Source organism: Ceratosolen solmsi, unplaced genomic scaffold (assembly GCF_000503995.2).
Source record: "Ceratosolen solmsi marchali unplaced genomic scaffold, CerSol_1.0 scaffold7, whole genome shotgun sequence".
Lineage (NCBI taxonomy): Eukaryota > Metazoa > Arthropoda > Insecta > Hymenoptera > Agaonidae > Ceratosolen > Ceratosolen solmsi.
In genome coordinates this window covers 14,064,161-14,136,249 of record NW_011948413.1, presented here as the reverse complement: position 1 = coordinate 14,136,249, position 72,089 = coordinate 14,064,161, and the positions used below count along the sequence as shown (strand labels likewise).

The window sequence follows — 72,089 nt, the reverse complement described above, 5'->3', positions numbered from 1 at the left end:
CGATCTTGCCGAGTTAATTACTATTTTCCAGAATTTCAATAATCAAATTAAACATGCGGTTTAATAAAAATATTTACTCACAGATCGTAGTAACTGATTAACTTTTAAATTACAATGACTTTATATTTTCTCTAATAGTCATTGTTGTAAACTAATAATTATTCTTTTTCATTAATTTTTAATTGTATTACAATTCAAAATGTAGTGATTACAACACGAAATTCAGTTTAAAATATTTTAATTAAAATTGCATTGTTTTTTTGTGTATATTTTTCAATTGAGAAATGTTGTGATTTTTAAGATTGAGGAATTTTAAATAGAATTTAACAATCTAATTAACAATATTATATTCCTTTGCTAATACAGCATTTATATTCATATTTATGTCGTTATCTTAAATCTTGAACTGCACAATAATAATATTTAGGATACTGAATTTTTATCTATATTTTGATGTATCAATATACGTGAATTATGACATTCGAAACAATAATCCAGAAATGAAAACCAATTTTCTTCCATAATCCTTACACTGTAAAAGGCCAAAAACATTACAATTCAATATGCAATGTATTCTAATATATTATAAATTATAATATCTCTAATAAATGTTGGCACATTTTTAGAAAATCACGATTAAAATAAAAATTCTATATATAATATCGTTTATTATTGTTACACGAAAAATGTTAATTTATACGAATATTATAGTAACATATTGCATCTTAAATGTGAAATTATAAACAGTATATTTCAATACAGATCGATATAATTTAATAAATCAATTTGAATCGTTTGCAGTAATTATTATATGCATTATGGTTAGTAATTATTAAAATAATTGTGAACATTAATGATCGTTTATTAATTTTCAAAATTTTTGGTTATTTAATAACGTGAGAAATTAATAACACGTTATAAATATATTATTCAATAAAGACAGTATTTATGCCCATAAAATTTATCTATAAATAGTGCCACATTTATAAATACGTTATTTACATATATAATTTTCATAAAATTTATATATTGGCAGAAAAGTATTTATATAAAAATTATTAATCAGCAAAATCTAATTAAGCTATTATGTTTATTGGATGACGGTTTGGCGTTCATCCTAATACAATACTAATCCATTATTGTGTATAATTCACACAAAATCGACGAGAATGTTACGAAATATGATACAAATGATCTATTAAGATAATAAAGAAGTCACTAACATAAATCAAATATAACACATGACGGCTGATATAAATTTGATAAAAAATGTGATTAAGATGAGCAAGTCATTTATATAGTTTATTCAATTAAGTCTAACAATTTTTTATAGATAATCTAAATATTAAACTTTCGTGCTAATAATATGTAGAACATTGATTTGATGAATATTGAAAATTTCATTTACATATTATTGTCTTATAATTATATTTGTGGATAGACTTATTTCTTGATAATGATAAACAATCACAATACAATATCCTATAAACATTTTAAATTAAAAAGTCAGCTAATAGTGCTCATAAGCGCTTACCAAAATATTATTCATTAATCTTATCAAGTACGGATACTTTGTTTCGTTATACATTTTTTTCTTTTTTTTTTTTTTTTTTTTTTTTTTGTTGCCTATAACATAGTATATATTCCTTGAATTTAGTCCTCTCGAATTTCAGTTTATAGATAAATACTATAACTCGATTTAATGATTACTTTACAGATTCTTTTAAAAACGTTATTTATATAATTTGATACCACAGGTGGAACCAGCAAAACCGAGCAAAACCGAGCAAAATCGAGAAAAACCGAGAGACCTTAAACAAACCTGGTTATTTCAGATTTTATACTTTTAAATATTAAAGCTATCATAGCTATGTAGGTGTTATTTAAGGATATTAATGAAAGAAAATAAAATTTGTCCATCATTTATTTGGACGAGCGTTTTTTTCTTTTTTTTTTTCTTTTTTTTTTCTTTTTTTTACATAAACCCTATTCGTAAATCTCATTAAATTAAACAGAATATAAAATGAAATAAAAAACAAAAAAACGAAATCCTCTAAATGGCTGAAATTGATTTCACTTTTATTCAAAAGTTTTAAAAACATTTTGTTATTAAATAACGAAAACTTTTGTATTATCGTATTGTTCAAATTACGTGAAAATTAAAATTAAAATATAAAGCCCAAGAGAATAATGCCTTAGGTCGCAAATAATGTTTGTCAATAAACCTTGCAATGGCCAAATAAGCGAAATTTTGTCAAGCTTTGATTATTGAAAGTCCAAAGCTTCGGGTACGTAACAATAACGGGAAAAATACATATTTATTAAAGCGCCCATAACGTAAATTCCCAATACTTTCATATTAAGGCAGACAAAGAGCAGAAAAATTTATGTATTGACGTTGAGTGAGTGAAATAAGAGCAATGTTAAATGGTCAATGAGAAGAGAAAATGGTGTTGTTACAATGGAATATCATTAGCAGAAATAATACAGACCATCGGCAAAAATGAATCGTCTGTTCGCACGCTCAGCTCCACTCGCTCTTTCCTTCTAGTGTTCTTCGCGCGACTGACTTTGGCCTTGTCGTAATTTTCTCTCGCGGCTGCATCCTCAATGAAAAAAAAAAGGCTCATAAGCGCGCGCCGAGGTAACAATGACGCGCGCGAATCGCCATATCGTGAAAAACGAAAAGACAAAGTACGCCCGGCAGCAGACAGGTACGCGTATACTTAGCCGGACTTTTACATTTAATGCAATTGCCCGTGTATTTGTCGGTAGTACTGTTGGCGTGTTAAGCCAACGCACCTTGGAAACTTTAATCTCTCTTTCTTCGAATGAAAATTATAAGGAGGACCACCGATGCTCGCGCGAGATAAGATTTTCGCGTGGTATGAGTAATCGTAATCGTTCCACACCGATCATTACTTAACATTAACGTTACGATAAAACAAAAAGGCACGCTAACGAACAAATTGGACATTTTTTTTCGGTTTTGTTTTTGTTTTTGTTTTTGTTTTCGTTTTTTTTTTTGTTTTTTTTTTTGTTTTTTTTTTTTGTTTAACGTGCTTAACAAATATTCAATACCTTACAAAGGTCGTGAGTTCGATTACGTAAAGTTTGCGTAAGAGTATGAGGAGTACGTAAAATATAAGTATTTATATTGGCAAATATCCTTTTGTACATAGGTGAGCAGATGTAACGATGGATATTTCAGTACCAATGTAGGGAATTTATAGATTAAAAATTATTAGCAAGTGGGCTTATGCATTGGATGGTAAATGAGGCACATCCGAGTATAATAAAGCAAGGAGCGATTAAGGGATAGAAGCAGCGCAAGGGAGTGAGCCATAAATGCGCCCAGCGCGGCTTCCAGATCGCAACAAAATGCGCAGGATGAAAGGAGAGGGCAACATAAATGGTGAGTATTGAAATGAGACGACGTGGCGGGCGCGAGGAGCGCTACGAGTGCGAAAAAGGTGTACGCGTCCCTCGGCCGAGGCGGTTACGCGAGCAGAAAATAAAGGCCGGCGTCCTAGGCGTCTCCTCGCGCTCAAAATCGTGCGAAAATCTCGGGAGGAAGTACGCCGTGCGTCGGACCGGCAACAGGTGAGAGAGGACTGTTGGCTCGGGAGCCGGCAGCGAGCCCTCCCGACTCACCAGGGGGAACGTCCTCGATAAATTGCGCCTCCTATTGGGCCCCTGTGCGTGCGCGCGCGCGCGCGCGCTGCTGTGCCCAGGGAGCTACGCGGGCAGCGACAGGAAAACGCGCGGCGCGCCTTCCCCTTTCGTCGTAGCTTTCCGAGGCGCGTTCGCTGCCCGAACCGAGCCCCAACTCGCGCCAGCAAGCCAATCGTACGCGAGTGTGTATTCGCTTGCGAATCTGCATGAAAGGGCCCTCGGGCCGTCCCTGCCTCGCCTCAGCTCGACTTCTAATGCACCCGTATAGGAGCGTACGAGGAGGCACCGAGAGGCTGAGAATTGGGCTGTGCACTTGCTCTCAGAATATCGCGCTTACGCATGCGCGCGTTCGCCCAATTGTTTATAAGGAGAGCGATAGAGAGAGAAATGTACACATGTGCGCAGGGATTGTTGCACGTGTCATTATGAGCGTCGGAGATATGTAGGTGTTGTGTGCCAGTAGTCATAAACATGCGCGCGTATAAGTAGCTACGGTTCTCTCTTTGTGCGCGGAGAGGGTGAACGCAAGCTGTGCAAGACGAAGAAAGAGGGAATCCAGTCCTTCCAGTCTTTAAAGTCCGCAATGAGAATGTTGGATAATTAGTGATAAAGGACGAGAGCGAGTAAAGGGTCATTTTTTCTCGAGACTCTTCGTCAGCCTTCGTAAATATTTGCTAGGCTTTGTGTGTGATTAGTTTCTCTGTAATTCGTTATTTCTTCGGGAGAGCGATAGCTTTCTCTTTTACCATCAACCTGACGAATAAAATCATATTACGATCAGTATACGAATTGTCGATGATAATACTCCAGACTTTCTATATTTTTCGTTAATGTCCTCGAGCATGAATTGTTGTATCCTTCGGCATTTAATGCGACAGGTACAAAAGGCTTTCCATTATGCGCATAAATTGTCGTCGCAATTGCCGCGAATAAATAATCATGTCTCGCGCTCTTTTTGTGAATATTCCTATGTTTATTTATTGATTTGTATGATTAGCAACTTCGTTCTTGATTTTCAACAAATTTTCGTTCATATATTATCGTTACGTTGAAAATGTTTCAGTGAACACTTTAACAAACGAAAATATGAACAATATCGTGATATTATGTAAACTGGCTTTCTCCATCATACTTCTCTAAAACATACATCTGTAAAATATTATCATAAATTATGAAGACAATTTTTTTTTATCATTATAAAACACCGGACAGATAACATTTTTTGCAAGTTAAAAGATTAAAGTCCCTCAATGGAAAGACGGATTATAAGAAAATTAAATTTCTTTATCTTGACAATAAATATTTCAATATTAATATATCGAAAATATTGAAAATTTCAGAATCTGTATTTCAATAGAACTCTGAAAATATTCCATATCTGATGAAATAAAATTTTATACTTAGTTATCTAATTTTTACATAAGTAATCGCGTCCTTATTTTCTGATTTATTGTGCTAAAAATATTTATAATGCATTAACATAATATATGCTTACAATATATATATATATATATATATATATATATATATATATATATATAATAATAATAATAAAAGGCTCCAGATTTAATATAATTCATTAAAAAAACAAAAATAAACAAAAACAAAAACAATAAAGGACATATATAATAAATTACAATAAAGGACCAACTATATTTTTGACATAGAAAGATATAAGCTTGTAAACAATTTTACAAAATAAATAAAATTCCAAAAGTTTCATAGATATCGCAATTGGAACTAGTGTTGTTTTTTTTTTCTAATTTAAGTGAAAGTTTGTTACAAGGAAATTAAAGCTTGCGTCATCTTAAATACAAGAAAGCAAAGACTGTGTCTAACTAACAAGCCATATTTTAAAAATAATCTAACTTAGAATTTTTCCATTGAATAAAATAATTAATTTATTTAATTATTTTATAATATCTTACTAAAAATAAATATAGTTATAAAAATAAGTTCTTGAAAACATAAATTTTTATATCAATTTTTATAATTTGGCCAAATTATAATGTTAAAGAATTAAAATAGTATTTTGATTTTGGAATATTTTAATTTTTTTTATACGAATTTATCAAATTTTTTACATTTGCATTGTATTACTGTATTGTATGCTATTATAAAAAAATTTATGAAATATAGGTAATAGCATGAGAATAGAATTTTTTTATATAATATTCATTAAATATTATAAATTACAGCTTTTACATTGTACAATCGTTTAGTACAAAGTAGTTCATACTAAGAAATCTGTTAAATAAATCAGTAACGTTTTTTGCCAAATTTTAATTGAATCGTCCTTGTGCGGTTGAATGTGGACATGCAGTTCCGAATGATAAATTAATCTCTATACATTTGAACATTTAACAGGGGTCCGTTGGAAGCGAACGAGGCAAACAAACGAAAAGTTATAAAAAACTTCAGAATAGGATTCATAGAAAAGTCTTTAATGATACATAACAAGATTGTTTAAAGATGTTATACATTTATTTAATTTCATTGATTTTTAATTGACAGTAAAAATATAATATATAACTGTTCAAAAATACTATCAGATAGGCAAGATATTATTAAAATGATCAAATAATCATTAACAGACAGTAAATTCCATGATATTTTATTAAACCTTAATTATTTTAAATAGATCCATCATTTAAGATAATAATACTAATCTGAATATTACATGTCACTATTGTTATTTATCTTACGGGTGGGTAAATAAATAAAAATTATTTATAATTATTATGATCTATATCACATTAAAAATAAAAAATAAAAAAATAAAAAAAAAAACGCAGGCAGTTTTTAGGCAAATTTGTTTTTTGCTAAAGAAAAAAGTCAACTCCTGTTAAACATCTCTGTTATATAATTATATAGAGGAACTTACAATATAATAATAGCATTTTAAATAATATTCAAAAATCATTTATATTCGTGAAATCTGTATGAATAAGAAATAAGTGCCGTAAATATCCATATAAATGTAAATAATTAATACATTTTTTTTTATTTGATAATATAGTTATTATAAGAATAAGAAATAAGTGCCGTAAATATCCATATAAATGTAAATAATTAATACATTTTTTTTTATTTGATAATATAGTTATTATAAGAAGTTGTTGTTGTTATTATTATTATTATTATTATTATTATTATTATTATTATTATTATTATTATTATTATTATATAGATTGATGATTAATTCTAATTATTATTATTTAAAAAATTTTTAATACAATTGATAATTTAGTTGATTAAGACGATTTTAAATGAGTGAACAAGTTTTATATTAAATTGAATTTGCCAATTCATTAAAGAAAATTATAAAACAATACATATTACCCAAAAGGAAAAAGTAAAAAAAAAAAAATACAATAATGTATTTAAAATAACCGTATTAATAAATTCGGTCATAAAATGTAATTTTTATTAATATACACTTAGGAATATTCGTTAATATTTAGATAAATATAAATCTTTGTTTACATCAAAAGTCGATACAACTTCCGATTTATACTTTCAATTGCGTATTCGAATCTCATAAGAAGATCAATAAATCGGCGAAAGATGATATAGAAAAGAGAAAAGTATTAAGTGACTTTAAAATTAGATTCTTTAAAACAGAAGAGACTAAGCAAATTAAAGATTTTCATTTTACATAAAATTTTTAAAGATATATTATTATAGTATTTAAAATGAAATTTTTAATGATGCACAAAAACAATTATATTTTACTTCTACTTAAAACAAAGATGCAAATAATTTGTTCATAATTTCTGCATACTTCTATAAAATTTGTGCACTATTTTCTTTTGTTAATATGTTAATAATGTTATTAATGACAATATTATTGTATTACATACAATATCTTATGAAATTAATAGGTTAGACATTTTCAAGTGCTATCTATTTATGATATTATGTATGTATTATTTTTAAATGATTTTTATATAAAAATAAATTCTTTAGTTCATATTATAAATAACAAATGTTTTACCGGAAAATTTTATCCCAGCTGTATTACCATGAAAGAAGATATTATTTTTGAAACGATAATTATGTAAAATAAGTCCTTGTTGACTTGTTTATATATTGAATTAACATATTCTAAGCACTAAACATAATAATGAATTTGCATATAAGTCATATTCTTTATTAGTCATTCGAAAACTAAATATTACTTCTGTACAATAAAATAAGCTCTTCAAAGATAAAGCAATAAATCCTTACAGATCTGAAACTGAATTTTAAATAAATTGGATAATGATTAAGAAAATTTTATGAAATTGGAGAGCTATATTTAGCAATAATTACTTGAAGACGGGGTGTGTTACTCTAGAAAGAAAGCATGTTCACATTTCAATTGTAGCTAGAGTCCGATGATCGAGTATAGATATCACATTCATGATAGGATACAAAAGAAATCAAGTGAAGAATACAAATAAATACATTACTTTGTATTCGTGGTAGTTCTCAATTAAACAATAAAGACAATTAAATAGTGCAATGTTACGCATTGAACTAAAAATATATACAGAGTACTACTTTTGAATAAACTTTATAGGATGATAAGATTATAACAGTATTATATATAATTTAATTAAATATAAAACATGTTTCAAATATTGTTAATTTTGTTATAAAATTTTAAATATCTATATAATCAAATATACGATGCCAGAATGCTTTAATCTACTCACTAATAATAATAAAAAAACAATTATAAGCTCATTATACATTTCGATTGAATATAAAATCGATCCTCGAATCATTCATCAATCTATCATCAATCGAAAAAGATTGATCATATATTATTTGATAAACAATATTTTTTTTCAGTGAAATTTAGAAATCTCTTTAGTTTTCTTAATTGCATTTATCCAATATAGAATACATAATGGTATGTGCTTATAATATAGAATAAATGATCCAATTAGTTATAATATTTGAAAATTGAATATTTATAGAATATTTATACGTTGAAAGAATATTAATACCGCTTATAATAAGATATATATCTACTTTATAATATATATATATATATATATATATATATATATATATATATATATATATATATAAATGGATGGTTAAAAGTAGATAAAGTAAAGATAATAATAGCTGCGAATAAATTTATTTTCTCACTATACTTTAATAAGTTAGATAAATCATGCAAATTGTAGGAAAATTATAATATATTTATATAAAAGTTTCTTAAAGTCCTAAGATATTATATTTGAGATTTATTAAAAAAAAAAAAAAAAAAATTTACTGTCAAATTAAAATATTAAAATATTCTACAGGCTTCGAAAATTTTTCGAACATCGATTATTATTAGAAACAGAGCACAAACATCAAATAACGCGAAAGTGAATTCTTACAGCATCAGCTGATACTTTCCAAAGGACAAGGTAATATGTTTTTACTTCACCGTATCCTGCCGTACCACGTCCTTCGTCGATCTTTTGATTGCAGAAAGACGTGGAATGTACGTTAGGTATCCGCAACATCAGGTTAAGATGTGTAGGTTTGAGTATTCAGACGATTATACAGTATGAGTTGCAAAGGGCATACAATCGCACAATAATACATACGTATATATGTCTCATTTCAGAAAAACTTATCGTCGTTTGATCCAATTCTTCTTCTTCCTTTTTTACTTTTGTTAATTTTTTATAATTAATTGGTAAGTTTTTTTGTACAATCGTATTTATATTAAAAAAAAAAAAAAAAAAAGAAAGAAATTGGACATTCATAAAATTGATAAAAAAATATTGATATTACGAGTAAACTTATGTATTATCTTGTTCATGTTTTATTCCACAATTTTTTTTATCGGAATATTTTTACATCTATTGAAGATACGTGTAAAAGAAAGAATATTCAATATATTATTCTTCATAATTATAAGACGGATTTTTTTTTTTTTTTTTTTTTTTTTTTTTTTTTTTTTTTTTTAAATAACTGACAATGTTATAGGGATTATTTAATTTTATACGATACACGTTCACAACTGCAATTTGTAAGATTGTAATATCGACATATTAAGAGATTAAAAAGTAAATTTAATAATGTAATGTAAAATGGTCTATTAAATGTTATTAAATTACAATTTATTGCCATTAAAAGATTTCCAATTGATAATTTTAATACGCGTACAAGCTTCTTTAATATAATGATTTGAGAATGTGGGAAAATATGCTTGTTGTGTACTAAATTTGTACGGTAATAGAAATTTTTTTGGATAATAGCATAATATTCTTTTAGAATTAGCTTCATATTAAAATTAATAATTGATTTTAAAATATCATCCAAATAAGTTTGCGAGATTTATTTGAATGGATTAAGAATTTAACAGTATAATTTTCTCCAATTAAGAAAAATTATAGTTCTAACATAGTTCTTTCAACCTGTAAAAGAAATTATAAATTATTGTCCATAAATATATCGTCTGTATTGTAAGTCGTGCTTATTGTAGAACTAGTTAAGGCAGCTATCGCTTAAGATAGGGATCGCCCGTCGTTGTTAAAGTAGATCGATTCAATAAAATACATTGTGTCTGACTTTGTGACTCGTTCGCAGATTCCTCGTAGTTTTTCCTCAACACTACAAAACGTGACTTGCAACGCCGAGGCTCAATTGTCACCGATCTCGCACAAATGCCGATCTGCCGTCGATCTCGACAATATAACGAGCACACATAGTTAAACCTATATATAGTCAGGCTTTTCGCTCCGCGGAGAAGAATTCAGTCTGCGAGCGAACACGCACTTGCTCCCTGTACACGCATACAAATGCACGCGCGCATGCATGCAGGATCCTCCCGGTCGCTAGTCCAGCCTGGCTGTCGCTGCCGCCGCTGCCATCGGGGAAAAACGCGAGGGCGCTCTGGGGAAGCAAACCGGTTTCACGGTCGCCTCCTCCACCTCCTCCACCTCCTCCTCCACCTCCTTCTCCTCCTCCTTCTCCTCCTCCTCCTCCTCATCATCCTCATCATCATCATCATCATCATCATCATCATCATCATCATCCTGCTCTTGATCCTGCTCCTGCTCCTGCTCCTGCTCCTCCTTCTCCTTCTCCTCTCCCTCCTTCTCCTCCTTCCCCTTCTCCTCCTCCTTCTCCTCCTCCTTCTCCTCCTCCTCACCCTCATCCTCCTTCTCATCCTATTTCTCCTACCTCTCCTTCTTCCTCTCGTTCTCCTCATCATCATCTTACTTCTCCGCCACCACCACCACTACCACCACCACCGCCAGCACCACCACCATCACCACCACCACGACCATCGCCATCTCCTCCTCCTCCTCCTCCTTCTCTTTCTCATCTCGCTTCTCTTCCTCCTTCGCCGGTTGCCATCGAGCCAAATGATCCGTCTACATATCTGTGTAACTTACGGCAAGCCTATAGGTACAGGCTGCTACCAACAAGGGAACTTGCAAGCGAAAGAGAAAGGATAGAGATGCGGTGCCGCTGCACTTTGTGCATACAGTCGAATCGCAGAAATTACAATCGCTCGGGCAAAAAATCAACAGCTCCTTACGAGCCATGATGCATGAAAGAGGATGATGAAACGAGCGGCAATCAATCGTATTTGAGCAGATTAGGCCACGATAGGCTCCAGGGCACCCGGGAGTCTCAGTGTCGAAGGATTCGGCGAAGGTGACCGGAGCCTCTGTGCTAGCGTACACATCGAGCGCGAAAACTCTTTCATCGTTGTCTGCGAGCGAGACCACACTGTACAAGTATGTCGATTTGAGATCGTTCGTTTCACCCATTATGTTTGACCATGAAAACCGACGGGCAATATAGTAGCCTATACTTCGAGAAAAGTTCTTTCGCAGAAAATGGACATATGGTGCCCTAAGGCGAAAATTATACTAAATAGGTTCTTTCATTACGAAATTACTACAGTGTACAATAAGGATATTACGTTCTTTTCATGAAACTCATTGGATGAGAAGGAAATCCTTTCATTTTAACAAGAAAGTAGCATATTTCATTTTGATAATTATTTTTAACAAGCAGAAATTATTCGTGCTATATAAGTATATGTATTTTAAAAATATCTTTGAATAATATGTCGATTGGATGGAGGAAGAAAAAAGTATTTGATCTTATGAAGCTTTTCGCGGCATAATAATTGATTTTTACACAATTTAGCTCGAAGCATTTCAACGTAATAAATAGCAGCTTGTTTAAAAAATATTACGTACTATTGTAGATAAACTTGACTGATGTCTTTTAAAATCAAATGATCAAAATCCAATCCATAAATCAATTTCAAGTAAATTATATACTATTAGTGATATATTGTATCATAACTCACAATATATTATAAGACAATACAATGTAGTCAAGCGAAATGTATACGAGAATTATAATTTTTTATCGTTGTTATTTTCCGTTTAATCATATTGAACACACAATGTAAAAAGAAAGTATTACTTTAAATCGTCTATAAATAATAATATTTATTTTTTTATATTAACGCACATTTTAATTATATTCTTAGACGCGCGGTAGTATAATCTGCTCAAAGCCAAGATAGTAAAATTAATAAGAGCAATTTTAAAAATTAATATGCATTTTATGCCTATTTTTGTGAAAACACTTAATAATGCTTTACACAAAAGTGTAAAAAAAAAAAAAAAAAAGACGAGCATTTAGATCAATTTATTATTATTAAAATCTAACTTTCACAAATTCAACAAAAAGAAGAAATATAATTTTCAAATATTTTACTACTATTTTCATAATATTTATTCTTATTAAATGATAGAAATTTACAATTGTATCTACATAGAAATATGCATGTAATTGTATAATTAAACATAATTAATTTAATAATATATCAATTTGCGTTATTGGGAGGATTACAAATTACAAGAGAGATATTACTGATGAAAATAAATGTTATTATGTTTTTCGATTATATTGAAATTATCATTTCGTAGACAATGGATTCATTGTATTTGATAAAACATTGTCAAGACTCTCGAAACAGTTTTGAATACTAAAAATATAATACATATCGTACGAATAGTAACTAGTTTAGTTGAAATTTATATTTACGATTATTTAATTTCGCCTTAATAATCGTAAATAAAAGAAATAAATAGTTTTGTTTATTCTAAAGAAATAATATCCTAACTGATATTTATCGAATACATTATTTCATATTCAACGATTACAGTTTTTTAAAGCTTCATAATTTAATATTTAACATTTGTTTTAATACATTAAATTGTTCAATAAAGAATTATTAAATGTAATAAGAAATACTGTAGAATTTTCCTAGAATATTATTGGTTTTTAAAAGCAAACATTATACTAATATATTTGTAATAGTAACGTATTACCGAAATTGTGACAATATTATTAATGGAATTGTCACGAACATCTTACGAATACTTTCGAAAAATTGTTTTATTTAAATTCTTTATTTATTTTTGTTTATTTTTTGTTCATTTTATTTTAATTAATGATAATATTAAACATTAAGCCTTATTTCTCCTATCTATCATTAGCATATATCGTTTAAATTTAATTAAGACTAATTTAGGCAATTTAGTATAAATAGTAAAAATAATATATTAAATTATATCGATATTTTCTGGGGAAATATAATTTTTATATCATCATAAAATTAATAATAAAATGTTAAATCTTAAATGTTAATGTATTCGACGATGTTTTGCTAAATTTCTCAAATCGATTCTTACATTATGCAAACTGAACTGCTCATACAATACATGGATATTTCCAACAAAAAGTACGAAGAATTATTTTGAAACTTGATAAATATAAAGTCTTCTGAATGGGAGACATGTAGAATATTATAGGGAACCCCCTAACATGCAACATGTTTCAATGTATAATGTATTCGTTGTTGGAGTTGCGAAATACATTAAGTATACAAGAATATCCAGATTAAATGTTTCATAAAAATCTATTCCGCGACGATTTCTTCGCGCAGTATTCGCCGAAGTTATCGCAAGGACCTGCAACAGCAGTGAAGAAACAGCACTGATGTCCAAGAACTGGTTTATAAACTCGATTTGATAACGACGATGCGCGCCTCTGCTGCATTGAAGAGAAAAAAAGACAGAGTGAGCTTGCCATTGGTAACCCAGTACCGATTCGACCACTGTCCAATCAACAAATACCGTAGATATTTTGTAAATAATGCACAAATACGTTATTCTTTGGATTATTATTAGTTTGGCGATATTACATTAAGATCGATAATAAGATGAAATAATCGGTAGTCATTTTTATGGCTTAAATAATTTGTAATACTAGGTAAGATTTTTTTATAGAATGCGAATAAAATTTCAGAATTTTCTCTTAATGGTAAAAGTAATGATTATTAGCATGTTAGCCTGTTCATGTTGCTTCAAAAGAAAATTAATCAAAGTAGAAGCTGTAAATTTAACACACTAATATATACTTATATGTCAATATATTGGGATTTTAGTTGACTTTACTTTTTACTTTTCAACAAATGTCATTTTATATTATATCTTATACATCTTACTAATTTCTCTAAAGAATGATTTATTTTATGCTCAAAACAATTGTTCTTTTTTTCTTTTTGATTGTTCCAATTATAAGTTCGCATCAGTTTTTATTTTATTACATTATTAAGAGTAAAAGCGAGCAATTTCAGTTGTTATTCGTTTCAGTTATAAGTTTTATTTCATTAGCGAGTGAAGGCTTTAAAATACTTTTTAAAGGCAATTACAATTCCAAACTCAATATTGTAAAATGTTATTTTACAATATTCATGCCTATCGAATGGCAAACACACACCCACACACACCCACACACACACACACACACACACACACCCAAAATTGTCCTTAAATAGACGCAATTGTCCTTAAAACGTCCTTACCTTCAATTATTAACTAGCATTCTAATTCATTTCTTATAGTCATAATTAATGATCGGAAAATTCTTTAGTCATCTCGCAATATAATAATATTATAATATTATCGAATTTTAGCGGCTACATTAATCATACCCACAGTGACGCACACATGGGCATTGGTCAGCTACGGCACATTGCGGCCTCATTTATATGGAATGACAGTTCACACGAGAGATGCCAGGTGGCGCCCAATTAAATTGTCTACATTAGGATTATGGACTGTAAGCCATAAGCCTGCGCTACTAATGTAACTCAAATAGGACCAAGATTGCTAAGAATGATTAGTAATCGAGAGTCTCGGGATCACTCGATTACAGTAAGACTAATTAACTAATTATAAACATTTGTTTAGACATCAATAGTAAGAGTCCGATCACTTAAGTCCAAATCACAATAATGTCGTACGAGCATTCCAATATCTTAGATTTATTTCAAAGCCATGTCTTCATACGATTTGATTTTATTAAGATTTAATTTTCCTACTCGATTATCTTTTCAAGCTCTTTTAAAGCCATCGTAATCATCATTCTCTAAATCAACGACTCGTCATTAGCAGACGATTAGCAAAGGTATTTTGCGAAGCTTTTTCTCTACCATAATTGAATTGTATTATAATGTTGTATAAGCCCATATAAATGCTCTGGTCATTCACGCATGACATCTAAAACATTAAAATTTATTAATAATTAATTTGGGATTCCATTGTATAATGAGTGTAATAGTGCGACTCAAAATAATCTTAAGTGCATTTATTAGCTCATGTTTATATAGAAGTCAAAATATGATTTGTACAATTGTAAAATAAGTTGACGGTTATCTGGAAAAGTACAGTAGCAATTTTCCAAGACTTGCAATATAAATGTCTTTTCTAGATCGGAGCCAATTGGAAGTTGATAATTATTATGACAAGGAATTCTTATAATATATATATATATATATATCGAGATCCTTCGATCGATCAGCTTCATCCACAATTAAGATAGTTATTATTATTATTATTATTATTATTATGATAGATAGATAGAAAATGAATCGTTCTAAGAAATTTCTTGTAATTTCAAAGTAGCAAAGATTTTTTTATATTGACATATTGATGTTTATTTAAGATAATAGCCATCTTTTTATTGAATCATAATCCTCATAATCAAATATAACAAATTACCATTACCTCGCATTGAAGTTTCCAACTATATTCTATTCTGTGATTAGCATTCTCCATTTAAATACCACGGTAACTATGCGCTGATTTATATGATTTATTAATTCTTCCTACGCGAAGACACGAGATCACTGCATAATTAGCAGATACTTGGACTTGTCATCGCCCTTCATTCATCCCCTAACATAGACGGCTTCAATGCCCATAGAAAAGGGCCGCACGTATTATTCAACTAGCACGTACGTATTGTTTCGACATATAGAATATTGCTATTGGGATACTTACTACCATCACTTATTAAACATATAAACGAATTGTGCAGACTAACGAAATAAACAAAGCAATCAAATATAAAGAATTTAACACTGCCGGATGTAAAACTATCGAATCCACTTTCGCAGCAATGGACATTGCATCTCAAGCTTCTTCATTAAATTTTTCTATACAAAAGAAGAGACTTATTATTATTATTATTATTATTATTATTATTATTATTATTATTATTATTTAATTTATTTAATTAGTTTAAGTATTTTATTACATTGATTTTGTCATAAGGATTTCAAGAAATTTAATAGTAAATGCCGCTACTAATCAATCAGTAATCAAAAGTAATCAGCTACTTAATAAGCTCATAGAATTATCCCAAAAAAAAATCATAAAATATTATAAATGACGTTACCGCTCGGCATACGCAATATTAAATAGGCCAATATAATATTAATTAAAGAATAAAGTTAATATAATCTTTCAATGCTCATACCTTCGACAATAAGTGGCAAATCAATTTCTATATTTGATATTCAACCAGCCCAGCTTATTATTACATACCAATTTGCAAAATAAATCAGCTTATCCAGCTTAAAACATTACTCCATTCTAATTACTAAAATTACTCTCACTTCCATGACCTATTAATTGAATGTGACCGCGACCGGAATACTCTTTATTATCCATATGCGCATCATACAACAAAAGAAGCTAGCAATTAAGTATATTGCCCTCGTAAAGCGGACATTTCGAAAAGTCGAATAGGAATAATGGTGAGATTTATAGGCCTGTAAAGCGATCAAGTTCAAGTACTATTCGCATTGTGTGGCTAGAGAAGGTGGTAACAAGACATGCGCGACCCCCCGTGTCGTCCGAGTCAAGCTCGCTGTTGTTTCTGACCGGTCGAGTGACGTGGCGCTCAAATTTAACTGCTCCTTGGACAGTGACGGTGTTGTTGTTCGAAGCAACGCGTCTCTCGCGAGACTTTCGAAGGCCCTTCCACGCGATTTCTTTTATACTTTATAAAAAAAAGGCATTTTAGAGGACAAGCACAATGACTATCCTCACATTATCCTCCCCATATCTATAATTCATACGGACGGGGTTAAGCATTAAATATGTTAAAGAAGAGATGACGTGCTTGGATGGAGGAGGCATTTACTTCATGGCGAGAAATGCAGTGGAATGACACTTGTTTCTTATTCTTTTTCTTTTTTTCTCTCTTTTTTTTTCTCTCTTTTTTTCTCTCTTTTTAATGGTAATCTAATGAAACGGTCGTCTAAGCTTTATTATTGCACATCCTCTAATTATTTGACGTATTTATTGTATTTTAGAACTGTGACTTTTTTTCTCCCTTATACGTGGTATATCATTATAATGATAAAAACGAGTAAATTGATTGATATTAATTTGTCAAGTTAAACATAGTAGGTACTTGTATGTGGCATAAAATTTAATTGCGCTACACTGCGATACATTTAATAATAACATCACTTGTTTTGCTTCTTGAACTTTGGTACTTAAAAATTACCTAACCATACGTGTTTCTTATGATTCGTAATTATAAATCATTTTAAGCCGAACAAATATGTATAATTGCCGAAATATGCATCGTCGCTTTATTATAATTATAATTAATGTCCATTCAGAATTGAAATTGATATGTTTTTCTTGTGGGATTTGTATAAAAATTAATAACGTCAATTCTAGCATTACTTATCAAGTCAGGTTTTATTCAATTTCAGTATTATTATTAAAAATTTGCATTTATTTTTACAAAACTATTGCAGCGATTTTCATTTAAAATTGTAATTAACAAGGCTGTTTAGTGAAAATAAAAACGAACTTTAAGTTGAAATTTCACTTGTCCGTTCCAGTCCCACTAATTTTTATACTTACTCTTTTGAGTCTTTATGCTTATAAAACAAAACAAAACAGAAAAAGAGGAAGAAAAACAAGTGTAATGTGGCATCGCGAGATTTTTATATGATTTTTTAATTAACGAAATTATAGAATTTTTCTTGGTAAGCAAAAAAGCAACTATCGTTAACAAAAATTTTCGTTTATAGAAGTATTTTTACAATATGATTTGAATAATTTCAACATATTTCTAATGACTAGTTTATTTACAAGCGTTATGTAACTGAATTGAAATAAATTTCTCCAGTAGATGCTTGTTGATTGATAAAGTTTTATTAACTATGTATTTAATTACGATTGCATAAAGCAAAGTATCATAACAATAGTTTTGATAAAAAAAACATAAACAATCGTTAAATATAATTTTATTATTAAATATTTATATTAAAATATTTCTTTAAATTATGAATTAATTAGTACTAATACGTTGCAGTTTTTGCCCCACGAATTATCATAATCGAGCAACTGCGTTGTATTTGCGAATTATCTCTAATATTTCTATTACAAATAAGTAAATTTATCTGAAAGACTTACAAAATCGAATGTATCCAAAATAATCCCCTCTGTAAATTAACGACAGAGAAATATTATGTAACTTTAACACACTTTTCTTCTTGGACAGCATACGTAGGCTGGCGTACGTATAAACGTACATAACATGACGCGATCATTAACTCTCATTCTTCTCATCACCGGCAACTACGACCGAAAAACCGCAAAGTGCAATCTTTGAAAAATGTCCCTCGTTTACAGTCTCTCTTGTCCATTGCACGAGCGCATATGAAAGATAAAAAAAAAATATATATATATATATATACGCGCGAGTGAAAAGAAATGCAGTGTGCGGCACGCCAATGTATTAAAGATGTATTAGCTGTACAGTCCGAAGAACAAGTAATTTATATCAATAATTGCTCGAATAATTGTCTATCGGAAGTTTATGAGAAATTAACGTAAACGGAGTATCATATAATAATATATAATATAAGAATTATATTCTAATCCTATTTTAAAGATCTCAACCATCTCTCTACTTGAAAAGAAATTTAATTTTTTTTTCGTTAACAATACTGAAGCCTGTATATCAAAACATTTCTTATTGTTGTTAATATTTTTAATAGCCAATAAAATATTGCTACCAATAATCGATGAAATTTAATGCATTTAGCAATGTTTGTTAAAAAAAAAAAAGTTTTGTTACATTTAAACAAAATGATTGTACATAATAGTAGTTGTTTATTAAATTTGAATATTAATTATTATCTTTCTTATCAACAAACAACTATTAAATATATTCAATAACGTACGGCTATTCGTTATTGTAAGATTATTCATTATTTATAACGTCTTGGGGAAAAATACTAAGTAATCAAGAGGAATGGGATCGGATACATTTTTTTTTTTTATTTTCCATTCATTGAAAAAATCAACAATAATCTATTCTGTAAATATAGTTCAGTATGTATATATATTCTGTAAATATAGTTTAGTATTATAGCTCAGTAATATTAATCATAATTTTTAATACCTTAATTAATTATGCAAGTTTTGTATGATATAGTGAACAAGGGCAAGAATGTATACAAAATAACAAAAAACCGTAAGAATTTGTTAAATACATGTATAAGTATTACAAACGTACAGCCCATGAATACAAAATATAGATATAACTTCACTTTTAAAATATCATTCTTCATTTACACTAACAATATACTTTATCTCAAAATAATGAAAATTACAATGTGACACGTAATAATAAAGTACCGGTAGATTTTAATATTATCATTAATATATAATGCCTGTCATGATTTCACATACCGTTTGCTACCTGCAAATGTCGATCACGTTTTTTAAAGTTTATCGCTGTATACCAGATTGTGCTTTGATTGTGCATTAAATTTACATTTAATAAAGTATTTTAATTTTATGCCAATGTTGAATTTCCGTTGTATTATTTATAAACTATACTATCTTATGTGCTTAATTATGAATAAATATTTTACTCTATATTATTTCGTTTTTTTCAACTATTTTTTCGTACTAGAAACCATGGACTGATAATAAAATTTTAATTATTTACAGTGAGACATTAATTTTAATCTTAGTTATTACAATCGTTTCCACTCATTTTCATGTATTACGATATTAAATACATATATATTTTTTATTAACTCCTTTGCTTAAACTTCTACTAAAACATCTACCTAGTAAACTAGAAAAGAAACAAAAAAAAAAAAAAAAAAAAGATATTTAATTTTAACGCTTTTTAATTATATAAACATAACTGTACAGAAATTAAAAAATTCATAATATTTATTGACAATTAAATACTTCTAAGTTATGATAAATTATAAGATAAAATTATAATGCCATAATAAAGCAAGATAGTTTAAGATATTTTAAGATACTTTAAATTTTGAAATTTTAAATTCATAAGAAATGTGTGATGAATATCAAAATGTTAAATTAATCATTAAATTCGTAATTACATTTATCAAGGTTTAGTATGAAACTAATGTTATTTGTTAAATTATTATTTCAAATTATTATACGTACCAATTAAATTCTGTTAATCATATTTTACATTTATGCTTAATGCTTGTACCATAAAAAATAAGAAATTAAGATCAATTTATCAAGAATACTTAATCACTATAGTTTTATTAATTAATAAATAAGGATACCAACATTATTCTAACCAACCAAATTCAAAATTATAGAAATTTCGGAAAAGCATGGTATAAAGGTATGCGTTTATGCCAAAGTATTTAGTTGCTTGTCGTTGTAGATGTCATTCATAAATCGTTACTCATTACTGAGTTATTCATGGGAAAAAACGAACGATATAATAAAAAATAATTTGATTTTTAAAGTGTTTTCTTCTTTAATGCATTAAAACAATTTTAATATTTTATATTTTTACATACGAAAATTGAATTTAATACCGTAGTTTATAATAAATGTGGGAAATTACAAAATTTAAACTTATTTTCTAAATTATAAACAAATTTTGCTTTAAATTTTAAATCTTTAAAAATGTTCGATTCATGACATAATTTTCTAATTGAATTATGTATGAAATTAATATTCATACAAATAATTATATAATGTAGGAATATTTTATTATTTAACATTAAACTCTATAGTTTTTATTTATGTTAATGTTTATGACAATAAATTTCTCCAAATTCAATATATATTAAATGAATTTTCCAATTTAGATAAACTCGCTTAGAATGAATAAAATTTCACTTTTATGTATAAGATCGTTTATGTATCGCTTAATTACATTGTTCTTATAATTCTAAGATCTGAACTCTTTTGTAATATTTTTAGTTCTTAAAAAAGAGATGAGAAATATACTACGGGACAATGATTACTTTCTCATTGAAATAAATTATTATTAATAGACTAAGAGAATGCACGTGTCGTTGACTTTAACATTTTATAAAAAAAATTAGCTGTAAAATTATATATGTAATATATTATTATGGATTTAACATTTGTTAAACAATAAATAAAATGAAAACGTAATTATTTATCACTCGTTTAGTGATCAAAAATAAATTTTTCTTTAATTAAATATAATTGAATATCGATAACAAATTTGAGCATATTCTTTTGAGTGTCATGTTGTTATTAATTAGATTGCAAACTAACTTTTGCAAACCTAGGTTGTATAATAGATGTTTGTTCTATTCTATTTAAAAAGAAAAATATTTAGTTTGAATTATATCTTTCAAATTTTTCCAGTGTATTATATTGTACATAAGAGACACGAATATGAATATTTTTCAAAATATCTTTAGTTTAGTTAGGAGCTGTTTCTTTCTTTTTTTCTTTTTTTTTTTTTTTCAAGCTACTATTAGCTAATTAGAAATGAATATATCGAATGTAGTTTAAAAATAAAATTTGAAATAAAATTTTTTATACTATCTTGCTTCATTGTATTAATCTTTATTATTATAGTTAATGCTATATTGTTTGCACACATATAGATAATACTTTGCAAAAACTGAATGTAAAAATACGAATAATAGAATAATGCTAATGGTTTAGAATGAAGCAGCGTGAGTTTAACAATGCACGGAATGGGAGCTAATAAAGCATCGATAAAAATTATCGAAATAAATGTCCAAGAATCAATATAGAAAAATAATCCATTGATCTTGGCTGAATCGCTTCTGATACAGACTGTAAAGCTAATACAACCTTAAAGGAAAGTCGGCCGGCTATCTCGACAAGGCTTGTCGAGCTCGCGAACCTACTCTGGAGAAAAGAGTGAATGAGAGTGGTAGGATGAGGAAGGGAGGGAGGGAGGGAGAGCGAGAGCGAGAGAGAGAGAGAGAGAGAGAGAGACGGGAGAGTAAGCAAGGCACGGAGAGTTTTGCGAGGAGAGGGCCGGACAATATTGCAGCGGGGATATAAGTATAAGAAGTCGAGGCGGTGGTCTGCCCCGAGCTAGTAAGGGAATATCGTATACACAAACCACGCACCACGCCCAAGTGGTCACATTGCGAAAAGAAAAAGCATGGCCTTACGCATTGCGACGATCGTAAGTACAAAACGATACAGTGTTTCGTGGTGATTTCCTGGAGCGCGAGTAATCCATAGTCAGGGCGAATATGATTATAGGGGTGGCGCGCCCGCGCGCTTGGTGATTTTTGAATTTCGCGGTAGTGGCAGATGCGTTGTACGCTGAAGCTTTATTGAGTGAGACGATGCTTGTGAAACATCGAGTCTACTGGTGGTCGTCGATAATTGGTTATAGATTTTCATAAGTTGTGACTTAATTCGAATTTAAAAATGGTTGACAATTGATGAATAGTTATTGGAATTTTATTACTTCTTTGTTAATAATTTTCGAGTGATCATGCATAAATACTAAATAAATACTTTTGCACAATAAATACATTTGTTCGTTGTTCGTAGTTTTTAAAAGTCAATATTGTAGTTTCCGTAATTGGAGAAAATTTTTACGTACTATTTAGGTACTATTAGGTATATTAGTTCATTTGAAAACTAAGATAATCAATGATTTTCTAACAATCTTCTTATTTACTATCAATTCTCTTATACAAATAGTAACATAAGTTGTTTTACTATATCAATAAATGTAAATATCTTCTGTAGAAATCGGAAGATTTGTTTAAATATTGATCCATTGGTATTGAGACATTTGTCATAATTGTTATACCAATAATTGGTTATGTTTATTCAGTATTAATATCATTTTAAATCAATTCAATTCCGTTTACATTTGATAAAACTTTGTCTCTAATTTGTAAATCTTTAATCGTGACAAATATTTCAAAACAAAGAATTTTTATTACGCGGTAAATATGCAAAATGTTCATTCATTATGCAATTGACGTTTGTTTTAACTTTCGACTAATCTGAATATTACAATATATAATTGATCGACTGTTTCGATACGTACTTTGAGTATTCATAAGAAATATAATCTGATTTATATAATATAAAAAATTTCTCTTATATGATCTTCATAAACATATTATGTAAATTGACGTAAAAGGTATGAAAAATTTAGTATATATTTGTTAAAAATTAATAATTTAGTTCTTTGGCATTCATTGAATTGAAAACTAGTTGTATCTAGTGTATATTGTGAGGAAGTTACAGTCAAGCAAATATTATTCAAACGAATGGGTACCTTATTTTATACATCCCGCATAATTTTTAATTTGCTTATTAATACAACGTTTATATAGAAATTCCGTCTCCCTATTCATGTATACTTTTATTGTATAACGTAGAGAATGGATTAAACTTCCATTGTATGGATATTTTTAATTTAATAAAAATATTAAAAATAGACAGTGACAATTGAAAACTACCCACTATACGAATATTTTTAATACATTACTAATTAACCAAAAATAATGAACATAAATATATTATATATAATAATAATTTCTGAACAATTCGATATATGAACAGATTGTAAATACGTTAACGTTATATACCAACAAAATATAAATCTATAAAATATAGAAAGTTAACTAGAGATTTTGTAATTTTTTTGTCCACAAATATTAAGTTCTTACTCTGTATATTAACTTTTAACAATTATTAGATATTATACTTACATTTGTTAAAAGAGTGAATATTATCTACCACAATGTGAGCTAAAAAATCTTTATAAATTTACCGAAGATGACATCATCGTTTGCCAAACAACTATTATTGACTTGTTACACGCTTTGCATAGTAAAACTCGATTAAAATTCTTAACAGTTTATTGATCTTTGCATACATTTTTTCTTTTATTTCATCGTTCAATGACCTTCAATGGCCTACATAAATAGCTGATAAACGAATTTATAGTTTGAATATCAATGTAAATAGTTTCAAATTTCGAGTGAAAATTGGAGAAATATTTCGAAATTCTATTGTAAAATGCATATATAAAAAATAAATTTAAATATTTTGTTGATGCAATAATATTCTAGTTTACAATATATTTCTAAATAAAAAAGTTTCCTATTCTTGGTTATAATACGACACGATTATTTTTATATAAAAATTACAATTTGTTTATTATATTTCCTACACATCATATGTAAAAATATTAGCTAAATAATTAATGTGGGCTCATTTTTAATTTATAATGTAATTTATTTCGCATAAATTAGTCTATTCTTATAGTCCTTGAAATTAGCTATTTTTGTTCTTAATAAATAATGTTTAATAATAAAAACAAAACAAAATTAAAATGTAATATTATTGATATTTTAGTTACATATATTATTATATAATATTTCAAAGCAATCAATAAACTCATTACAATAAGTGATTATGAGATATTAATTTATTCAAGAACAATAAAATAACGTGAAATAAAATAACTTTATTTCAAATATAAAAGTTTAATATCTTTCCACTCAGTATTTACTAACTATGCAATCTTTTTACATTTCATTGTACTTTATAATCGTACAAGTGTATTTCATTGTTTATTTGAAGAATAAAAATGTTAACCAGAGAAATCAAGGGATACAGAATTTAGAATGGCAATGAATGAAAAGATATATGAAACTTTACATAATATTTATATGATGAAATATAAAAAAATAAGTTGCATCCCATAATGTTGAGTAGTTTTTAAAATCATATATACATATAAATACGCATAAAAAAATGTGAATGTGTATATGCTCCAGAAAAATTGAATTTATAATAAGTCATGAGAATTTGTATAAATTATAAACTGTATATACACGCATTTGTATATACATATGCATATATAAAATTACGTATATTGGAAAATATGTAAAGCATCGTATAAGAAATAGAGAAAAGGATAGTGCGAACGTGTCAATATATTTAATTATTTCATAGTAAATATAGCGAAATACAAAAATTAAAATATTCAATTTTTCATCCAAGAATTTACTCTATTGATCATTCAATTGATACATGTTATTAAATAAATAATCTTTAATAAATATAAAACACATCGCTAAATCAAAACAAAATTCAGCCTCATAAATCCATTTGGAAAAGTAAGCCTGATTTTCTTCGTTTTCTTATCAACATCATTATAAATAACGCTCAAGAATTTATAAAGAATGTAGCAGTGTACAAATTAGTTGAAAAAAAAACTTAAACCTTGGTTTTCTATGCATAAAAATATTGAAGTGGGAATATGCAGTCTTAAATAAGTCAATGGTTTCGAAATAATGATTGGTTTAAAAAAATATGTGGTATTTTCTCGAAATCACAGACTTCTTAACACATGTTAAAAAGAGACGATGCAAGTGAAAAGAGAAAGCTTTCATTCATGCTACATTATATATTAAATAATTGTTAAAACAATGAGATGATAATGAAAAATAATTTCTTTAAATGTTCTAGTAAACTTAATTTAATGAAAAATTTAGTTAATTTAATTTTTTTTTATTTAACTGAATTCATAATTTACAAATTATAAACACTAGTTTCTTAAATATTTTATGCAGATTTGAATAGAATAAGAATGAAAAATCTTTATTTGATCGACGACTTTATTAATCGAATTTTATTCGCAAGGCTCCATAAATTATAAGTAATACATTAAATTTACTATTTATGAATAAACATCAGTTATTATACAGTAATATACTTTCGTTTAATTTATATCATTTGGTCAGTTAAGTTGATAAGACGTAACTATTTTTTCGTTATTTTAAATACTTAAATTGATTTCACAGTATAAATTAATTATGGAATTAAATATAAATTATGTTAAAATTTTAGATAAATATTTTATGAAACTTAATTAATTATAAATAGACATTTAATATTGAATAATTACGAAACACTTTCGTTTAAAATATTTTATTTCCAATTATATTATAACACTTATTTAATTAAATTTGCTACTGAATTATTTGAAGCAAAATTAGAGTAGATTTTTTGTTTTCGAATCAATCAAGTAGAATCAATTCTTATATTTTTGGAGCACTTATTTCCAAATTCGTTAATTTGTATAATTTATCTTATTTAACAATTTATTCTGATGGAAATTTAAATGTTTTTACATAAGCTAGATTTACTAAAAATATGTCACTTAAAAAAAAAAAAAAACTTTAAATTATCATTAGTATATTAATTATATTTTTAATAGTTAATATACGTCTAGATTAATATACTTACTACATACGATCATTGATGTTTTTAAAATATGAGTTTTTGTTTTATATTAAATTTGAAATTCATAGTAAATTTAAATCAATGAATTATGTGAAAGCTATATTAAAAACTCTTAAAGTGACTTTAAACGTTAATCGGACAATACTTGAAATTACAATTATATTTTCATTACGATAAATTGATATTCCGATAAAAAATTTTATATTATTAGCCGCCAAGAGAATTATTACTCCTTTACAAGACCTATTTTATAAAATAGAGACAATTAAAATTAAAATGGAAAATCATAATGGAAAATGAAATTCAACTTACAAGTTTATAATAATACCAGCTATTATTTTCTTCAACGACTTTAAATATTTTATTGATAATTATACGAAATTATAAATTGTTGTGATTTTAATTTCCAATTATTTTTTAGCTTAGATAAAATACTCCTTTTAAATAATCATGTCTAATAGCTAAGCATAAAATGTATTTAATTCGTACAAAATTATAGAACAAAATTATTAATAACAATTTATAAGATTATACGATATAAATGTCAGAATGATTAGAACGACTATTTATTAAAACAGAAAAACATTTTCTTATTTGTTTTAAACTTATTGAGAGGACAATTATTTTTTGGTACAAATCAATATACATGAAATTGAAAAATATTGTATGACATATAACGAACTTACATAAGTAAAACATTTTAAAATTAGTTGAAATTGAAGTCGAAAATCAGTGAAAAAATTAGTCTTTAGCATTAACAAAACTAATAACTTAATCCCAAGAGTCGAGCATCTTTTGAACATTTCACATAAGAAACGAGCCATGTTTAAGATAATATTAACACAGTTACTTCATAATATATATAACGACAGTTTAGTTGATCTGGGAACCATTATTTATTACGCTCAAAACGTATATTTAGCTTGAATAAAGCAGATGAGACAAACATTAACCAATAATGATCCGGGAGAAAAGAAGTAGGAAATGAACATTTTTCGGCGAGTATCGCGCGTCGAAAGATATCCCTTGATCTTTCATTACGCCACTCTTCACGAGTTAGTCAATTAGTATAATAGACAATAGTCGATAAAGAAATTGTTAAAGTACGCATCGAAATTAGTGCAACGGTAGCGGGCACATGCCAAGGTGGTTAAAAAGATAAGGCGACACAAAGTCGGCGAGAAAGAAATGAGGCGGAAAGAGAACGGAAAAAGGCGTGTGATCAAGCGAAGGAACGCGCGCCGATACGGAAACGAAATTTTTCGATATGTCGAGCACTTTCACCTTCTGTTCAGTAAACGCGTGCACACACATATTTACTCTAGACTCGGAGCAGCCGCATAGGTGAGAATCGAGAAAAGAGAGCGCGCTGCTAACCTACCCGAGTCCCGCTGCTAAGCTTTAGCATCGTATCTACAAGTACGTAATAGGTACAAACATACACAAGCGTACAGAACTGTTGACTCTTATTCCGAGCTGACATGTAATAGATATAACATCCCGATATCCATAATCATTGGCTCGCTTTCTTTAATAATTATTTTTTATATATCCGCCAGCGCTCAATGGGACCGTCTGATATCGACGCGCGTCTCAGAAAATTTGATTGGATATTCATCGGCATTTCTTATCCGCGACAATCGATCCTTATCGCGGCAAAATGCTGTGCTCTTTTTATATAAAGTTTCGAAGATGGAAGAAAAAAAAACAAGAAAAAGAAAAATTTGGGTGCTGCACGCGTTATGCGAGCCGGCAAAAACGCACGCAAGCACGCAAGCACGCAAGCACGCAAGCACGCACAAATTCCGAAACGATCGATTTCGTTACAAACAAAAAATTCAATTACCATGAAACAGCACGTGTAAAGTACCGATAATTATAAATACATTAATATATTATGCACGTATTATTGCAACGCACTTGCAATTTGGCCTTTTATATTTATTTACGATTTTTACATAATCTATTGGGATTATGAGTGTCGTGAAATATATTTTAGACTTTCAGTCGTAAATGGCATTATTTTTATACGTAGTTGGAATGCATGAATTTATTAAACCGGACTCAAATACAACTGCTGTATTTACAATTCTAGTTGACTTACCTAAGAACCTCTCCAAATGCATTGTATTCGATACGTGATTATTTAATGACAGTGGGCGGCAAAACATTGCACACGTGTTTACTCTTAACATAACAAATACAAAGCAAAGAGACGTTAAGGCAGAAATTCTTGGAAGTAGATCTAAATCGATTAGGAGTTTATTACCAAGGCTAAACGAGAGTACTTTTACATCATCACATACCCTTTTCAGCGTCTCGAGCACCTCATAACTTCTCAAAAGGCGTTCCGAAATCCGACTTTCTAACCGGAGTGTATTCCGATATCACCTTAAGGCCATTCCCTCCCTCCCCCTCCCCCACCCCACCGCCGCCCAACCACGCCACATGTTACAGCTACGCGTTAGTGAGTCGTGTGCATTCTCGGCTCGCGATACACAATCCAACAATGAATTATTTGAGTTACGTGGGGTGTGTCGGCTCGGGCAATCAAAGGCTCGCGATATTTGCCTTGAGCTCGCGGTCAAGAAACGAGCAATAATCACCGTGACGGCGCGTTATAATTGCCGCGCAAGGGGATGACGTTACAGGACAGAGAAATTTCATCAACGGCGTTCGAGGATTCGTTCGTTATCTGATCATAAGAAGTTGAAAGAAAACCTTTGGCGCGCGCACGTATCACCGAGCCCGTGAAATAATCGATTTGACGTGTGGTACATATTTTTTTTTTCGACGGATACATATTTTCCTTGTATTACATCGTAAAATCATTTTAGTATTTAAGTTAAGGCACTAAATTTTATTGCTTATGATGCGCACTGAACTAGGTAAAATCTAGCACAGCCATTATATATTACTTAAAGTACCTTTCGATCATACATTTTAATAAATTCGAAAAAATATGCCTGGAGTCTTACCGAGGCTCGTGGCATTTATTTTAGGATTATTGCGCTACGCGTCTCTTCTCATTTATATCTCTGGAAATTTTACAATTTACGAAATTAAGCATATTAATTGGAAATAATTAATTGACTTTTAATTGACTAATTTTTACATTTTTGATATTTTCGGTCGATAATTTTACAATATTATATTTACATTCTGGATAGTTAAAAGCATCTCGCCATAATTGTTATATAAATAATCGTCAGGTGTCAAATGGAATGCCTTTTAAATAATAAATTCTAAGAACGTAGGTAAATGTGTTTATTAGCATAATCCACGATTTTGACTAGGTCAAGAGCAATTTCTAGATCAATTCAATATAAAATATAAATTCGAATTATATAAACTAACGCGTCCACAACATTTCCTTGCAAACTAAAAGTACCATTACAGTTGTCTTTCATAAAAAAATTAATACATTCCTTCATTATGTAACTCTAAATCTTTAAAATTAATTTTGTAGCATATAAAATTGGTAAAAAAATTATTATACATTTCTGTTTTTAGGCACATCTTATATGAATATCTTTTCAGGGATTTCATGTAAATATAAATTTTATAGGCTCAAATATAATAAACTTATGACAATTTTATACATGTAATCATTCTCTACGAATTTCTTGAATTGTAACTATTACAAAAACATTGTATTAAACATAAAATTGTCGTAGACATTCTATTTTCAACTAGTATCATTCGAACTCTTACAAGTGTGGCTTGTCATAATGATTTTGATTATTTTAACGAGAATAGCTAACTTTTATCAAATCGCGTATTACTATATATTAAATATTTTTAGTTACAATGATAAATATAAGAAAGAATTAAATAAATAAAATAAAATTGCATATTTTATTACTCTAATCATTAATTCAGTTCATATTAAATTGCGAGTATTTAATAAGATTGACAAGTTTATAAATTCAAGTTTCATATTACATAACAAATTGTATGAATGAAAGACTATGTTATTAAAATCAATTTAAATGTATTGGATAAAATTAAATTTGTTAAAAGTAATATATAGCATAGGATATTTCCTACATACATATTTTTAAAGATATAAAATAATATTACGTACTTTCTACACGTGTGTGTGTGTGTGCGTGCGCGTGCGCGCGGGTGTGTGCCATTTTTATTATATAATATTGTCTATAAATCAGAGAATAAAAATTTAATATTATTTCATACTAATTATTAAATTTATAGTCAATATTGAAAAAATACGGATTATGAAATGTATTATATATAATTAATATTCGACTAGGTATCTTTTAAATAAGTTTGAAATTTTTAATTATTTTAAATAACAACTATTTATTTCTTACTAAATTAGCATGATATGTCTTCTTTTAACTTTACTTTTAATTTTACTTTAAATATACAGTCTCAAATAGCTTGCCCGATATTTTAAAAATATCTAGCGATGCCTCTGATTTAATTTTCTAGAAATTGAAGATTTAACGTATTATATCATACATCATAACTCCTTTAAAAAATGACTTCAATTTTTTTTTAATAAATTTAGTGAAAGTAAAATTCAAAATATTTATTTTACAAAAACTTTATAAATGAAATTGGATAAAATTCGGAGCCTTCGGCACCACTGTATTTCAATAAATTTAACAAGCTCGATCTTATTTGCATCAAATAATGAAATATCTAAATATATTAATAATATATATGCAAAAGTCTCATTACTTATGATTGTTGTACTTTCCAGATAAGTGCGTATGCGTGTGCGCGTGCGTGCGTGCGCATGTGTGTTCGGGTAGGTGGGCCTGCGTGTATGGATCCGTGGGTGCCTGTACGTTCTCTGAATCGATTTTTCCGATACTCAATAGTGTATAAGCATTCATTTTCTCTGTTTATTGTTTAATAATTACACAGTGGCTTGTCCTTTTGTGCGATTGAATGGAAATTGCAGAAAAAATTGATAAAAATTCTCATAATACCCATAAGTCTACATTTTCATTTTTCACCGAATAAAAATATTAGCAAATATTAAAATATTAATGACATGAAATAATTGTCGCTTCCTTATTCGGATCTAAACAATAAATAGAGATGATTATATTGAATTAAATTAAATTATAATAATTATGCAAAAGATTGTTTTATTAAAATGTGTGACACATAGATCTAGCATTCTAGATATAATAAATAAATAATGTTTATTTTATACTTATTTATGAAGTTGTAACAGTCATTACTTTATTTTCAATTCTCATTATATGTTTCTTATTTTTTAAGATTCTAGTTAATAATATGTAATTGAAATAAGTAATTTAAGGTTTTAAAAAATGAATAGTTCACAAAGCAGTTTTTCTAAAAAAAAAAGAAAAAAAAAAAAAAAATTAAAAATCATATATAAAATTAATTTAAAATATAATTTTCATTTTTCGTATAAATCAATAATTTCAATGAAATAAACCAATTTATTATTTTCATATTTTATTTTAAGCGATATATTTAAGATAACTTTTTATCAGAAAATGAAGAATAATTATAATTTATTAACTTCAATTTTTGACTTACATAATTTCGTGAAATTATTTGATACAAGTACTGGCACTTCTGTTAGCAAGCACATTTCATTATTTTTAAAATACACAAATTAAAAATTAATGTAATTGATTTATTATATGAAATTTCTATTTTTAATTATTGTAAGAAAGTGGATTTGGAAAATTGAAGGATGCAATGAATGTCATCTATTAAATTAAAATATTATTTATTATCTCTTTCTGTTCGGGACAATTCAGGATTCAGTTATAAACCATGATAATATACAAATTATCATCAATTAATATTTTATACTCATAATAGCCACACAGTCGAGCTAAAACTAGAAAAAAATGAGCTCAGTCAAGCCTATGCATTAAATAAAATGCAATTAGAAAACTTAGAAAGTACCAAATTATGTTGGAAGAAAATACTCATGATGCGATTACAATACAGTAATAAATATAAAAATATGCAGAACATTTAAAAATTTTGTGCCAATAAGACAAGTAGTATTACATTTAATAATAAAGTGCGGATACCATAGTTGCATCGGTTACTCGCCAACTATTCCAAATCATTTAACCTGTGTGACAAGCCGTCGTATACATAATCGGTTGTCATGGCACGGCGAAATTTTACGCAATAACCAAGACTTCGAGCCTTCCTCTTCTTTTACTTCCATTCGATCAAATTACACACTTTTTGGGTCACCCATTCGATAATTTAGAAACTATAATCTTTCGAACACGAAGTCCTCTAATAATATTGCAAATTTTTTTACCAATTTGTCATTTTCACGTACAGCGAAAAAACAAAGATAAGAAGGAAGGTGAATAAGAAATCCCAGGACAGACTCTAAAATTGGATTCGTTACGTCAGAATGCCCAGGAGCGCGAGAATTCGTAAAAAGAAAAAAAAAGAAAGAAAGAAAGAAAGAAAGAAAGAGTAAAAAAAAAAGAAATTTCGACATTCGCAAGTTGGAAGGCAGCGCGGTTGGTCCTGTTACACGGCGCGTAAAACAGTTTACGCGCGATGAGTTAATAGGTGCACGGGCACTGTACATGCAATCACCGCTACGGAATTATAGCATCTTGACGAGGTGCACTTTCTTGCTGCAAGTGCGAACTGGACTCGTAACAACTCCTGCTTTTGAAAAGTCACCTGTTCTCGCCTTTTCAATTTCGTTTTCTCTCGTTCAAGCGGCGGCAGGCGTATGCATAATTCACGGCGACTTTACCATTCGAATGGCAAATTACGGACGATTGTGTCGGCAAACAACGTTAGGTAGAATTTTTTTCCATGTCGATAATTCAATGATGATGATCTTTGAAAGAACGTCCTTTTGCTTTGGCTCTTGCTCCATGGGATATACGAGTATTTTGTGGTTAAACTACGTGTTGCTTTGAAGTCTAATTTTAAATAAATTTAAAATAATTTTATTTCAGCAATGAAAGTTCTCATTGTTATTCAAGTTATTAGGAGAAGCATTTAAAAACTTGTAATAAATGCTTTATTTACAATAAATAACAAAACTGTGTATGCTAAATTGTGTAAATTCTATCAAAGCATTAGCAACGTGCAGATATTAATTATATATAAAATATAAAGCAAAAAGTAATTATTATAAGCTCAGCGTAGAGGAGGGATAAATAAAATTAATATTAGATCAATTAATTAGATTCAATAATGCCAATCTACAAAAATACGATTAAATACAAAATTCGATAAAATTATGATAACGATAATAATCATTTAGTCATGAAACAAAAAGAACATTGCATGCTTAATTAAATAAATATTGTTAAAAATTAATTTATTTTCATTGTATTATATAACATACTCTATAATTTATTTTGCTAAGACTTTATCGTATTATAGGAGAATTTGCTATTTATTCTTCATAAATGTATCTTTCGACTACTGTAATTATAATGAATTACAATTTTAAATCTAAGAGCAATTCCAAACATTCTACTAATATTTTCAATTACTTTAATTAATGCAATTATAAATATTGGTCGTAATTAATTATATTATTTTGATAATAAAAATTTGTTTTTTTCGATTTGACTTTAGAGCATTGGGTATATAAAAAATGAACACTCAAATGATATTTATTCTTGATTATTTGACATTAGAGCAGAAAAGTATTTATTTTGTTCGATTTCTCGTTTTATTGTAATGGGACAATTTTGATTGAAACGTGTTAAATAAATTTGTCGTGTATTTAAATGTCATGATAACATAATTCATCTTTATCAATTTTCTTATCTAATTTTAGTTAAATAATTAATATTGAAATGGATTATTTATTTAAATTTAAATAGCATAAAAATTTTAAAAACTCAATATTAATAAAATAGAAAATATTAAAAATTATAACAGTTCAGTTGTTCATAGATGAGAATCTGAGGATTCTATTACATATTAGAATAAAAATAAATAAAATATATGCTTACTATAATCAGTTATTTTGAATATAGTACGATGAAAACTTTATTATAATAAATACATTCAATCCAAAAGTTTATTACGTACATTAAAATACTTCATTAATTCTTGAATAAATTTAATTAATAATGAAGTATATTACAACAAATCAAAATTAAAATTGCAAATCGCTTCAACCAATGGCATCTTGACATTTGCACTTAAGGGCGAAAGTCCATCATTCCCTGTAGGATATAGATAGGATTAGAAATCGACTGTGATTTATTGAGACATTTTGATGGATTATTATAGATCAATCGACATTATATCGACAACATTCTCATGAATTTATAATGGTTTCCACGGCATTCACTACAAAATTATTTAACGACAGGAATGTATAAAAATAAGCGTAAAAATATTTTTCTACACATAATTGTCAATGAAGATAATTTTAAATTTATTTCAATTTAAATAATTTTGTTCTTACTTGATGGGAAATTAAGAAATTTAAACATATATCTATCAAATGTTTATATCGTCTAACTAATAGATGAATGAACAGTGAGATTTTGTTACAATAATAATTAAAATTAAACAATTTTATTCAGTAAGCATTATACAAAATTTCCTTCTGATTTTTAAATAAAAATTAAAGGATCAAATTATGCAAAATGTTTCGATTGCATCATAAATATGAAAATTTCGGTGATTATTACTTCATATTTAAACGTCCGAAAAAATACATAATTTATTAAAACCATTAAAGTGCATTTGTTTACCATAAATAATTTAGTGCACGAGGCTTAACTTTTCCCACGTAAAGAAAGCGGAGCACTATAGAATTTTTGTTTTTGCAATATCAGGGCAATTACAAAGATGCAAAAGGATTGATTAAAGAATAACTTGAATGCATTTAATCACTTATTCGGTGAGCATAAAATTTTGCTTTCATTAACGATATGTTTCACACAGATTTTCAGTAAACATTATGTAGGTCATCCGAGTTTTTTATCATGAAAAATCGGCAACTATCGTTTTAATTTAATTTAATTTAATAAAGGATTGAAATAATCTATAACATTGAATGTTCAGTATTAAAATACTAATTTTTAAATATTTTTATATAAATATTAATGTGTTGAAAAATTAATAAAATTCCACATTGTTAATGACAATATTTAAATTTTATATAATAATAATATATACTTTCAATTAATGATCAATCAATTTCTTAATTACGACTTAATTATTAACAGTGCAGATTTCACTCCAATTCACATGTATAAAAATATTAGATGTACCTTTAAATTATAAAATAAAAAAAAAGAAAGTTGTTTCGAGAACAAATAACAATATATAAATTATGGAGCATTACAATTTAAATATTTCTTTATAAATAAATTACTTTTATAAATGTTAATGAAATTGTAACTATGAGCTATAGCAATTTTTAATTTTACTACATCAACGTTAATTTATGAATAAACTTTTTGGACGAAATAAATTCGTACTCTAATTTTTTGTAATCACATGTACATAATTTATTTTGTATTCGAATTTTGTAGCGAATGTCGTAAAAAGCGTTTTAATATCATGAGAACATTGTCGATATTGTTGATATTGTCAATTGTTCTATAATATACCATCAAAATGGCGCAATAAATCACAGTCGATAATAATACAACACCATCCAATTTTTTTACGGAGAATAAATGCTTAGCAATAATAAAAATAATATAGAATAATAAAGTTTTTAAGTAAAATTGTTAAACAATAATATAAATAATAATAATTTACAAAAAAAACTTCACAAAATAGTTCGGTATCAGATTAAAGATACCTGAGTCGGAACACATAACTACTAACAACTATATGTGAAACCCAATATTAACATAAGATGCTCGTCAGCTATTCACTGGACCTTGAATTCTTAAAAAGTAGTTGAACGATTTTCACTACGTGTAATAATGAAAAAATGCACAAAAAGTCCAAACGACCATCTACTCTTCTTATATGCCAAGAAAAATAAATAAGAATTACTTTATTTTTATAAATGAGATTTATAGCATTGAGAATTAAATACCGCAATTAAAAATATATAATAAATTGTAATATGATATAAAATAATTGTAGATTAAAAATTAATTTTATAAATTATAACAAATTTAATCAACTACTTTTCAACACATAATTTAAGGAGACTTTTTTTTTTTTTTTTTTTTTTTTTTTTTTTTTTTAAGAATACTAAGAAATACAATATTAATGCATTGGTATGGCAAATAATAATAGAGATGTAAACATACAAGTTTTTATTAAAATATATATAGCAATAAATACCTATATATTGAAAAATCTTAGAAATATCTAGAATAAGTAATAAAATAATCAATTTGGCTGATGAAAGTTTACTCTGGCGCAGTTGAAAAGAATTAAGAATTTTCCAATTCGCGTGGAGTGAATTCATAGAACTAATACTTAGCATGTGAAATACAATCGTTATGCGATGACTTTGCAAGAAATAACGTGAATTGTATTGCAATGAAGGTTGTACTTATTTTTATATATTGGTTTCACCTTAGATTGCTTTATTCAATCCTCAAATTCAAGCGCATGAATCGAATGTAAAAATAAGTAAAACCACCTTACGAGAATCTCACTCGCTTTTACCAAACATTCAGTAATTTCATTAACCTGCTTCTTTTCGTTTTCACCGAGCTTTCTCCCTTCTATATGTGCTAAGAAACGGAAAAAGAAATTTATTACCATAAAGTACTTCTTATAGTAATTGTCAAAGTTTCCTCATCTCATTCCAATTTCTTATTACATTTCGTATAATAAACAGTTAAATGTAAACATAAGGTGTACAATATCAGAATAATTTTCAATTATTACGCATTATTTGGATATTTTATATCATAATAAAAAAAAATATTGACTATATTTATAAATAGCAATGCATTTGATTGTACTTTTGACATGTGCTTGAAAAGCCTAGAAAACGGAATTCATAAAAACAGTTACGAATTTGTCAATTAAAATTTATTCAAATTACCCTTCAAGCATTAAAAAAGCTCAATTTATTAATGAATATCATTCGTGATTACGTTCTATTCCATTAATATCAATATTACCTTACTCCCTTAGTTTGCTAAGGTAAATTGCATAGTAGAATTACCGACTGATTTCACAAGTAGTGTAACCTCGTGTTATATAAATCACTCAAATTTTATTGTACTTCATTTACTCATGTATTCTCGTATCCCTCTCACATTATTTGCTCATCACGCTAAGGTTCATAAGATATTTTCAAACTTTTAGCTACTGATATGCAGTGCCGGATATGTATTGGCCCAATATACGGACGAGGCTGCCAATGGTGTATCAGCGCCTCCGAAGAAACTGCTGCAAATCTCGGGAACAAGACGAATTAAGTCTCCGCGACTTGCCAGTCCACTGCCTCAAACAACTATCGTTAATCAAAAATTTCGACGACCGATACAGTAAGCCAACACTTACTATGTCTTATGTAACTGCTTAAATCACATCTCCAGTAATAATAAGTGCAATAATGAATCAGTGCGCACCCTCGTAAGAGAATTACATTGGCTTTTTGTCAGTCTTATCAGTCTTTAATAGGTTGGCGGTCGAGTTTAATTAAAATTTTAACGATAAAATTTTGAACAATAACAATGAGAGATATTTACCCGCTAAAAAATATTCCTTGCAAAAAATCATTTTTTACGAACATACGTTTTAAACCGATTAAATATTTGCAAGTACTTGCAAGTAATGCTTACATTACTGATCAACTATCTCTATATTAGCGCATACTATTATGTAAGATTAATTTGAGAAAAATAAAATTACTTGAGTATGTAATTTTGGACTTGGTTACTAAAAATGATGATTAATCAAGTATTATTCCCTATTGCATTTACACTCTGTGTTTTTATAAAATCGCTTAATAAATACAGCAGTCACTTAAAATTAATCTTCTTAAATAGGATATGGAAAATTAGTTTATTAAATAGACTATAATTTCATATTTACTATCAATTATTTGATGTTACACTGCAATTTATTATTTACTTTTAAATACAATAAGATTATTTTTGATAAAATGCTCATTGGAAATTTATGAAATAGTCAACATTTTCTTTCAATAAACATTTATATATATATATATATATATATATATATGCATGCAATTTTATTTTTATATAATTTGTTCCCATTGTATGTGTACGCGCGCGCGCGTGTTAGTACATAAAATTGCGAGTACATTAAATTTTACGGTTCTCTTAAATAGATTGTGTACAATCAATTATTCGATATCAATTAAAAAACATCAATTGTGACTACTTTATTTTTTGTATGTTTAGCTTTCGATAAAATGTATAAAAGCACCTATTATATAAACGTTAAATTTTATATTAATTGAAAAAATAAAATAATTAAAAATCATTTGAGTTTAACTTTATTTAAATATTTTTTCGAAAATTAAATACCGATAGTGTTTTTATGCTTACATAATAACATTTGATAGTATTATGTTCTTATTCATCATTAAATTAGACATTTAATGATAAATATTTCTTATACGCAGTAATCTATTCGATATAATGAAAACACTTTAGCAAGAATTTATCGTTAAGAATTAATCGTTACTTTTTTTTATGTTTCAATATTATAATATAGAGTAATTTTGCTCATTAGGACTTTGATGATTCGAAAGAACGTTAAGATTTATGATATAAAAATATTAAACATAAAGTTTCTAAACGTGTGAAATTATTCCCACAATTCTAGTACGATTGAATGAAAGTAGATATTACAGATAAACATTTAACACACAAGATGTTTCTAAACTCATTTTCAGCTCCAGTGAGTTGAAAATTGAATCTTAACTACTTTTTCAAGCAAGTATGTGCTCTTTATATGTAGAAATTTCACCTTTGAAAATGATTCAAAATTAATTATATGTTGTACACAAAAAAGTGTCTCACATATATAACATATTTTGTTTAACATATTTTTTATTACGATCATCTCTCTATCTCCATTTCTCTCTCTCTCTCTCTCTCTCTCTCTATATATATATATATATATATATATATATATATGCATATTTACGTGCATGCGCATATATGTATATGTATATCGCGAATCAAATATTCTTTGTAAAAAGAAACTTAATCGTCCACCTTTGATTAGCAAACGAAAGCTCACTTTCTCCATCTCTAGCCATAAATGTTCACAATACAGTGAAATAGCCAATGCGTGTAGAAACATTTTCTCATATCTTAATATTGAAATGATAGCCAACAGTTTCTTTGATTTTTCGTCTTCTATAGCAGACCGCGATTAGCAGCCGAACCCATTCCAGAACTTCCGGTTTTCACATCGGGCATCCGAGGTTCGCGACCTTCCGCAGCATCGACTATCAGTATTGAGCAAAATGATGAAGCCTCGGCTCTGCCAATACAGGCGATTCAACAGCCCCAGGTCCATCAACAGATTCAACACGAAGTAAAACCAGTAAACGAGGACAATGAAAAAGATCAGAATATTATTCAAGTCATTGCGAACCTCGGAGCCGTTGCTGGCAATCTAGTTACTCCTGCCACTGCAACACCCACAGTTCCTTCAGGTGTAAGCGCCTCCTATCTACAACAACAGCAGCAGTTACAGCAAGAACAACATAAGCAACAGCAGCAACAGCAGCAGCAGCAGCAGCAGCAGCAGCAGCAGCAGCAGCAGCAGACGGTGCAGTACAGGCCCGTTCAACAAGTGTCGAGATCATCGATAAGCATTGGGCCTGAGACGCAAGCGGTAAGTCAAAAAGTCTTCATGCAAGTAATACAGTATTTCGAAAAATATACAATAATAGTATTGTAAAAAATATAAAAGAAATTATTTAAATGCGTGTAAGCAATTGTTGTATATAGGACTATTAGAAAATTTCGCGACATATTGACAAATCTATAATTTACAACAATTTATAGTAACTATTTAGCTATAGTAACTAATTATAAAGTTGTTTCCGATAGATTGTAAAAGATAAAATTATAATTCTCTAAAAATATACCTTTTACTAAAAATTGTATAAATTTTGTATAATATTTACTCAAAATTTATTCATAAATTGTGACTTGAAATTGACCATGACTGCGAATAATAATTCATATTCACTAGATATTTTTACATGAATTTCAAACTATAACCGGAAGTTTAAATGCAAACCAGTCAATTTCAAACAAAAAATCACGTATACTTTCAAACGCTCAAAGCGAAATTATTATAAATAACGACATAACGAATGTCGTTTGGGTAAGTAAAATTACACTGCTCTTAAGTATTCAGTCGCGAGAGTAAAATAAAAAAGCTAACAATTGCCTGCAAATCATTAGCATATCTGTGGCAATAATATAAATGGTAAAATTGATTATTTAATATTACTAAAAAAAAAAAATCTATTCTAAATCTATATGATTTCTATTAAATATATGTGAATTTTCAATGAGAAATCCATTCAATATATTTATAAAATATATTTAAAAGTAATATCGGGTGATATTATGTAACTCGCATTGAAAGTTAATATCAGAAAAAATTCGGTCTTTCCGTGTTACAATGTGCATTGCAAAATGTCTATTGATAATGTTAATAAAAATGGCTCGGAATAATTTAGTTGTGATTAGGGGAGATAGATTAGAATTAAAGTTTTTCTCTTATAGAATCCTAGAAATTAACTAATAAGAGTTTAAGCCAAGAGAGTCAATAAGAGAGCAATCGATGGCTGTTGTGTCTAATTGACGTTCTTTTCGGTTATCGATTAGCTCCATCAAGTGATAGCGCCGGTACAGTACAGACCACAAAAGCCAGTAAGATTGCATAAGCATCAGCAACAGCAGCAGCAGCACCAGCAGCAGCACCAGCAGCAGCAACAACAACAACAACAACAACAACAACAACAACTAGTGGAACGCAACGAGTACGATATCAATGAGGCACGTCCATTTAAGCAAAGGGCGCAAGTAACACCGAAAAAGTCGAAACCTAACGGTGATTACTACGAGGGAAGGACTAAGAAACCTGTAGCGCAGGTAGTATTTACGAAATTATCCTTAATAACTTTTCCTTCAAAGTAATTTGTAATTATTACTGCAGTAAGGAGGCTCGTGCTATTGTGAAAGTTAAAAGTTATAATAAACCGGAAAAATTTGTGGCAGTTTAAGCATTTCAATTTGTTTACAATGATAAAAAGTATAATAAAAATAATAGCATATATTTTTATTAGTTTTAATTAATTAATTTTTTCCAAAAGTAAATAGATATTGTAACTTTAAAAATAATATTTTCTAACTTCCTTTACGAATAGAAATGAATTAAAAAAAAAATAGTAGTTTTTTTTTACCTAAGAAGATAATACAGTAAATATTTAGACTAATAATCATTTTAATTATGTTACAATTATCCATGAGAAAATATTTAAAAAAGTATAATAAAAATAATAGCATATATTTTTATTAGTTTTAATTAATTAATTTTTTCCAAAAGTAAATAGATATTGTAACTTTAAAAATAATATTTTCTAACTTCCTTTACGAATAGAAATGAATTAAAAAAAAAATAGTAGTTTTTTTTTACCTAAGAAGATAATACAGTAAATATTTAGACTAATAATCATTTTAATTATGTTACAATTATCCATGAGAAAATATTTAATTTTATAAGATATTTGAATAAATATATATATATATATATATACCATTGCTTTATAAAAATTATTATTTAATAATTTTTAGAATTCTGAAAAACGAATTTAATTTCAGCGCGTCATAAAGGTTTAATTTTTAATTAAAGAATATAATATTATGAATTATTATCTTAACAATAAAAAATAAATATAAATTAATAAATAATTATAAATCAATAAATATAAGATATAAATTAATAAATTTACTTTAAACAATTCTGGTCTAATATTACTATGCTTAATTGAAATGAAAGTAAGGGCCGGGCAAATTGAGAAAAAGGGCATATCGGTCTCAAAAGTGCGAAAAAACGTCAAGACAATTCAAAACATTTCTTTGTACGCAGGTGATAAGGCGCTATCGCGAGGAGACTGCCGACGGTTCGATAATCTGGGGATTCGAGAACGACGACGGTTCGTTCAAAGAGGAGATCATCGGCATTGACTGTATCACCCGCGGTAAATATGGCTACGTCGATCCGGATGGCCTGAGGCGCGAGTACACCTACGAGACGGGAATCAGATGCGACGAGGAAGCGCAGCAGCAACAGGACTTAGATATTCTTAATACGTTCGTTGACTACCAAGAGAATAAGCTCGTATTACCGAGTGGTAAGACAATCGACCTTAGCAGTATGGGCAAGAAACAGGCCCGTCGACCTCAGCTTTACAGAAATTAGGCAGAAATTGCAAACGCAATCGTTGCATGAATTAACGTGAATTGTGAAGATGGCTTTTGTTTACAATTGCGTGAAAGCATTCTGCCATTTTCATCGGATGTAGCATATGTAAACATAAGTTCGGAGAAGGGAGAATATCTTTCAATTTGGTTTACAATGGTGATAGAACAGTTTCTTCAGAATCGCAATAAAAATAATGCAAACTGATTTTATAAGGCCATGTACATTTCACCTTGAATTCTAAAAGAAAATCTTCAATGGGTACTTTTTTTTTTCATTTGAAAGTATAATCTATTTTGTATAATAGTTTGTAAAAAATAAAAATAAAAAAAAAAACAAAAAAAAAAAAAACAACGAAATACAAACGACAAATTTAATGCATAATGCGTTAAGATATATAAAGTCAATTTATAAAATAGTTTTCAGTTTTTAAAGATTAAATTACTACGACTAATCGTAGAACTTATTATTAGAAATACATAAGAAAACTTGATTTACTGCTTATTTTACATATAATACATATAATACAAAATTTTTAGACATTTAAATAAGATTAATAAGACAAACTTTAGATTTATACAATATTTATTAATTGATTTCAGATTATTGGAATTAATCATATTTTTTAATTCTAATATTATCAATATAATAACGTTTTGGAATTTTTGAATTATATTTAAAAATACTTTCATTTATTTTAAAATATTTGTAATAATAACCTTTTAACAGTATATATATATATATATATATATTTGTCGTTAAACGTAATTTTTCATTGAATAATTAATTAAATAATTAAATAATATTATCGATCTAATTATGTCCCATTGTGCTCTTAAATATACTTAAGATTATATTATACAGCTGAAATATTTTATTATTATTATATTTTTTTTATCTGTAATGTCGTATAAATTAAAGTAAATTTCTTAAGATTTAAGCAACGTAAACGTTATTGGATGAAATTTTGTAATACGGTTATTTTTTATTTCCGTAAAATTTTGTCATAGAAACCTGCATATATACATATTTAAAAGCTTATACTTTAAGTGTTTAGTTAGTGCGTTTGTTACAACTCTCTAGAAAAGTAGTTTTTTTTTTTAATTCAGTGATAATTTTCATCATTTAGTATTATTATGACATCTTTAGATATTTTGCATTAATTTTGTCCCACTGAAATATTGAGAAATATCGAATTGCACGTAAAAAAAAAAAAAAAAAAAAAAAAAAAAAAAAAAAAATCAACCAAATATTTGTTAAAATCGTAAAAGGCGTATAGATTATTTTTGTTAAGTAATAAGATAATAGTCAAGCTACTATTTGTATTATATTCGTATAAAACAAATAAAAATTTTTAAAATATATATTACTATACATAATTATTTTTTATACCACAATTTCGTTTATTTGAGGGTAATATCATTTACCGAAATTGTTTCAAGGGTTTGTCAAGTGTTTATTTACAAAATATCATTGTAAGGAAAAAAATGTTTAGCTATTATTTGAAATGTTACGTTTAAAGCTTTGGTCAATGAACAATTCTGCCCCAACATCGAAAGAAATAATTATTTGCATCGTTTTGTTTTCGCTTCTTTCACTTTAGACATCATCAAAAGTATTTGTCAATTTGAAAATATAATTTTATAAACAAATTTTATAGCCCCTTACTTATCTCGATGAGCGCAATAATGATTAAATGCAAGATAACAAGATACATGATGTTCCAATAAGCTTTTCCTTATAAACTTTCACTATTGTATTTATTCGATATTAATAAATTGGCCTATTGTTAAATAAACTTTAAATCATATATAAATAATTATAATTATAATGTCTGTGTGCACACATAAGCATGAAATATCAGAGAATTAATGAAATGACAATGAAATCGTATTGCATCGAATATCTTAATTAGCTAGGCATTTTCATCGATTATATCTATTTGTGGCTGTCGAGTACTCTAATGATTAAATTGTTCTAACTTCCGTTAAAATACGGGATAACGAGTACGTTACTGCAGCATAGGGCTGCTGATTAAATTTTTGTAAATATGCAAGACGCATAGCAAGACGTAAGGCGAGAAAAGTAATCCAGCACTGGGAATGTAATAAATGACAAACTATTGTATAAAATAGAATCGAACGTCCGCTCCCCACAGACTACAAATATTACAAATAAAATCCGAGGGTGTATAATTAAATCGAAGGATAAATTTATACAGATGACAAATATAGCTCGTGCCACTTTATCTATATGCACATGGCACGTTTAGAACAAATCCTGCCCCTCCCAACTTCATTAGCACTTGGCAAAGAACAATGATTAAGAAGGGATTAGAAATTGTAAGAAAGAGCGAAAGGCAAAATGAACGCCCGATGCGACGTTTTTCCACGCTGGTCTGCCCAAACGCAACCAATCAACAAACTAATCCTTATGAAATAATTGTCCCTCCTCTTTCTGCGCGCTCGGCTTCGTCAAACCACCAAATCCATCGCGGCAACGACAATTCTACTGTACCATCCAACTGTACCATCGGCAACGATCCACGAACGATGACCACTCACCACTACTTGCATCCAGAATATCGAATAATTGAGCGCTCACTTCAAGCTATAAGAGCCCGGGCTCTGCCCTCTACTCCCGGAAAGGCGTTAAACATAAGCGAGAGAGATAGATAGATAGATAGATAGAGAGAGAGAGAGATAGAGAGAGAGAGAGAGAGATAGATAGAGATAGAGAGAGAGAGAGACGGAGAGAGACACTTGACGACTTGGCATTGGCTTTAGCTCTGTCTGGTGGCATACTATAGCAACATGCGCAAGTAGGCCTTCGCTTAGCGACGTAGCGGTTAACCAGCAAGCGCTCGTGGTCCATATCCTCTCCTTTCCACGTTTGTTTTGTAATTTCTCCTTTGCCAGGAGGAGGGAATAGTGCCAGGAAGGCCGAGGGCTTCTCCGTAGCTGTAGCCGAAGGTATCGAAAGTCGACGAGAATGAGGAACTTACCGTTACTGCTGCTCGTTGCCCTACCGGCTGTTATCCTGACGATGAGCCCAGGTGAGTCGAAACACTTTGACCAGATGTCAAGCCAATGACTCGTGCTTTTATCTATTTTTTAACCTGCCGATGTATTTGATGAATCGGAGTTGGGGCAGACATGCGACGCGATCGGATGTACCGAAAGATTAAACGGATATAACGAAACTCGATCGGGAAGAGTTGACGATCGTAGTGACACGTGAGCGTAATGCTGCATCCTTCATTTTGGTTTGAATTTGATGTATGAAACTGTTCTTTATTCCCGAGGCTCTTGAGATTTAGAGGTCGACACTGATGAGAATAGCCAGGCAGTCGATTGATAATGGACTTTAATATTGACATTCTTTAACAATTTATGACATTTTTCCATTAGGTTATCGCTAAGATCATTATTTATTTTATTATAACTATGGTTTAGAATATTTTTGTCTCCTGCTCGATGTGGATTGTTACTTCTCCACGGTTTTAAGTAAAATTATATTAGAAGCGTGAGAGGTTTTGATTCAATTTTTTATTAAGTTTTGATTAAGAAGCATGTAGTACGGCAGTAGCCTATCAAAACTTTATTTTATTTTTTTCTCGTACAGATTGTAATAGCGAACTAAGTAATAAGCCAGGAAAATAAAATTATTTAGCTTCAACTGATAAGATTTTTCTGTATTATCAGGAAGTATACCAGTTGTATCGGCTCAAGAAGATGATAACGATGATATCGTTGATGTGGAAGGAGAAGAAAATAGTATAGTTACCGATGAAGAAGCCGAAGATGAGATAGTAACAGCTTCTAAAGATGTAATTACCTCGATTCTCTTTACTGAACCAATTCACAATCCACTGTCAACTCTTGGTAAATATTCTTTTAACTAATGTAATTAGTTCATCACAAGCGCTTAAACTTAAATAGATATGATAAAATATAAAATTATATTGTGAGAAATCAAACATTTTGACTTTCTTGTAGAATTACCAGCTGGCAAACTTGTTGAATTTTTAATTGGATTCACAAATAAGGCTGAAGTCGACTATATTATCGAAACAGTCAACACTTCGTTTCGTTATCCAATGGACTTCAATTTTTATATTCAAAATTTTTCAACGATCGCTTACAACAAAGTTGTCAAACCAAATCACGAAGCTACGTTAGCATATTCGTTCATTCCATCTGACTCCTTTGCTGGAAGACCTTTTGGTCTTAATATAAACTTGAATTACAGGGACGCCGTAAGTAATCATTTATTTCTACGTTACATTGCCCTCAAAATTAAATACAAAGCTTATTCTAAATTATAAATAAAAAATCAATTCAAAATGTATTTCAAATTAATCGATGAGAAAAGAAAAGAAATACATATACGTACATGTAAATGTGATAATACGCATGGAATACATATTAAAGGTTATATATTATTTTATGGGAGTATATAATTTTTTATCGATATTTTACAGAATGGATTATCATTTAACGAAGCTGTATTTAACGAGACTGTGCAAATTATTGAGCTGGACGAAGGTCTTGACGGTGAAACTGTTTTCTTATATATATTTTTGGCAGCTTGTGTCATTTTGACTCTTGTCGGTGGACAGCAGCTTTTATCATCATTTGGAAGAAAGTCTCGCTCCACCACTCGCAAAGCAACTATCGAACTAGGAACCGTGAATCCCAATAACGTTGATTATAACTGGATTCCCAAAGAGACTCTAAATATGATCAGTAAGCTACTATTTATCGCTTAGATATTATAATGAAAAATATAATTTATCAATTCGATCATTCTTTTACAGATAAATCTCCAAAAACACCTAAACAAAGTCCAAAACAAAGGAAAGTTAAAAGATCCATCGGCTCCGACGACTGAATGTAATGGAAATTATTTATGATTAATTTAAAACAGAAAGGAGGGAAATGATAGGACGTACAATACGTCATTTGTAATTAAAATATATGAGAATTTACTTAAATGCAAAATGAAATCTTTGCGATTCCTGTGTTGCAGTGTTCTATTTATTGAATTATGCAACAAAGTGCGTTAATTGTGAACAAACTTTTTTACTTAGGTAATATAAAGATTTATTATTAAAGATGAAGTACAACGTTTATGGTGTTTCTTTTTTTTTTTATTATAATAAATAAAATTTACTATTGATACTCTGAAATCTATATTTGCATTGTAATGTCATTGCAAAATAAGAAGGACAGAAAACGAAAGGTCCTTAGTAACTTTTTAAAATTTTGTGCAAATGCTTAATCTATCTTATAATTCAGTGGCAATAAAATAAACATCCGATAGTTATCCAATAATAATTATTATTAAAATTAATAGAAAATATAAATGGGTCTCATTGGTTTCAATTAATAAGTTTATATATATATGTATACATTTGTATACAATTACAAACAATTTGTAAATATTTTGACTGCCAAGAAGTTTAATTATTACTTTCTCTCATACGTTTTTTTAAACGTTTGTAATCTTATTGTTCTTTCATAAGAAAAATAAAATGTTTTTATAACTATAATAAAGCCAAATTTATTGTTCTATAAATGTGTCAAATTTGAAAAAATGTTTCATTTGCATAGAAAAATAAGAAAATTAAAGACGACATTTAGAGATGCATACGGCGTATGCGCATCAACAATTGCGTGCCACGCGGTCAGGAATAATTACTCCAACATGACATTTGTTAATCGTTTGTGGTCGTCGTATCCAATTAAATGCCGCATTAGGTAATCATCTTAAAACATTATTTTATTAACGCCAAAATCAAATAAAACTAAATGTAGATAATGTTCAGCGTGAATTTATTTTTAGTGTATCTTTTAGTTAATCATAAAAGTTTATTTTTAGTGTATCTTTTAGTTAATCATAAAAGTGTATTTGATTCCGATATGGGTATTATATAATAATAATATGACCTTAATTCTGATACAATTCGTTCACTATACATACAAAATTTATAAAAATTACCATCTTATTTCAACTAAATGCATTTTTTACATTTTATATAATATATATTGTGGTTTTTACCGACTATCGATATATGTTATACACATAATCGTATATAAAAAAAAAATGTACATACTAATAAGTAATGTAGTTACCATGTTCTAATAGTGAAAGCACAAATGCTCTCACTAAACAGAATATTTTAAAAATGCAGATTATAAATGCACATTCTCATTTTATTATTTTTTTCATTCATTAAAAACATTTATACAAATAAAATTTATTAAAGTATTTTTCAAGAAATATACTTACCTTAATCATTACAATAAATAATTGCCGTATTAGCATTTAAACAATAAATACAGAATATGTATTACTTTGTCTTTTTTTTTTCTTTCTTTTTTTTTTTTTACAACTTTTATGCGCTTATAAATAACCGTTTACTACTTAACATTTATTCGTATTATTTGTAGTTAAAAATTTTTACTATAAGTTAAACTATCCTCTTTTAACGATATTTATTAATAGTTTTTTAATGTGCGAGTGGCTTATTATTATCTAGAAATATAAAAATATATATAATCATCCTTAAGAATGAATAAACTAATTTTTACAATGTCTTTTCTTAAATTCAAATAAATATTTATACAATGATTTTTGAAAATTGAAAATTTATATCGATTCTGATGTCGTAGATTTAATTAATACAAGAATTAATTAATTATAAAGAACTATTTTTATGTCGTAATATATGTACATGGATACAAATACGAATTTTTAATAATAAAATATATAAAAGTATGACATTGATATTATTGGCTATTAGAAAGATTCAAGTATGTTAGATTTGGAAGAATGGAAATAGAGATCGAAATGGGGGAAGAAAATTTAACATTTTAATATTTTCACAACAAATTTTCAACAAATATTCAGTTTAATAATAAAATATATTTTGCGCAATATTATGTAAATTTTATAGAATTTTACATCAGCTTGGTTATTCTTTATTCGTCTCTCTTTTTTCTGTTCATATTAGTAATATTTTGCTTTTCTTGCATCGATTAAAATATTACTTATTTAATTCATTCGAGGTACTAAAATTTACTTTATCAAGATACGATAAAATCTAACACAAGCCTCGTAAAAGCCCTTGTACTTCTATATAATTATATAACTATATAATTATATAATTATATAATTATACTAGAATCGTATAGAAATATACGAATATTAGGCGCACATCTGGTCCGATCGGTTAAAGTTACTTTAATTTCGCCGAACTGTAAATCTCTAATTCCTAACGCAATGCTGCACGGATTATGAGAAACAATCAACGATTTGGCTTTACCAATAGTTCTTGTCCAGAAAATTAAAAAAATTAAATCCAGAAAGCTACATAAAATTATTGTTATAGCTAAAATTGAATTTAAATAATCACCGGATTTCAAATATAATTATGCAATTAACGAAATCTATCTTATGATGATAGCTAAAAAGAATATCTATCATTAACTATCAATACGTTAACAGATTAATGTCTGGCAATAAAGGAATAAAATCAGGTACATATCTGCCGTAAGATCTTCCCTGATTATACAAATTGTTAATTTAAACGACTGTGGCGTTCGATCTTTTCGAATAACCATTCCATCAAACCTACTGACTCTAGCACAATAAACTACTTGTATAGAAATACTTTTGAATTTGAAATCTGGCGCATTTTCATAATACTCGTGAAATACGGATTTTTACTCTAAACTCTCTCTTCTTATCTATTATGGAAGCCAAAGGAGTGTGTAGCTTTTAATTTACTCGTTTGGCCGCTAGAGGCTATAGCTTACAGATATGTTCATTCGAATCTGTTTTCAGCAATCGCAAGAGCTCACAATCGGCAATCACTGTCGATTCTATGAACCTCGTAATCTCTGGTGTATGGCTGTAAAAAAATTATCAGCCTTTCTTCGCATGTGAGTTGGCCGGTGTCGAGGTTATTGAATTATAATCGAGGGACATCCGAATTTCTTTAATATTAGTTGACTTGTAAGAATAATAATATGCCTCCCAAATTCGATCCTAGCGAAGTCAAGAAAGGTCTTTTATATATTTCTTTAAAGTTATCTTCATTGTGCATTTTAAAGTGTCACCACTTACGTTTCAACTTGTCTTTGATTTTATAGTGTTTCTTCGATGTGTCGGAGGTGAGGTCGGAGCTACATCTTCTCTTGCCCCGAAAATTGGTCCACTTGGTCTTGTAAGTAATGATGAATTTATGATTTCATTGTAGATATAATTTATACTTATCGTATTGATTTCCCAATTTACATTATTGCATTATTAAGTGCACTTGCGAATTAAATCATGATTTTATTTGAATTTTGTAGTCGCCTAAGAAAGTGGGAGATGATATTGCTAAAGCAACGAGCGACTGGAAGGGCTTGAAAATTACTGTACAACTCACAATTCAAAATAGGCAAGCCACGATATCCGTTGTACCATCTGGTGCGTCGCTTATTATCAAAGCTCTTAAGGAGCCTCCTAGAGATCGCAAGAAAGTTAAAAATATTAAGCATAGCGGTAACTTATCGTTCGATGAGATCTTATCTATCGCCCGTGCAATGAGGCCTCGATCTATGTCACGCAAACTTAGCGGTACTGTAAAAGAAATTCTTGGTACCGCTCAATCCGTGGGATGTACAGTTGAAGGTAGACCACCTCACGATGTCATTGAAGGAGTGGATAATGGAGAATACAAAGTACCAGAGGAATAAATGGTTTGTTCAGGGTCTGTGGCTCATTCTTTTAATTGTCGATTAAATTAAGAGTCAAATTCTTTATATGTCCATTTGTCAATTTACATATTAACATAAACTCAAAAATATTTATTAAAAAATTAATTATTGATACACATTATTAAACAATTGCTGAAATCAAATTATAAAATAACAACTTAATAACAAAAACAAATGAGTTATGCGTTATTAAAATAGCAAGAATAACCAATATTTTTTACTAATAAATACTCATACGTTCTTCTATTTTACTTTTATCTATAAAGTAATTGAAAGGGAGAGCCTTTGACTCTTGGTAGGGGTTGGCATCCCATCCACTTGACTAGTTCTGATTTAATATCAGTCTACAAGCACTTTATGCCTTTGAGGAGTAAATCTCAATAAAAAATCACTTTCAATATCTTAATATCCATTATTTTATTGAATTTTATATTTGTATTTATATATTTAAATACATTTTATTTTGTATATATCATCTAATTCTAGAATTTCTATATTATTTCAGATTATCTACAATTGTGATAATAAATATTTTTAAAAAATTTTCAATTTATATTTATTTGTAGTACCTTCGTTGTATCACTGAACTCAATGCAATTCCAACTAATTTGAATATGTAAAACAATATGTTTAATTTTTAATGCCCTTTTTTAATATAAGTAAGTGAAAGCCAATATTATGTAACATTTGTGCAATTTCTATATTAAAATTTAATATTTATTTAATCATTTAATAATACATTATAAAAATTTTAATTTATGAATAATTTATTCATTTTTTACGGGTTCTTCTTTATTATTCGATGATCTAAAATTTGGGAATTGTTCCCATGGTGAGGACAATTCGAATTTTCTAAATTCTTGACTTAATTCAAGAGGCTCATGAATAATTCGTCTTCTAGCATCATCATATCGCAACTATAGAATAAAATAAAATAAAATAAATATTAATAAAGAAATCACTGGCAAAAGTTACTAAAAGTAAGGATTTAAATGAAGTATCTCGAATAATATCATTAGTATAGTTTTGTAAGAATTTTAAAAAATTTTAATTTATTTTATTTCAAATATCTAAACTTTTTGCTTACAATTCACACATCACTGCACATATATAATCTATCTCTCGTGATAATATACTTTTGTTTAAATGTAACAATTTCTTATTAAGTATTTTTGTATTTATTTATATTATAGTTTTCACTATTTTTATGTTAAAAATAATTAATATGTGACAGTAGTTGATCAAATATTTTTAAATAAAAAATTTGTTATCCCTTCAAATATGCGTAATTGGAAAAAATGTTCAATTTACTTATTTAGAATATATGAAATAGTTTTGAAATTCGTCGAGAAATAAATTATTTTAAATTATAATACTTTAGTTTTAGTAAATTTTAAAATAAAATTTGTTGTATAGGTAAAAAGAAAATATAACATCACCATCATGTTCATGAAAGTACTTAATTTAATACATATACTGAATTGCATTTTTACGACTATTAATTCTATGAAATACAACATCTAAGAGTTACGAATTAATTGAATTAACTAATAAAATATTTAAATATTTTGGATGAAAGTAAATACCTCAAAATATCCAGTAAGTGGAAAATCTTTCCTCAATGGATGACCTTCAAATCCATAATCTGTAAGGATCCTTCTCAAGTCAGGGTGATTGCTAAAGTACACACCAAACATATCCCATACTTCTCGTTCATACCAGTTAGCAGCAATATATAGTTCGCAAATAGAATCAATCGGAGTTAATTCATCTGTATACGTTTTGATACGAATTCGGTTATTATGATTAAGCGAAAGGAGATTGTAAATAATCTGTTACAATTAATTCGAAATAAATTAAAATAATATATCATTCAATTTACTAATACAAATTTAAAGAAAAGTTGTAATATCATACTTCAAATCTGTATTGTCTACTTGGAACGTCCATGGCAGTTATATCTGATAACGATCGGAACTGTGTGTAGTGATTTAATTTCATAAAGCTTAAAACAGGTAAAACTCCCTCTGGTACAATCATTACTTCCAATTCATCACGACATACTATCTGCACTTGCTCTACGTACTTTGGTAAACAACTAGATATGTAATTTCCCAATTTTGTTAATTTCTCAACCTTTTTGGGATCTACCTTCCGGAACATAACTAAAATTATAATAAAAATTAATGAACATATTAATTATTTTGACGATGAATTTTATAATACAAAGTACAAGATAAACCTAGAATACTAATAAATACGATAGGAAAAGGACAATGAAATAATTTGAAAAATAAGTAATTAAATGATGTACTTCTCTATATCTGTTATAGTTCATAAGTTTTTAGTAAACAATTGAAAACAATTATTAATATCTTCATGATTCAATATACATGTAATATATGTATATAAATATATATTACTATTTAAATGGACTTCAAAATTAAATTAAAAATTTCCAACACGAATTTATGCAGACATTTTTATATAAAATAATTTTAAATAAAATTATTTATTATTGTAAAAGTATGATGACAATTAATTTAAAATATGTATCCGTTGTAAAGATTAATTGTCATAGGATCATTGAATGATAAAAAAAATCATTGTTAATTCAATTGTCCTGCGTATAAATGTCTACAGGCACACGAAAGAAAAAAAACAAAAATATAAAAGGAGTTGATTATTATTTGCTCACTTGACGATTCCTTCGATTCGTTAATATTATTCTCTGCATTTCTCAAAATAGACGAATTACAAATATAACCTAAAACATTATATCATTATATAATGATTTAAAATTGAATTAAAATTAATTTCAGTTTTTTACGTTGTGATTGTAATTGAATACGTGAAAATTGCCTAAATGTCGTAAAAATGTTTTTCAATCTAGAAGCCATGTTGCCTCACTCACTCACAAAGCACGACAATTAAAATATACAAAAATAACAACACAGCCGTTTAAATTGAGGAAGGATAATGTCTCATACGCTCCTTACACTCCTTCTCGCTCATTCGCCCTGCAACAATCCATAACAGTTTGCCTGTTTCGAGCGGTGAGAAAATATATACGCTAAGCACATGCGCGCCCTTTCGAACATTTTACGCGCCATCATTTTATTTGTACGGCTTGAAATTTCTTCAAATTATGAGATTGATTTGATTTTAGTAAGAATGCCATTTATTATATAAATAATCGCGCAAATCATCACTTTTTGCAAATTTGCTGATCACTAGTGTGAAAATAAATAAAGAAAACTTTAGGCTTAATCATAACCTCGACGATTGTTTTAACTATTTTGTGAACGCAAACCATTTTTTATAGTTAATAGGCGATTTAGAATTAACATAGTTATATGAACGTTGGTTTAACGACTGTGAATTATCGATATTGTTAACGGGGTGCTATTGAGTGATATAATGATTTTGAAGTAATTTTAAGACTAATCACTGTAAAAAAAAAAAAACTTTGAGAATTATTTAATTAACAAACATAAAAAGACGTAAGTATTTTAGTGTCGATGAATTACATTGCGTGATTTAATAATATTTGCCCGACATTGTCGATATGCTTGTGTTATCTTAACGAGAGCCATAGATTTTCTAAATATTTTCAAAAGAATCAGCAGCAACAATTATCAAGAATTAATTAATTATTAATTGCAACAATTGTAAGGTTAGAAAATACACATGCATGCATGCATACTATGCAGGTGGAATTCGTGAGCTAACCAAAAATTCAGGGAATTAGATTGTCTTTTTAAAATAAATGAATTGAATTGTTTCTAAAATCTATGCTTTACCAATTACTTATTTCATTGAGCATCTATTTTCGATATGCTAATTGTTATAATATGTTAATCAATTACGAATTTTAACATATTACTCATAAAATGCATTTGCAAATGGATATTGTGTGTGAGTATTGTATGTGCTTATCTTCAATAGCTTCTTCAAACATTGACAATTACTGAAAAATATCTCTTAATCAAATGTTTAAAGACAGCCTAATGTCTGGTCGTTAAATTCCTTAATGATAAGTTAATTAATTTTTTATTGTATTGTTATTGCGAAAAATTATCAAGCATGAAATAAAATTTAAACAAAACAACGCAAACATAATCCACTCATAATTTTCCTTTCAATTTACAGTAAATATTCTTATCAAGATCTGTGAACCGATTGAGATGTCACCGTTGTCGTTTACCACCAATGGTAAGTTTATGTCTTTCCATCACACGTTGCATGTACGAACGAACAACCCACGTACGTACCTATCCATACCCTCGTGAACTACCAATTTTTATTCGTCGTGCTTCGTGCGCTAATGCGATGGCTGCAGTTGCGATCTGCAAGATGTCGCTCTATATTCTTGCAAATTTAATAAGAAAATTTCATTTTCGGATTTTCAAGATTTTTCGTATGCTTTCGTAAATATTTAAGGCAAAGTGGCAAAAATTCATGTGAACTTTGGCCATTCAATAAAATATAAAGGTTTTAACGATATGTACAAGCGCAAATAAATTACAAGCAACGTTTTAAGGATTTAAAGACAGTTTAAAGTACCATGTTAGCATTAGAATGACATTAATTATTCCTTATATTTAAATTATAATTTATGATTTTCATATACTTTTAGGATACATTAAGTCAACGTAATATTTTTATTAAATATAAGCTTCTTCTTTCTTTTTTTTCTTCTTCAAAATAATAATTTAATGGGAATTCCAAATTGTAAGTATGATTAATAAGATATACGCAACAAAATGTTAGCCTTGCGATAATTTACACAAATTAATTTAATATAACAGGCTATTTAAAAAAAAAAAAAACTCTAATCAGTATATGTATTAAAAACTATTCGAACCTTAATACTCGCTCCATTATACAGTGTTCATTTTTTTTTTTTCAATAATTTAATTGGCAATTTATTGATAATATTAAAAAGATTATTTAAATAAAATTTTGGCTATGGACTTCTAGTATGAAATTTTTTTGGAAAACAATATTTAAAGTCCCTATTATAAAATATTTATGAGTAAAATTTATCATATTAAATATTCCCTATATATATATATATATATATATACACCATATTGCTCTCAACCCTTTTACATAATGAGGTATATTTATATTTGTTTACTTATCGTTTATTAGTATAGTTACGTTAAGGTATGTTAATTTAAGAATGATATCTTTTTAAAATATTCAATTAATATCGTGATAAACATTACTGTTTTAAAATTATGGCATGAAATGTGAAAATAATAAATTCTACTTATTATTACTAATAATAGTGTCATTTAAAATTTTAAAAATATTAATGGTACTTAAATAAATAGTATCATTCATGCACTTGCGCATATATGCTTTACTTTTTGCATGTAACATAATTTAAATAATAGTTACATTTAATATTGTCATTTTAGCTGCAATATATAAATAAATATATGAAATAATTTTTTTAATTTTTTTTTTAATTTAATTTTAATTTAAATTTAATTAATATTATACAAACACAAAAATATACCAAAATTTTTTAAAGGTTTTGCAAATCTTCTTTTTAATTCAAAAGTAAAAAAACTATTTTTAATAATTAGTGGTATTTTAAATGTGTTTGATAAATTATTTTTTATTTAGAAGATTCTGGTAATAATTCACTTTTTGAGAATAAAGCATATGTTCCGATATAAATTAAGCTAATCTATTTTATCATTCCAATTAATAATCTTTACAAATACATGTGAAATATCGTAGAACTATTATAAGATATAATTCTACTTTACTAAATTTATCTACCATTATTATGTTATATTCTTTATATACTATGTATATATTTCCAATAGTTAATGTTGCATAAAAGTATTAATATGTTTTAATTGTAATATTGTATATAGAGAATAATTGTTATATACTTAAGAAATTTTATGTTTCTCAAATACTATTTTATAAATACCAAGTATTTCTAGATGGAAGTATTTTGAAAATACGTCTTTTCAGAAAAAATAAGATATTTTTGTGGCCATTGATCCACAGTTCCATTCATTCATTTGAAACTCTACATGACTTGATAAGAAGTTAAACAAAACATCGATTTATTATGTATAAATTCACCACTACGCAGCATACAAGTTCAATTTGTTTCAAAAAATTGTTCGCAATAAATGTTATCCTAATTGTGCGCGCTATATATGTTATTCAAATAATATATATATATATATATATATATATATATATATATATATATATATATATAACTTCCCTTATAAATTTATTCATTTTATGAAGTTTTACCGTAAATATCAATCTACAACTTTTAAGAAATTGAAATAAAAAAATTCTGTCTTATAAAATTGAGCAATCCAAATATATTTTCTAAAAATTTGTATACATTATTAAAAGATAGTCCTTACAATTATAGATGTATATCGTAACACATATTATTATAAAACATATATATATATATATATATATATAAACAGTATAATATATAATTTTGCAAAATATAGTTGTAGTACTTTAAATAACACAAAATTATTGACAAAATTTATCTTTTATTTATTTATCAAACGCAAATCTTTATTTGAATATCAAGTTTAGAAAAATTTTTTCACATAAGTATTACGAAAATATTAGAAATCTATACTTCTGTGAATTTAAAAAAAAAAAAAAGCATAGTTACTACAGTATCAGAAAGAAAAAAATATTGAAATTCACGAAGACATAAAAGTATTCGAAATGATGGGTTTGTTTAAAACCTAAATTAGTAAAGTAAATTAATTACTCTTTAAATTTGCCTTTTATTGAAATTACAATTTAGAAATAATTTGAAATAAAATATTTTTGATGAACCGAAAAATAACTTTTTCCGTTTTTTTTTTCAATAATTTCCAAATTATATTTAAATTGCTATAAATACTATGGGATTTCAATATTAATTATTTTTATCTAATACCTTATCTTTTCAATCACCTAAATCAGTCAAAAATAATATTAACTAACAATATTATGATAAGTGTTTTATAAAATTATTTTTATTGTAAGTTCTAATAGAAATAGAGGTTAATATCATATAATTTATTTTATATTTAAATATGTGGTAACACTATAATTTTGTTGCTATAATATGAAAAGCTTTCGAATCTGTGAATCTTACAATATAAAAGATATAACAAGATTTTTCTTTAATTTCAAATTTCTAAAGAGTTTTAATAATAATTATTGAATATATGATGTAATTGATGATTGTTTAGATTTATATTGTAAAATCGTAATATAAAATTTTTATTTTTAAAGGCAGATTAAAAAACAAGAATTAGTTGCTACATCTTTCTTAATTTGATTTAATTTTCTTTTAATACCATGATAAGATAACACGTCCCATACTATAAATATTTGTGAATAAAATACTATATACTTTGTTAATATAATATTGTAGTTCATTTTTTAGGAAACAAAAATCATATATCTATCAAATTGTTTAATTCGTAATATTTTTACTTTGATTGATATAAAATAGTCGAGGATATATATATATATATATATGAACATATGAACTATTACTTACACTACAAATGAATTATCAATTTTCTTTTATATAATATTTCATAAATTTATTGATAAATTGAATGTTACTTGGTACCACTCGTAATTGATTAATTGACAATTATGTAGACTTTAAATAGTTTATATGAATTTAATTTATCATAGGCTAAATTTGTTATTTATAAGAATTTTTAATATTTTTATAATCAATGTCAAGTATATATACATGAGATATTTAAATATCAATATATATTCATACTGCGCAGTTGTTACGATTAGTATACCGTAATACAAAAATATTTTTTCTAAAACAAAATAAAGTCCTTATGCACTTAAAACTGCTTACGCATAGAAAAATTCATATATATATATAAAATTAGTTGCAATAAAATTATTGAAATAAATTAAATTTATTCAGAATTTACTAACCATCTTAGAATAAGCAGAGGTAGTTTGTTAATCTAGAAAATGAATAAAAACTTCGATTTTCAATTAATTTTATTCACAATTTAAAATTATAAATTATCTCTACATTTTCATATATTATTATATGAATTAATATGTGAAAGACGGTATGATAATTAAATTTGTAATATAAAATTATTCTCGCCTTTAAAATAAATATAAACTTGCTATTTGTCGTTCTAATTAAAATTTCAATTTCAATTTTAAAAATATATCCGAATTTAATGATCTCTTTGAATCAACAAGAGAAAATATCGAATTAAAAAGCCGGCGATAAAATGGAAAATACATACTCTCGAGGCGCCTAAGAGGACTTGCCCAAGCACGAAATCATACAGACGAGGCGTCGACATGCCGAACGCATCTCAGTCATTTTGCTTGGTGAAGCTACGCCGGGTTCAGGGTGCAAAGAGATGGAAGGGATTGTCTATCTTTAGCCTCTTTCGTTTGCCTCGAACTAATACCTATCTTTAACTACCTCAAATCGAGCTGTGAAATTATTGTCTAGCTAGCTCCTTCTCTTTCGCGCACGCGATAGCATTTTTGAAACATTTAAAGCTCCTGGCACTCCTTAACTAAGTTTAAACTTCGTTTTAGTTTACTTTATTTTCCCTTCCGCGTACAGTTTTCTCTTTCTCTTTCTCTTTATTTTTTTTTTGTCACCCTCTTTCTCCGTTGCTCACTATGCACCGCTAATGCTTTTTGAATACTATAGCTGTCGTGATTTAAGTACAGAAAATTTGAAATATTATGAAGAAATGAAGAGTATCTAAGAAATGTGTAAGGGAAACATTATTAACACATAAAATTGTATTAAATAATTAATTATAATGTGGCTTGGAGAAAATTATTTAACAAGTGCATTCAGATAAATTATTTAATTCAAGGATTGTCCATATTTATTTTGATAATTAATTATACATGTAAAATAAAAGCCAAACTATTACATTGGAGTCCTGTTTTTATAAGGGAAAATAGTTCGTTTAATAAAAATTTAATAATAGATATATATATATATATATATATATATATATACATATTATTTATGATTTTTTCTTTCTATTTCTTTTGTACTATAAATAGCGTAGAAATATAAAATATACAATTTTCGTTGTATCTCTTACACATGCAAATATAAGTTAATGCATCATAAGTGTAGTTTATAAATATGACAATGTCATACTCCTGTACATACAAATCATTGATTTAATTTATATTAATCATAATAATTAAAATATTATGTTGAATTTATCATTCTATTATGATTGTATAAAAATTCATTATATAGATTACATGAAAATGCGGTTTTTGTAAAACACTAAAGAATTGTTTAATATTTCTCGTACACTCTATTTAAGTTGTTTAGATACACATATCAAGTTACCCATTATCTTCTTATGAATTAAAAATAGATCACTAGGATGTATTAAAATTTTTTATCACTATCAAGATATTTTATTTACATATGAACCAAGTAGCAGCTTTTTGTCCGTATAATTTAAAAACAAATCGTACATACTTACATTTCGTATAGTATCTCACAGGATCTCTTAGCCTTATATTTTCTTGAATTATGTATTATTATAAATTTTTACCCTGATTTAATTCTAAAACTATAATTGTATAATAAGAAAGAACATGTAACATAATCAAGTAACTATTAAACATACTCCAATACAGTAGGTACAATCAATAAATGGTGCGGTAATAATTTTTTAATCCAAAGCACTCTTAATCATTTAAGGCTCTGCTCTATAATATACTTTAATATCATCTACAAACTTGAAATTTCAAAAAGTCTTAGATAAGTATCCCACTTCAATTCACCACTCACCAAAGTCACCAAGTGACTTGAATGGTTAACACAAGAATGGAGCAAGTAAAGGAAAAAAAAAACACTGCACCAATATCATCTTATCACGAACCACTAACATTATTCGAATAAATACAAACAGAAATTAATATAATTATTTTCATTTTGGTAAATAATACTTTATCAGATATGACATAAATTTTTCATTATACAGATACATACAGATACTAGTTAAATTACTTCCTTATACAATATATGCAATCGCTGACTTGCTTTTTAAAAACTACATAAAACTCTCTACGCAGATGCATAGGATTAATGTATTATCACTCGCTTTACCTTAATGGACCATGGAACAATGTATTATCTTATGCCTTATTTCTTTTATATTTTGATTTTATTATTTATCCGATTCTACGTACTTAAAATTTTATTACCTCATCAACCAGAACTGTCTCGTGCCCCTATGCGCCGCGAAAGCACGGAATGTGATAATATTCTATCTCTTTTAAGTCGAATGTAATATTATCTTTTCATCCATGTCTTAATCTAAAGGTCGTTCAGTTTTTCTTACTGAATCTTATGTACTTTTCTCTCGGTTTATATTCTATTTGTTTATTGTGCGTATCTTGATCTAGAGGATTTCATTGCCTTTACCATATTTCATGAATTATAGAGTGACTCAATCTTGTATTTGTATATTTTATGTTTTTTATATTTTATGTTTAAATAGTATGCGAATGGCGATTCTTGGATAAAATACTTTTACTTTTACTTTAAAAATTATGAAACTTTATAACACATTTTTTAATGAAAAATAAATATTACCATGCGTTTTAAAGCTCTTCTGTTTATTCTAGTCCAATTGAATGAAAAATAATGTTCGAGAAAATTGTGTCTATAGTAGTTGGTACATTATAAATTATTGCTTTATATTACAAATAATAAGCTAATTTTCAAAACACAAGTTTCACAAACGTTATAAATATTTAAATATTATAGATACGTTCATACGTTCACCAAAAGACATATCAAAATAAAAAAGTGTTTCATTTTTATTACATATTAAAAATAGATTAATTTAAAGGAATTTTAATCTTAACCTTATCGTAATACTCTATTATATATATATATTTATCGTTAATTAATACAAAAGAGATATTTTCTTTATTTTCTAATGCATGTACAATTCTTTATATATATAATACATAAATTATAGATATATAAATATTGTGATTATATAGAAATTATAAATTCTCACAATTTCCCTACGTTTTTCATATTAAATTCGTATAAACCATTTATTAATATATGCTGTTCGCATTCTAACCACATATTATGATAAGTAAATCATTATTATCTTATAATATATTATTTTCTTTTCGTTAGATAATAAATCTAATCAATAAAAATGAGAGATATTATAAAATTATTTATCATCTACAATTTCGTTAGCAAAAATATCCTCATCTCTTGGATAATATACAATCGAAAAAGTATTCTCTAAAAATTCGATGTTACATATATACTGGGCATTTTAATAAAATCTAATATTAAGAATAACATTAATCAGATTTTTTTAAAAGGACAATTATCGCCTTTGCTAATAAGCAAATTTCTATCCAATTTACATACAATTTCTAACACTTTTGAATATTCTAAACATAAAAATTTCTTTGTAAAAATTAAATATTTCTCAAAAGTTGATATTTTTTAAATAATTTTAAACACTTGAAAAATATAAATAACTTTAAAAATAGGTGTATTAAGTTTAGCTACTTGACTCATCTTAATATTTTTATGGATCTATATATAAAGAACATTTTATTTTTAAAAATTATAAAAAAATGTTATATTTCTTTTTATAATATTTTCAAGTAACTAATACTATTTTAAATAAATAATAAATAAAAATAACTAATAAATACTGCAATATCTATTACCAATAATCATATTTATAATTATTGAAAATATTGAATTATAATGACCAATAATGTATTTATTTTTTATTGAATATTACAATCGTATTAATGAAAGTATTTAGTTTTTTCAACTGTCTACGTCTTCGTAATATTCATAATTTGATTTTTTGACAAAAATGAATTTATAAATATACATACCAATTTTATAATATCTTTCTTTTAAATAATTTTTATGTCGAAATTAAAGAAATTTCATGTACAATCATTAGGTACATCGCCTAATACCAGTTGTTCTCGAATATGCATTAAGATAATTCACATATACTTTTCAAAATATAAATGGCTTATTTAAACTCTAAAAATTTCATTTTTATTTATGACATACGAACGATGTAAACTTACACTATAATATATATATATATATATATATATATATATCAAATATACTCAAAATCTAATTTAAGCATTATTTAATGATTATTCAATAGTCTTGAATCTAAATTCTATGACTCGATGAAGTATCTCTTATACTAAATTTCAATGGTTATTACATTTTTTATTGTAACAAATGCAAGATTAATTTAAATTTTGGTAATTAAATAGAAAATGGTATTTAAGGATATATTGTATTTTTACTAGAATTGTAAATTGAAGGTATTATTAAATTAGTTGTAAGTTGTTAATTGATATAGTTATTATATAATTATTTAACAGTAAATAAAATTATTTATTACGGCAGCTTACAATAAATCAGAATAGAACAACTATATATATAAAGATATATAGATTAATGTTCATTCATTTTATAAAGGTATTGCTGTAATTCAATTAATATGATACAATCTTATATTATTTATAACTTTAGAAATTTACTTTAATTATATTCATTTTTTTTTTTTTTTTTTATAATCATTATATTATAAATTAATATTGCATTTAATGTATGAAATTTTGATAGCGTTAGAAAATTGTTTTAAACTTAAATAATATTTTAACAATAATAGTAATCAGTGACTATTTTTTAAAATAGGTTTTAAATAATAAATTTATTTGTATACAAAATTAAGTTTTTACTAAAAAATATTTTACTTTGTATGAATTTTTGTCTATTTACTAATATTTTAATTAACATTATTCGTTTGTTTAATAATTAAAATATTTATTTACGAGATTTATTTGAAGATTTAAGATATATAATAAATATTATATAAAATTTAACTTAATTTTAAATCAAAATTTAGTAAAAAAAAAAATAAATATATATATGTAATAATGTAAATCAAGAAAACGTAATTTTGAAATATGCATCGAAATATAATAAACATACAAATATAAAATTTAATTATGAAGTAATCATATATTATATGGAATTATGAATCATAGTTAACTATAAGAATATAAGAAATTTAAATTTACGATCTGGTTTGAATATATTTATAATTGATACAAAAAATTATCATTATAACATAACATATGCAATATAATTATTATAACATTGATCGAATTAAATTAATAAAGATTGTCGTGCATTTTTCTGTTAAAATTTATTGAAAATAATTTTGTTTAACGACAAAATCAACAAATTTCAAATTAATTAGTACAGAATTTCAAAAGAAGAATTTTTCTAAGACTTTTATAGGGTAAAAACTTTCGATACATTGAATCGAGTAGGCGGCAATACAATATATAATAGTCAAAATTTTAATCTTCAGTATATTCAATCTGATATTAATCTCATTCATATATTTTTTTTTACTATTTATTACTTAGTTTCTGCATAATTTGGTAAAACAAAAAATTAATAAATATCTTGAGATATCAATATAACTCTATTCAGTAATAATGGGATACTTTTTTGTATTTATATATTTATAAAATTGATAATAAAACTATTTTTTAATTAAAAACCAATACAAAATTTAGCATTATCATGTTGTTTGATAAATATTTATTAATTACGATATTAATATAAAATATGTTTATACTTATTTCTATAAAATATTGATGTTTATTTAACAGTTCATTCATACAATAAAAATAATTGATTTATCTAAGATACGCACATTATTCAAATGTATTTGAAATTTGTTTTTCTAAATTGGTATATGATTGATATCAAATATTATTGTTATCTCTATAAATTAAACATTTAAATTAAAAAATCTCAGAACAATTTTTGATTAATATTTTATTTTATCTTCGTGTTGTTATAATATTTATATAACTTTTAAAATATTGTAATGCTGGGTTACATTTCATTTACAAATTTTCTAGTAAGTGTATATTTATAAAGGATTTCTTATTTTATTAATAAGTAATTTTATTATTTAAAAATAGTTTTTGAAAGTATTCGTGGTTATTAAGTCATTAATGCAAAGAAAAATTACTAAAGTTTGATGTTTATTTAATGAAAATATCTGGCTAAATGTGCAAAACCTTGTAAGTTAAAGTAAAATTTGAGAAAATGTGATGTGATTTTTAAATTACAATATATATATATTTATCAGAAAAATACAATCTGGTTTAACAAAAGATTCAATTTATACTCTTTAACATTTAAGTGTTATAATTGTTAAAACCATATAAATGCCAGAAACTCGTTATTACATACGAGTGACATTATGGTTTGAAATATTTTTAGTGTGTCATAAAAATATTTAATTTTATTAATGATGATCATTAATGGAGTTATGAAATTGCAATTACAGAAGAATGGAAACGTAGACGATTACGCAATCGACGTTTTACAAAAATTATATTTAACATTTTAATTAGAGTTTAATTAAGTGTGTAATTAATAGGGATATAACTTGTAAATAATATTTAAATGTACAAGAGATGAGTGTAGAGATGTTATACACGGAATAATCTAGTGCTGTAAAATAAAATAATGATAATGAATTTAAATTAAATTAACAATTTATTGTTTAAATATAAATTCTGTTAAAAATTGATATAATTTTCAACAATTTAAAAATCTTGTATTTCTTAAGTGCTTGACAATTTGTGAAAAGTGGCAATTAATGTTGGTTGTTTCCCATTGTACAAAAGCGTATATCTAAGGTTGGATTTAGTCAGGTTGTAACTAACTAGACTGAACAGGCCGTAGCTTCATGTTTAGATAAATTGCTTACGTTAGCTTGTAAATTGTAACTAGACTTTTCTCAACTTACCAGGTAATCACAATGTTAATATTTCTTGTAAAGTCCTTTAAAAATTTTATGCTACTATTAATAATATTTCATAAGTTTTAATATCCGAAGTGAATCTCAGGGGAGTTCGGTTGACAAGTATTAGATATTTCCATCTTTATCGCTTCAGCCAAAATATCGAGTAGCTTTCTGTCATTATCATACAAATTCAATGTTCTCCTAAATAGTTAAGACCAACTGGCAATTCATTTTGGATTCATGTAATCCAACGCCGATCAACGATAATCTTCGTATCCGCTAATCTTGTGCAGCCCTTACAAAATCTGCAATAAACAAATTCAAAAGTTATAAATCATCGGGCGAGCATAAATCAGAGCAACTTTTTCAAAGAAAAGAGAGGTACAGAACACAGAGAGAGAGAGAGAGAGAGAGAGAGAGAGAGAGAGAGATAGGGGTAGAGCAAAAAAGGAACCGTGCGCGGAAAAAAGAAGTAACGGTCAGGAGAGTCCCGCCGGAAGCCGCAAGAAGAAAGGCATTAGTGTTTGTCGAGCTGCGGGAGCGAGGGAAGTTTGATGCGCGCAAGCATGCACACGCACGCAGTCGTCCACGTTGCGCTTAGGATTTTGCGCAAAGGGGTGGCGCGAGGAAGCGTGGGTCGAGCGAACACCCGTTTAGGCACAGCGGCACGTCACTCTTCTTTCGCTCGACCATGGCGTTGCACTTCCCTCTTGCCCTCGGTAGCGGCCGCCGAGCTTACATACAAAGGAAAACGCATGTACGTACACTGACAGACTGAGCTTGGATGTACGTAGAGTGAACAGGTATATAAATGCGAGTCAGTTGCTTGCAAGAGAGGGTAGATTGGTGTTAGGTAACCCGGTCGATATATCAGGGCACCGCTGCAGCTGTCTGTCAGCCAGCCTCGACTTTTTTTACCTGTCTCTCTCTCTCTCTCTCTCTCTCTCTCTCTCTCTCTCTCCTATATCCATCTATCTCTCTCTTTCTCGAGTTCTCTCACGCATACTTTCAATCTCCTTATTTCTCTTTTCCGGGAACGCACACTCGTTCGCTCTAATGTGCGAGACGACAACGTCGACGGCGACGACGATGACGACGAGAACGACATTCGGGGCCCGAACGAAGAAAAAACTGTTCTCGCTGTTTCTGGGTAATTTTTCATCGTTGCAGATCGCACGACAGAAGCGCTGCTTCGTCGAGCGTGCGAGTGAGCAAACGACAGAGAAAGAGAAGGGGGGTGGGGAGAGTAAGAGAAGAGGGAACCAGCCAGCGCACGACTACTCGTAGGCACCCCCTGTACCCCCTTTTTTTCCGACCCCTGTTGAATCCCTCCACCCCGCCCGATGTGTCCCACCGCTCGCTTACCTTCTCCCTCTCTACGGTGGTACCCTCTGGGCGCTCTGCACCCCCCACCACCCCAACCGCCCACGCCGACATTCACCCGCCATCTTTTTTCATCTTTTCCTTTTTCCTCTCTTCTTTTCGCCCTTCCTCCGCCTCCACCACCTCCTACGGAAAGAGGGCGGTGGCAGCGATGCACGATGCGAAAAACGTCCGCCCATCTAACTTGGTGTCCGTGTGTGTGTACTAACGCCGCCGTCGCCACTGCTGCAGGTCGGCCGACCCGCCAGGTAGAAAGAACAAGATAGAAAAAGAGAGGTGTCCGCTACTGCATGGGCGCTCGAGCCACCCACTACTTTTCCACCCTTCGTGTACGTGCATAGCCCTAGTGCGCCGGGTTCCACCCCATCACCCCCAACACGGTGTATACGCACACACCCCCCAATGCTCGTGGGCCCACCCTCTTTTTACCGCCATCTGCACCCCTACCCACCTCCCTTTCCCGTTCCCCGCTCGCCACAGACATTCCCCTACCATCGCCAGCACGCCCGCCTTCCGCTGCCCGCCCGTCCACCTTACGCGCGGGCGTCGCAGGAAAAACTCCGGCGTCCGGAAAAGAAGAGCGAGAGAGACGAATGCGAGAGGATCGATTTTTACTGGGGCAACCTCAACCTCACCCTCTGACTCCCTCCTCGTCCTCTTTCGCCTACCGCCCCTTACCGCGGGCTCCTCCTAAAACTCTGCATGGTTCCTCTAAAAGAGCGATAGAGAGAGAGAGAAAAAGAGAGAGTTGGAGAAAGGGGGGGAGGTGTAGTCACCTCTCCACTTTGCCGTCGCGTGCACCCTCTTGCATCGCTCTTCTACCCAATCCCCTTTTCACCCCTCGGCGCGCCCGACTGAGCTAGCCACCAGCTAGGACCCTCTCTCTTTTTATCTGCTTCCCTCTCCCGACCCCCCACCCCCCACGTTTCTCTCTCTCTCAACCGCTTCCACCCACTCGCACTCACTCTCGCTCTTCCATTAGTTTTCTCTTTTTCTCTTACGCTTGCTCTGTACCGTTGTCCTTACACGCTGACAGAAAATAACGGGGCAGAGAGGACAACCTTGCATTTTTTGCCCTGACGTTAATTCTCGCGAAAGACAGGATTCAGCGTTGAAGAAAAAAATTCGAACTTTGAAGTGAAAGACCAACGAACAGAGAAAAATTTTTTTAAATCCTTCAGTTGGTTAATTAAAATTCCACTATGCTCAATCGTATAAACTTTTAATAAGACATTTTTATATCTAACTCGCAGTTAAGTACGAATTGTAATATTTTTTGTAATCTATATACGCGCACCCATACAGCCTCTAAAATTTGATGAAATTGCAATAAAAGTATTGTTTTGTTTGGTGTCTCTCTCTCTCTCTCCCTCTCTCTCTCTCTCTCTCTCTCTCTCTCTCTACCTCTTTGTCTCAATCTTTTTCAAAATCTTTGCTTTACTTCTGCTATAGTTTGGTATTCAGTTTCTCGCCATCTAAAGAGCTTTTCTATCGTGTATACTACGAGCTTTAGCGCGGACACCCCGTCCTTCTATCCACTTTTTTTTTTCACTGCTATCCCCTTTTTTGCCGTCGGTCCGCGTACTCTTGTATTCGTCCATTCGTCTCTCTTTCTCTGTCTGTCTGTCTCTCTCTCTCTCTCACTCTCTCTTGCTATTTTCACTGTACATTCTATTTTTATCTCATTCTCTCTCGTTACCTCAAATAGTATCTCGCCCGACCTCTGACCACCCCATCTCACACACATTCGTTTTTTTATCCGCATGTCTTTTTCACCCCTATTTTCTTTCTTTCTCTCCTAGCGCGTATACGCAGATATATATTCTTTCTTGTGTGCATGTAAAAGTATGCATGTGTTGGTAGGTTGCGCACGAATGTGGGGGTGTACAGTACGGGGGTTCCGAGCGCGCCATCGAAAATATTCGTATGGAGAACGGTTTTCGCGGAAAAAGTTTCCCACGAGCCTGGCATCTCTACCTCCTATGTTGACTCTCTCTCTCTCTCTCTCTCTCTCTCTCTCTCTCTCTCTCTCTCTCTCTTTCTCTCTTTTCTGCTTTCCTTCGTTCAATCTCCTTCTCTGCTTTTTTTTCATGTGTTTTTTTCCGAGTTGCCTTTGTTTTTTTTCTACGTTGTTCACTCTCTCCCCCCCTCCCCCTCTCACTTACTGCCTGTCTCTCTCTCAGTCGCTCTCTCTCTCTCTCTCTCTCTCTCTCTCTCTATCCATCCATCCATCGTTCCTCTTTTCTCCTCTTATACGTTCCATTTTTTTCTCCATCTCCCTTCTGTTTCTATTCTTTCTCTTTCTACGTGTCTGGCTTTTCCCGGGAGTAGGACTCTCTCGCGAGCTTTTTAAGCTAGTATTTTCCAACGCTAAAATTACTTTTGCAATAGCGCGCATTTTCTATCTTCGTTCCCCGTTTAATCTCTCTATCTTCTTTACCTTTTCCCTCTTACCCTTTCCCATGCGTCACAATTATTTCTCGATCGGCCGAGCCTTAGCCAATCAACTACTCGACGAAGCTTTTTTCATCTTTTATTTAAAATGTAGAGATGCGGTGAATGGCTATAGTTTTTTTTTCTATTTTACTTTTCCTTTTTAGACATGGCTAGCAAGAGCGTTCGAATTCTTTCATTTAAATTTCGTGCCCACTACGTTTAAACAGCAAGAAAGAAAATGAAATAGCAAAGAGTAAATCCGAACTGTTTTACGTGCTGATGCTTCGTTGGAACATAATTCGGTGAAATTGGTGTAAGCAACAAACGTCGTATGTATAAAGTCCGAATAACTATCAGCACGTTCATTGTCATACAGTTGAAATGCGCTTAAACGTAATGGTACCTACACCGACACAGAACCACAAATTTTACGACTACATCAACGAGATTCAATGTCTGCTTGCAAAGTTTACAGGCCCTTACACCTCACTCATAAACTCAAGGCAAATGAAATATTTATTAATTCGAATTTTCATGTAGATTATGATAAGGAAATGGTCTTTTTTTGCTACTGCTAATATAACTGATAAAATTGAAGTGAATTTAAGTATTTTTCAATCCAATATTCATATTAAAACACCCGAATAATCCAATATGTTGATAATTTTTGATATTTCAGAATGATAAAAGATATTTTAATGTAGCTACGAATATTTTTAATTATTAAAAAATGCATTAACATTAATATTTTATTAATATTACAACGAATATTTCATATTCGAGCATCCATTAAATCTGAATGATCTATGAAAAATCATATGCCTTAAACGACATTTTTGTTGAACCATCTTATAAAGTTTTTAGTTTGTATATATAGAAATTTAACCCAAATGCTTTACATATAATTGTATTAATATTGATAATAATTGTATTTGTAATAAGATATATTTCAATATTCGTATTGTTTTCTGATTATTATAAATTTGGACTTAAAATTTTTCATTCATATATATATATATATATATATATATATATATATATATATATATATATATTTAATAAAATAATCTGCTCAAAGTGAAGTGGTATAATGTAAGCGGCGATGACCCTCAACGTGACGTTTAAATTTTATTTCAATGCACTATTTTTATTATATTAAAATAGATCTTCGTTTTAAGGGAAACATTTATAATAAAAAATGATTTAATTTTAATGGTAATGTAAGGAGAAATGCCTTGATGTAAGTTTGTATTTTAAAGCCGAATAAAGTTGAGCTTCGTTTTCAAATTAAATTAAATAATAATTACACATTCTTATTGTATTTGCTATACAAATGAGTTGAACATTATGCGGAATAATATATTAATCATGTACTATATAATAAATAAAAATAAGTATTTCAAAGTGAATAAATATTAATTAATAACAAAATCCATCAAGGTATATACATATAAACATTTTATCTTTAATTTATTTATGAATTTTAAATAATTTAGATAATAAAGCATTTTAATAATATTTTGAAAAAATATATCCATGTGCGAGGGCGTGTACGTAGGGACCCTTGCGTGTATTACATATTTGAAATT

The 72,089-nt window shown here is 28.4% G+C and overlaps 4 protein-coding genes across 4 annotated transcripts; 3 read left to right on the top strand and 1 right to left on the bottom strand.

Moving 5' to 3' along the window:
• The first annotated feature begins 22,398 nt into the window (after positions 1-22,398).
• Positions 22,399-43,010, top strand: LOC105367703 (putative uncharacterized protein DDB_G0271606). Its single transcript, XM_011506472.1, has 7 exons — positions 22,399-22,512; positions 37,878-38,059; positions 39,914-40,279; positions 40,850-40,889; positions 41,399-41,443; positions 41,501-41,665; positions 42,663-43,010. Exons 1-7 carry the CDS (start codon positions 22,489-22,491, stop codon positions 42,993-42,995), a joined length of 1,155 nt encoding a protein of 384 aa, XP_011504774.1. The 5' UTR covers positions 22,399-22,488; the 3' UTR covers positions 42,996-43,010.
• Positions 43,011-45,780: 2,770 nt separating this feature from the next.
• On the top strand, positions 45,781-48,127 carry l(1)G0320 (signal sequence receptor subunit 1 l(1)G0320). The gene is made up of 5 exons (XM_011506253.1): positions 45,781-46,050; positions 46,700-46,879; positions 46,994-47,253; positions 47,479-47,743; positions 47,815-48,127. The coding sequence occupies exons 1-5, from the start codon at positions 45,987-45,989 to the stop codon at positions 47,886-47,888; spliced, it is 843 nt and encodes a 280-aa protein (XP_011504555.1). The 5' UTR covers positions 45,781-45,986; the 3' UTR covers positions 47,889-48,127.
• A 2,764-nt stretch (positions 48,128-50,891) lies between these two features.
• Positions 50,892-51,782, top strand: RpL12 (ribosomal protein L12). The gene is made up of 3 exons (XM_011506252.1): positions 50,892-51,068; positions 51,155-51,228; positions 51,359-51,782. Exons 1-3 carry the CDS (start codon positions 51,032-51,034, stop codon positions 51,743-51,745), a joined length of 498 nt encoding a protein of 165 aa, XP_011504554.1. The 5' UTR covers positions 50,892-51,031; the 3' UTR covers positions 51,746-51,782.
• Positions 51,783-52,505: 723 nt separating this feature from the next.
• Positions 52,506-54,811, bottom strand: ND-30 (NADH:ubiquinone oxidoreductase core subunit S3). The gene is made up of 5 exons (XM_011506251.1): positions 54,597-54,811; positions 54,465-54,533; positions 53,684-53,931; positions 53,353-53,598; positions 52,506-52,683 (listed from the first exon to the last, which is right to left on the bottom strand). Exons 1-5 carry the CDS (start codon positions 54,664-54,666, stop codon positions 52,534-52,536), a joined length of 783 nt encoding a protein of 260 aa, XP_011504553.1. The 5' UTR covers positions 54,667-54,811; the 3' UTR covers positions 52,506-52,533.
• Between the last annotated feature and the right edge of the window lie 17,278 nt (positions 54,812-72,089).

Bases quoted from the DNA above. Each gene is read 5' to 3' on its own strand.
- LOC105367703 (XM_011506472.1), top strand. From the start codon at position 22,489: ATGGCCTTACGCATTGCGACGATC. The intron at 40,890-41,398 runs GTAAGTAAAATT...GTTATCGATTAG, and splicing joins ACATAACGAATGTCGTTTGG to CTCCATCAAGTGATAGCGCC. The intron at 41,444-41,500 runs GTAAGATTGCAT...CAGCACCAGCAG, and splicing joins AGTACAGACCACAAAAGCCA to CAGCAACAACAACAACAACA.
- RpL12 (XM_011506252.1), top strand. From the start codon at position 51,032: ATGCCTCCCAAATTCGATCCTAGCGAAGTCAAGAAAG. The intron at 51,069-51,154 runs GTCTTTTATATA...TTGATTTTATAG, and splicing joins TCCTAGCGAAGTCAAGAAAG to TGTTTCTTCGATGTGTCGGA. The intron at 51,229-51,358 runs GTAAGTAATGAT...TGAATTTTGTAG, and splicing joins AAATTGGTCCACTTGGTCTT to TCGCCTAAGAAAGTGGGAGA.
- ND-30 (XM_011506251.1), bottom strand. From the start codon at position 54,666: ATGGCTTCTAGATTGAAAAACATTTTTACGACATTTAGGCAATTTTCA. The intron at 53,599-53,683 runs GTATGATATTAC...TAATTGTAACAG, and splicing joins GTAGACAATACAGATTTGAA to ATTATTTACAATCTCCTTTC. The intron at 52,684-53,352 runs GTATTTACTTTC...TTTATTCTATAG, and splicing joins CACTTACTGGATATTTTGAG to TTGCGATATGATGATGCTAG.